At 43.8% G+C, this 72,089-nt stretch overlaps 1 protein-coding gene across 1 annotated transcript; it reads right to left on the reverse strand.

Moving 5' to 3' along the window:
* Window positions 1-1,366: 1,366 nt before the first annotated feature.
* On the reverse strand, window positions 1,367-30,323 carry LOC120022003 (transmembrane protein 170B-like). Its single transcript, XM_038965805.1, has 3 exons — window positions 30,263-30,323; window positions 9,635-9,805; window positions 1,367-1,497 (listed from the first exon to the last, which is right to left on the reverse strand). The coding sequence occupies exons 1-3, from the start codon at window positions 30,321-30,323 to the stop codon at window positions 1,367-1,369; spliced, it is 363 nt and encodes a 120-aa protein (XP_038821733.1).
* Window positions 30,324-72,089: the final 41,766 nt, after the last annotated feature.

Here is a 72,089-nt window from a genome sequence, read left to right on the forward strand (position 1 = left end):
CTGCACTGTGCCTTTAAAAGTACATCTGCACCACAACACAGAGACAGAAACCTTTCCAAGAGATTCTCTATCTTAACTATTCTCAAGCAGCCAGCTACTACCAGGACATTGCATCCCTTAACTTCAGTTAAGACATTAGTTTACCTCCATAAAACTCTGTAAGAACCAGGTAGTGAAAGATTCCTCAACTCTGACCCTCTCCAGCCTAGCTTCATAGCCAGAGTTGCTATTGCCTCAGAGTATGTTGGACAACCTGGACGGGTCGAGACATGAATTGGCAAAGGTCAAACAGAGATAGTGGTTCTATCTCCATAGTAACCTTGAACTACGGGCACCTGAACAATACTCCCTATTCAGACACCTTTTAGGTAAACAAGGGGGATCGTCAACATTTAGAAAGTGTAAAGGCTTAAGCCATTTTGTCATTTTCTTTCTTTCCCCTAAAAGAGGAAACATGCAGGAGTATGTTGCCAACAGAAACACTGCTGCGGTAGTCGACTTCACAAGAAGGAGGAGTCATAAAGATGTCCACAGGCAGAAGAACCAGTTGTTTCGTGGTTGTTGTTTTTTTAACACTGAAAGGTGGTTCGGTTGACATCCTCTCTGGCATGTCAGAATGACGATCGGTCTTCAAAAGGTCCATCTCTGTTCTGGACATGGCCCTCATCAGCATACCCTGGCACTTCAAGGACCAATTAAATACAGGTTGTCGTCGTGTTTTTCTTTACTGTAAAAAATGTGGGTGGTTTTCCCACCACAAGTGCATCAGAAAACCTTCAAGGAGAGTCTGTGGAGATGGCCATGAAAGCATCTCTCTTGACAACACTGGAGCTAAGTCCCAGAGGCCATTGGCACATAGAACGGACAATTCTGAAAACACCCAAGACATTGCCTTCAGTCCAGGATGTGGTTTCACTGACTTGACACTTGACGGAGGCTGCGGACATCGCCACCTGGTGGGGAGCCGTATGAAGTGCTTCTTTGACACAGAGAACTGAGACCTGCATTGACGTCCCATGTCGTACTGCAGCAGAGGGGGAACTAGTGAGGGCAGCAGTGGCAGAACACAGCCACTGGGGAGGGGTACTATCTCTTCGGCATCCCTCCCTCAATGTCTGGAACTGCTGGGAGACCACTGTCTTCAGCTCATTTACTGTGTTTGTTTTCCTCCAAATACAACATGAAGTTAACTGTCACCACAGTTCACCCATTGGCTGTGTTGTTATCTGTCGCTGGCGAGTGTAACTGGTAGGATGTGAACCATGGTCTCCAACACGTGCCCAGTCTCTCCCTCCTCTCCTGTGTGTGTGTCTATCTATCCATCCGTCAGTGAGTCTCTGTCCATCTGTGTGGAAGGGTCGTCTCTTCAGAGAGTGGCCAGTATGCGTGAGAAGGAGATGAGGACAGAGAGGGTGGTCTGGCCCACTCCAAACACCAGGGCCTGGAGGGGGGCCATGTCCTTCCCTGCCACCCTGTACACCCCCGCCACCGCCGCACCTGGGAAAGAGACACACCCACATACAGATTGTCATTAATAAGACTATTAACACACATATCCTAACATACACCAGCCTGCCAAGCCTTGTCGACTGCACCCCAGATTGTTCAATAGCATTCCAGCATTCCATTCCAAGCACAAAGAAAAATGAATGACAGAAAGAGAAAAATGACTCCTTATTCTCAGCCTGTCCTCGTATCCTTGCAGCTCCCTACTGGAATCTAATGTTGTGTCTTTACACTCTCCCACATGGACAGTTTTAGTAGAAGCATTAAAAGAAGGCCCTTTGTAAGCTGACCGTATCACTTTTTAAATGTATCCTTTATTTAACTAGGCAAGTCTGTTAAGAACAAATTCGTATTTACAATGACGGCCTAGGAACAGCGGGTTAACTGCCTTGTTCAGGGGCAGAACGACAGAACTTTACCTTGTCAGCTCGGGGTTTCGATCTAGCAACCTTTCGGTTACTGGCCCAACACTCTAGCCACTAGGCTACCTGCTGTAATAATACGTGGCTACACGCAGTCAGTGGGGGCATGAGTGAGCGTCTGCACACATACTGTGTTTACTCACCTCTGGATGTGGCACCCTACTTCCTACATAATGTAGAGCCCTACTTCCTACATAATGTAGAGCCCTACTTCCTACATACTGTAGAGCCCTACTTCCTACATACTGTAGAGCCCTACTTCCTACATACTGTAGAGCCCTACTTCCTACATACTGTAGAGCCCTACTTCCTACATAAGCCCTACTTCCTACATACTGTAGAGCCCTACTTCCTACATACTGTAGAGCCCTACTTCCTACATAATGTAGAGCCCTACTTCCTACATACTGTAGAGCCCTACCTCCTACATACTGTAGAGCCCTACTTCCTAATACTGTAGAGCCCTACCTACATACTGTAGAGCCCTACTACCTACATACTGTAGAGCCCTACTTCCTACATACTGTAGAGCCCTACTTCCTACATACTGTAGAGCCCTACTTCCTACATAATGTATAGCCCTACTACCTACATACTGTAGAGCCCTACTTTCCTACATACTGTAGAGCCCTACTTCCTACATATGTAGAGCCCTACTTCCTACATACTTGTAGAGCCCCTACCTCCTACATACCTGTAGAGGCCCTACTTCCTACATACTGTAGAGCCCCTACCCTCCTATCGCTACTGTAGAGCCCTACTTCCTACATACTGTAGAGCCCTACCTCCTACATACTGTAGAGCCCTACCACCTACATACTGTAGAGCCCTACTTCCTACATACTGTAGAGCCCTACCTCCTACATACTGTAGAGCCCTACTTCCTACATACTGTAGAGCCCTACCTCCTACATACTGTAGAGCCCTACTTCCTACATACTGTAGAGACCTACTTCCTACATACTGTAGAGCCCTACTACCTACATACTGTAGAGCCCTACTACCTACATACTGTAGAGCCCTACTTCCTACATAATGTAGAGCCCTACTTCCTACATACTGTAGAGCCCTACTACCTACATACTGTAGAGCCCTACTTCCTACATACTGTAGAGCCCTACTTCCTACATACTGTAGAGCCCTACTTCCTACATACTGTAGAGCCCTACTACCTACATACTGTAGAGCCCTACTTCCTACATACTGTAGAGCCCTACTTCCTACATACTGTAGACCCTTACTTCCTACATACTGTAGAGCCCTACCTCCTACATACTGTAGAGCCCTACTTCCTACATACTGTAGAGCCCTACTACCTACATACTGTAGAGCCCTACTTCCTACATACTGTAGAGCCCTACTTCCTACATACTGTAGAGCCCTACTTCCTACATACTGTAGAGCCCTACCTCCTACATACTGTAGAGCCCTACTTCCTACATACTGTAGAGCCCTACCTCCTACATAATGTAGAGCCCTACTTCCTACATACTGTAGAGCCCTACTTCCTACATACTGTAGAGCCCTACCTCCTACATAATGTAGAGCCCTACTTCCTACATACTGTAGAGCCCTACTTCCTACATACTGTAGAGCCCTACTTCCTACATACTGTAGAGCCCTACTTCCTACATACTGTAGAGCCCTACTACCTACATAATGTAGAGCCCTACTTCCTACATACTGTAGAGCCCTACTTCCTACATAATGTAGAGCCCTACTTCCTACATAATGTAGAGCCCTACTACCTACATAATGTAGAGTCTTACTTCCTACATAATGTAGAGCCCTACTTCCTACATAATGTAGAGCCCTACTTCCTACATAATGTAGAGCCCTACTACCTACATAATGTAGAGCCCTACTTCCTACATAATGTAGAGCCCTACTTCCTACATAATGTAGAGCCCTACTTCCTACATAATGTAGAGCCCTACTTCCTACATAATGTAGAGCCCTACTTCCTACATACTGTAGAGCCCTACTTCCTACATACTGTAGAGCTCTACTTCCTACATAATGTAGAGCCCTACTTCCTACATAATGTAGAGCCCTACTACCTACATAATGTAGAGCCCTACTTCCTACATACTGTAGAGCTCTACTTCCTACATACTGTAGAGCTCTACTTCCTACATACTGTAGAGCCCTACTTCCTACATAATGTAGAGCCCTACTTCCTACATAATGTAGAGCCCTACTTCCTACATACTGTAGAGCCCTACTTCCTACATACTGTAGAGCTCTACTTCCTACATACTGTAGAGCCCTACTTCCTACATACTGTAGAGCCCTACTTCCTACATACTGTAGAGCCCTACTTCCTACATACTGTAGAGCCCTACTTCCTACATAATGTAGAACCCTACTTCCTACATAATGTAGAGCCCTACTACCTACATAATGTAGAGCCCTACTTCCTACATACTGTAGAGCCCTACTTCCTACATACTGTAGAGCCCTACTTCCTACATACTGTAGAGCCCTACTTCCTACATACTGTAGAGCCCTACTTCCTACATAATGTAGAGCCCTACTTCCTACATACTGTAGAGCCCTACCTCCTACATACTGTAGAGCCCTACTTCCTACATACTGTAGAGCCCTACCTCCTACATAATGTAGAGCCCTACTTCCTACATACTGTAGAGCCCTACTTCCTACATACTGTAGAGCCCTACTTCCTACATACTGTAGAGCCCTACTACCTACATAATGTAGAGCCCTACTTCCTACATACTGTAGAGCCCTACTTCCTACATACTGTAGAGCCCTACTTCCTACATAATGTAGAGCCCTACTTCCTACATACTGTAGAGCCCTACCTCCTACATACTGTAGAGCCCTACTTCCTACATACTGTAGAGCCCTACCTCCTACATAATGTAGAGCCCTACTTCCTACATACTGTAGAGCCCTACTTCCTACATACTGTAGAGCCCTACTTCCTACATACTGTAGAGCCCTACTACCTACATAATGTAGAGCCCTACTTCCTACATACTGTAGAGCCCTACTTCCTACATAATGTAGAGCCCTACTTCCTACATAATGTAGAGCCCTACTACCTACATAATGTAGAGTCTTACTTCCTACATAATGTAGAGCCCTACTTCCTACATAATGTAGAGCCCTACTTCCTACATAATGTAGAGCCCTACTACCTACATAATGTAGAGCCCTACTTCCTACATACTGTAGAGCCCTACTACCTACATACTGTAGAGCCCTACTTCCTACATACTGTAGAGCCCTACTTCCTACATACTGTAGACCCCTACTTCCTACATACTGTAGAGCCCTACCTCCTACATACTGTAGAGCCCTACTTCCTACATACTGTAGAGCCCTACTACCTACATACTGTAGAGCCCTACTTCCTACATACTGTAGAGCCCTACTTCCTACATACTGTAGAGCCCTACTTCCTACATACTGTAGAGCCCTACCTCCTACATACTGTAGAGCCCTACTTCCTACATACTGTAGAGCCCTACCTCCTACATAATGTAGAGCCCTACTTCCTACATACTGTAGAGCCCTACTTCCTACATACTGTAGAGCCCTACCTCCTACATAATGTAGAGCCCTACTTCCTACATACTGTAGAGCCCTACTTCCTACATACTGTAGAGCCCTACTTCCTACATACTGTAGAGCCCTACTTCCTACATACTGTAGAGCCCTACTACCTACATAATGTAGAGCCCTACTTCCTACATACTGTAGAGCCCTACTTCCTACATAATGTAGAGCCCTACTTCCTACATAATGTAGAGCCCTACTACCTACATAATGTAGAGTCTTACTTCCTACATAATGTAGAGCCCTACTTCCTACATAATGTAGAGCCCTACTTCCTACATAATGTAGAGCCCTACTACCTACATAATGTAGAGCCCTACTTCCTACATAATGTAGAGCCCTACTTCCTACATAATGTAGAGCCCTACTTCCTACATAATGTAGAGCCCTACTTCCTACATAATGTAGAGCCCTACTTCCTACATACTGTAGAGCCCTACTTCCTACATACTGTAGAGCTCTACTTCCTACATAATGTAGAGCCCTACTTCCTACATAATGTAGAGCCCTACTACCTACATAATGTAGAGCCCTACTTCCTACATACTGTAGAGCTCTACTTCCTACATACTGTAGAGCTCTACTTCCTACATACTGTAGAGCCCTACTTCCTACATAATGTAGAGCCCTACTTCCTACATAATGTAGAGCCCTACTTCCTACATACTGTAGAGCCCTACTTCCTACATACTGTAGAGCTCTACTTCCTACATACTGTAGAGCCCTACTTCCTACATACTGTAGAGCCCTACTTCCTACATACTGTAGAGCCCTACTTCCTACATACTGTAGAGCCCTACTTCCTACATAATGTAGAACCCTACTTCCTACATAATGTAGAGCCCTACTACCTACATAATGTAGAGCCCTACTTCCTACATACTGTAGAGCCCTACTTCCTACATACTGTAGAGCCCTACTTCCTACATACTGTAGAGCCCTACTTCCTACATACTGTAGAGCCCTACTTCCTACATAATGTAGAGCCCTACTTCCTACATACTGTAGAGCCCTACCTCCTACATACTGTAGAGCCCTACTTCCTACATACTGTAGAGCCCTACCTCCTACATAATGTAGAGCCCTACTTCCTACATACTGTAGAGCCCTACTTCCTACATACTGTAGAGCCCTACTTCCTACATACTGTAGAGCCCTACTACCTACATAATGTAGAGCCCTACTTCCTACATACTGTAGAGCCCTACTTCCTACATACTGTAGAGCCCTACTTCCTACATAATGTAGAGCCCTACTTCCTACATACTGTAGAGCCCTACCTCCTACATACTGTAGAGCCCTACTTCCTACATACTGTAGAGCCCTACCTCCTACATAATGTAGAGCCCTACTTCCTACATACTGTAGAGCCCTACTTCCTACATACTGTAGAGCCCTACTTCCTACATACTGTAGAGCCCTACTACCTACATAATGTAGAGCCCTACTTCCTACATACTGTAGAGCCCTACTTCCTACATAATGTAGAGCCCTACTTCCTACATAATGTAGAGCCCTACTACCTACATAATGTAGAGTCTTACTTCCTACATAATGTAGAGCCCTACTTCCTACATAATGTAGAGCCCTACTTCCTACATAATGTAGAGCCCTACTACCTACATAATGTAGAGCCCTACTTCCTACATAATGTAGAGCCCTACTTCCTACATAATGTAGAGCCCTACTTCCTACATAATGTAGAGCCCTACTTCCTACATAATGTAGAGCCCTACTTCCTACATACTGTAGAGCCCTACTTCCTACATACTGTAGAGCTCTACTTCCTACATAATGTAGAGCCCTACTTCCTACATAATGTAGAGCCCTACTACCTACATAATGTAGAGCCCTACTTCCTACATACTGTAGAGCTCTACTTCCTACATACTGTAGAGCTCTACTTCCTACATACTGTAGAGCCCTACTTCCTACATACTGTAGAGCCCTACTTCCTACATAATGTAGAGCCCTACTTCCTACATACTGTAGAGCCCTACTTCCTACATACTGTAGAGCTCTACTTCCTACATACTGTAGAGCCCTACTTCCTACATACTGTAGAGCCCTACTTCCTACATACTGTAGAGCCCTACTACCTACATACTGTAGAGCCCTACTTCCTACATAATGTAGAGCCCTACTTCCTACATAATGTAGAGCCCTACTACCTACATAATGTAGAGCCCTACTTCCTACATACTGTAGAGCCCTACTTCCTACATACTGTAGAGCCCTACTTCCTACATACTGTAGAGCCCTACTTCCTACATACTGTAGAGCCCTACTTCCTACATAATGTAGAGCCCTACTTCCTACATACTGTAGAGCCCTACCTCCTACATACTGTAGAGCCCTACTTCCTACATACTGTAGAGCCCTACCTCCTACATAATATAGAGCCCTACTTCCTACATACTGTAGAGCCCTACTTCCTACATACTGTAGAACCCTACTTCCTACATACTGTATAGCCCTACTTCCTACATAATGTAGAGCCCTACTTCCTACATAATGTAGAGCCCTACTTCCTACATACTGTAGAGCCCTACCTCCTACATACTGTAGAGCCCTACTTCCTACATACTGTAGAGCCCTACCTCCTACATACTGTAGACCCCTACTTCCTACATACTGTAGAGCCCTACTTCCTACATACTGTAGAGCCCTACTACCTACATACTATAGAGCCCTACTTCCTACATACTGTAGAGCCCTACTTCCTACATACTGTAGAGCCCTACCTCCTACATACTGTAGAGCCCTACTTCCTATGTGGCCTGGTCAAGAAGTAGTGTACTATGTAGGGAATAGGGTACCATTTAGGACGCAGTTCTCTCTCTCTCTCTCTCTCTCTCTCTCTCTCTCTCACTATACGTCATTAGGACCATCGCCATGGAAACGGTCAGAACTGAAGAGGGTCTCAAAAGTCCAACTGTCTTGAGTTCAATAAAAATATACATATGTTTTAGCTCAAGACCTTTAGATACAAATCTTATTTTGAGTCAACAACAAACAACGATGTCAAGACAAGGGACACTGGGAGAGATTAGCCTATAAAATGGCTCAAAGTTGTTGATGTCTGACTGTTGCCGGTCGACCACTAAATAACCTCACCTTCTATCACTCTTGGCACGGGGTTGCTGCAACACGGGGCTTGCTTTCGAGCTGTTTAAAGCGTACACACAATGCACAGTCAATAGTTTGCTCTCTCCGCGAGCTTCCATATTAATAATAAAGTGGTCTGTTCTATTTTTGGCTTAGCTTGCCTCTGTGATTGAGTGTTTCATCCTGGCCTGTCATCAGTAGCTCCGGTCCTAGTCCACGTAGCTCACAAACAGCGCCCCAAATGACACCCTATTCCCTACAGATGGAGGATCTAATTATAATCCACATAATCATTTCCTGTTGCTGCAGGATTATTTTCCTGCTGTAGCAAACTGGGTCAAAATAAGATCTAACATCTGTATTAGGCGCACTGCTTTGACCAGAGCCCTACGGCCCCAGTCAAATGTAGTGCACTAGGTAGGGAATAGGGTGCCATTTAGGACACATGCATAGACTAAGGTCTATTTACACATACAGACGCAGTACTATGTACCACTCTTCAGACAGAAAGATGATATTTGAGCTAAAGATGTTGGGCATGTGTAGAGAGGACAAGTAGATAGAAAGCCAGACAGACGGAGAGATATGCAGATCGATAGACAGGAAGAGGGCAGACAGACAGACAGACAGACAGACAGACAGACAGACAGACAGACAGACAGACAGACAGACAGACAGACAGACAGACAGACAGACAGACAGACAGACAGACAGACAGACAGATATGCAGATATGCAGATATGCAGATCGATAGACAGAGAGGGCAGCAGACAGACGACAGCAGACAGACAGACAGACAGACAGACAGACAGACAGACAGACAGACAGACAGACAGACAGACAGACAGACAGACAGACAGACAGACAGACAGACAGACAGACAGACAGACAGACAGACAGACAGACAGACAGACAGACAGACAGAGGGCAGCAGATCGACAGAGGAGGGTGGCATACATAAGCTGGGACAGACAGACACACACACACACACTCAACATCTTCCCATGACTCACTGGTGATGACCCCTCCAGCCAGGGAGGCCAGGCAACCCAGACTGACCAGGACCAAGGTGATGAGGCGACCCCTCTTGTGGCGCTGCAACATGACCAACATGAGCAGGCCCATCGCCCCGTGGACCAACAGAGAGGAGAACAGACACCACAGGAACACCCAGTACCACATCTCTGAGAGAGAGGGGGAGGAAAGACAGACATTAGTGGTTAGACACAGCTCTGTACATGGGCGGCAGGTAGCCTAGTGGTTAGAGCGTTGGACTGGTAACCGAAAGGTTGCAAGATTGAATCCCCGAGCTGACAAGGCAAAAATCTGCGGTTCTGCCCCTGAACAAGGCAGTTAACCCACTGTTCTTAGGCCGTCATTGAAAATAAGAATTTGTTCTTAACTGACTTGCCTAGTTAAATAAAAAATACCAACATGGAAACAACACAGACCAGTGTTAGTTAGACAGCTCTGTAGGTCTACCATAACATAGTCTCTGATTGGATAAAAGGGCAGAGTAGTTAGTTAGACAGCTCTGTAGGCATACCATAACATAGTCTCTGATTGGATAAAAGGGCAGAGTGGTTAGTTAGACAGCTCTGTAGGTCTACCATAACATAGTCTCTGATTGGATAAAAGGGCAGAGTGGTTAGTTAGACAGCTCTGTAGGTCTACCATAACATAGTCTCTGATTGGATAAAAGGGCAGAGTGGTTAGTTAGACAGCTCTGTAGACATACCATAACATAGTCTCTGATTGGATAAAAGGGCAGAGTGGTTAGTTAGACAGCTCTGTAGGTCTACCATAACATAGTCTCTGATTGGATAAAAGGGCAGAGTGGTTAGTTAGACAGCTCTGTAGGTCTACCATAACATAGTCTCTGATTGGATAAAAGGGCAGAGTGGTTAGTTAGACAGCTCTGTAGGCATACCATAACATAGTCTCTGATTGGATAAAAGGGCAGAGTGGTTAGTTAGACAGCTCTGTAGGTCTACCATAACATAGTCTCTGATTGGATAAAAGGGCAGAGTGGTTAGTTAGACAGCTCTGTAGGTCTACCATAACATAGTCTCTGATTGGATAAAAGGGCAGAGTGGTTAGTTAGACAGCTCTGTAGGTCTACCATAACATAGTCTCTGATTGGATAAAAGGGCAGAGTGGTTAGTTAGACAGCTCTGTAGGTCTACCATAACATAGTCTCTGATTGGATAAAAGGGCAGAGTGGTTAGTTAGACAGCTCTGTAGGTCTACCATAACATAGTCTCTGATTGGATAAAAGGGCAGAGTGGTTAGTTAGACAGCTCTGTAGGTCTACCATAACATAGTCTCTGATTGGATATAAGGGCAGAGTAGTTAGTTAGACAGCTCTGTAGGCATACCATAACATAGTCTCTGATTGGATAAAAGGGCAGAGTGGTTAGAAAAGATGAGCTTGCATAATTGAACTATTAACCCCTTTAAAGCGTTAGAGTACATGGCCTTCATGTACTCTAAATATAAAACAGAGGATGTGGTTTAACCTGTTTGGGCTGCAGGGGCAGTATTGAGTAGCCTGGATAAAAGGTGCCCATTTCAAACGGCCTCGTACTCAATTCTTGCTCGTACAATATGCATATTATTATTACTATTGGATAGAAAACACTCTCTAGTTTCTAAAACCGTTTGAATTATATCTGTGAGTAAAACAGAACTCATTTTGCAGAAAACTTCCTGACAGGAAGTGGAAAATCTGAAATTGATGCTCTGTTCTAGGGCCTGCCTATAAATGTCCTTGATATATATCAGTATACATGCACTTCATACGTCTTCCACTAGATGTCGACAGGCAGTGAGAGAAGAAATGGAGTGTATAACTTGATCTGGGGTCAAATAAAAGCTCTTTGTATGACCTGTCACCAGTTTCCTGTTTTCTGGAGCGCGCGAGAAGGGACCTGGTATTGCCTTCTGTAAAGCTGTCGTTATAGAAGACTAATATCTCCGGCTTTGATTTTATTTGATACATGTGACAATATCATCGTAAAGTATGTTTTTTCAATATAGTTTTAGGCGTGTTTAGGCGTGTTGCTTTGTCTGCGTATGTTCAGGAAGGAGAGCTTCGCGCCACTTTGCTAGCTTTCCGTGCTAATTGACTGGAGAAGAGGACATTCTAAATCCAAACAACGATTGTTCTGGACAAAGGACCCCTTGTACAACATTCTGATGGAAGATCATCAAAAGTAGGACCCATTTTATGATGTTATTTCATATATCTGTCGTACATGTGTACTAGTAGTTTGCGGCCAGGTTTTGGGCACGCTCTCGCCATAACGTAAACTGCATATCGTAATGAAGTTATTTTTAGAATTCTAACACGGCGATTGCATTAACTTCTTGAGCCTATGGGGGCGCCATTTCGACTTTGTAAAAATGAGTTCCCAAATTAAACTGCCTCGTACTCAATTCTTGCTCGTACAATATGCATATTATTATTACTATTGGATAGAAAACACTCTCTAGTTTCTAAAACCGTTTGAATTATTTCTCTGAGTGAAACAGAACTCATTCTGCAGCACATTTCCTGTCAGGGAGTGAGATTTCAGAAATCGAGGTCCCTGTTCTGAGGTCAGTTTATAAGTCCCCATGTAAGCCATCGGGCTACATGCACTGCATACGTCTTCCTCTAGATGTCAGTAAGCGGGGAGAATTTGAATGGAGTGGATTGCGCAATCTGGGACCCTATATAAGACCGTGGAATGGAAGTACCGTCCTTTTCAACGGTGCGCCTGGCGCAAGAAGACATCACAATGGCGTCCTGCAAACGCTTTCGTTTTAGTAGTTCTATATCTCCGGTCATGTTTTTATTCGTTATAGGTGTTAAAGACATCATAAGGTAGTTAATTTAAACCGACTTATAGCAGTTTATAGCAGTTTATTGCGATTTTCTGGGATTTCTTTGTCATGCGCTTTCACGAGTTGGACACGTCTCCAGTGGGTGGCTATCGTTAGCTGCTATTTCGACAGGAGAAGAGGACATCTTTCAACCCAAAGACCATTGTTCTGGAGAAAGGACACCTTGCCCAAGATTCTGATGGAAGCTCAGCTAATAGTAAGCAGTCTTTATGCTGTTAATTCGTACTTATGTTGACAAATGTCAAATAATAATTCCGCCATGAATTATGGTGCGGTCTCGCTTTGGCGCACGCTGTATTGCGCAGTAACATTAATTTTAAAAATCTAACACAGCGATTGCATTAAGAACTAATTTATCTTTCATTTGCTGTCCAACTTGTATTTTTTAGTCAAGTTTATGAATAGTTTTCGATTAGAATAGGTGCCTCTCCAAGATGGCGCCGGACAGATTGCTTGAGGTTTTGGACACTATTCTCATTGTATAAGCACGATTTGTGCCGCTAAATATGCACATTTTCGAACAAACTCTATATGCATTGTGTAATATGATGTTATAGGACTGTCATCTGAAGAATTCTGAGAAGGTTAGTGAAAAAATTAATATATTTTGGTGGTTTATACGTTATCGCTATTTTTGCCTTGAATCAATGCTGTTGTGATGTTTGCTATTGTGGTAAGCTAATATAACGCTATATTGTGTTTTCGCTGTAAAACACTTAGAAAATCTGAAATATTGGCTGGATTCACAAGATCTGTGTCTTTCATTTGCTGTACGCTGTGTATTTTTAAGAAATGTTTTATGATGAGTAATTAGCTAATACACGATGGTCTCTGTAGTTATTCTAGTCGCTTTGGTGAGAGTTGTGATGGTGGCTGCAATGGTAAACTATGATTTATACCTGAAATATGCACATTTTTCTAACAAAACATATGCTATACAATAAATATGTTATCAGACTGTCATCTGATGAAGTTGTTTCTTGGTTAGTGGCTATTTATATCTTTATTTGGTCGAATTTGTGATAGCTACTGATGGAGTAAAAAAATGGTGGAGTAAAAAAGTGGTGTCTTTTGCTAACGTGGTTAGCTAATAGATTTACATATTGTGTCTTCCCTGTAAAACATTTTAAAAATCAGAAATGATGGCTGGATTCACAAGATGTGTATCTTTCATTTGGTGTCTTGGACTTGTGATTTCATGAACATTTTATTATATGATATCCCTGTGGCTTTAGGCTAGGCTATGCTAGTCAGCTTTTTTGATGGGGGGGATCCCGGATCCGGGTTTGGGAGGTGTTAGAGGTTAAGAACTAGTGTATCTATCATTTCCTATACAACATGTATTTTTTAGTTATGTTTATGAATAGTTATTTGGTCAGAATATGTGAGTGTCAGGAAAATATCCGGACGTTGTGGGAAAAAGATGCTACGTTAGCACAATGTATAACCACTGATTTCAGCTCTAAATATGCACATTTTCGAACAAAACATAAGTGTATGTATAACCTGATGTTATAGGACTGTCATCTGATGAAGCTTATCAAGGTTAGTCAAAAATTATATATCTTTTGCTGGTTTGTTACGATCGCTAACTTTTGCTGCTGGGGAATGGCTTGTGTTTCTGGCTATTGTGGTAAGCTAATATAATGCTATATTGTGTTTTCGCTGTAAAACACTTAAGAAATCGGAAATATTGGCTAGAATCACAAGATGCCTGTCTTTCATTTCCTGTACACCATGTATTTTTCAGAAATGTTTTATGATGAGTATTTAGGTATTTGACGTTGGTGTCTGTAATTACTCTGGCTGCTTCGGTGCTATTTCTGACGGTAGCTGTGATGGTAGCTGCAATGTAAAACTGATTTATAGCTCAAATATGCACATTTTTCAAACAAAACATAGATTTATTGAATAACATGTTATAAGACTGTCATCTGATGAAGTTGTTTCTTGGTTAGTTTGGTTGGTTCTTGGTTAGTTAGGTTGGTTTTGTGCATGCTACCTGTGCTGTGAAAAATGTCTGTCCTTTTTTGTATTTGGTGGTGAGCTAACATAAATATACGTGGTGTTTTCGCTGTAAAACATTTAAAAAATCGGACATGTTGGCTGGATTCACAAGATGTTTATCTTGCAAATGCTGTATTGGACTTGTTAATGTGTGAAAGTTAAATATTTCTAAAATATATATTTTGAATTTCGCGCCCTGCACTTGAGCTGGCTGTTGTCATAAGTGTACCGACCTCGGGCTTGCAGCCAGAAGAAGTTTTTAAGACACATCTCTGAACAAACAACCACAGGAAGCAGTTCTGGGCCAAACCTCAGGAGGTGTATTATTCTATCTGAGAGAGACAGAGAACAGCAGCTGCACACACCTTGTGCCTGGGCTCATGAGAAGGCAGCCAAGCATGCTAATACAATGTAAAAATACAACCATTTTTTTAAATGTTAAATGTATTCAATGTACGGCAACAAGTTGCAATAGGATTGTGAGTTTGTTTGCTCAACAAAAATGTGTGTGTGTAAGTGTTGTTGAGCAAACTCACAACAAAATGTTTGTGTGTGAAAATGTTGTTGAGCAAACTCACAATCGTACTGTAGCAGGTTGTTTTATAATTGTACGTTGAATCAATATCTTACATTTTTTTGTGTGTGTGTAGACACCATGCAATAAAACAGGCTGCATTTCAAAACACTTCTACCATTTCATATCCAGTAGCCATTCTGAAGGTTTACGAAGGGTATTAAAGCCATTCTGAAGGTTTACGAAGGGTATTAAATCCATTCTGAAGGTTTACGAAGGGTATTAAATCCATTCTGAAGGTTTACGAAGGGTATTAAATCCATTCTGAAGGTTTACGAAGGGTATTAAATCCATTCTGAAGGTTTACGAAGGGTATTAAATCCATTCTGAAGGTTTACGAAGGGTATTAAATACATTCTGAAGGTTTACGAAGGGTATTAAATACATTCAGTGAAGGATTTAAAACCACTTAAATAAGCATTTAAATTCACTGTTCTATCAAATTACTACAAAAACATTACAAAAATGTCTGCACTCACTACTGTAAGTCGCTCTGGATAAATCACAAAAATTGTAAATACCAAACATTCTCCTGCTGTGTCCCACCTCTAGAACTAGTGGACTGTGTTCTACGTTACCCCAACGGAAACACCAACCTGGAGCACATACATGGAACATACTGGACAAGTATCCCTTTCCACAAAGAGCTCCTCCAAAAGTATTGGACATTCCAACACTATGATGAATTGATTTCTCTCTATGTTCTAACATAGGAATTCCAACACATATCTGTCATTCCTAGTACATGACCAAGGCAGCACCTGCCAGAGTAATCGCTGGGGAAGAAAACATGGATACTCTATGGAGAAACAGGGAAGCACACCCAATCTTATGATGTCCCAGAGAGAAACAGGGAAGCACACCCAAACTTATGATGTCCCAGAGAGAAACAGGGAAGCACACCCAATCTTATGATGTCCCAGAGAGAAACAGGGAAGCACACCCAATCTTATGATGTCCCAGAGAGAAACAGGGAAACACACTCAATCTTATGATGTCCCAGAGAGAAACAGGGAAACACACTCAATCTTATGATGTCCCAGAGAGAAACAGGGAAACACACTCAATCTTATGATGTCCCAGAGAGAAACAGGGAAGCACACCCAATCTTATGATGTCCCAGAGAGAAACAGGGAAGCACACCCAATCTTATGATGTCCCAGAGAGAAACAGGGAAGCACACCCAATCTTATGATGTCCCAGAGAGAAACAGGGAAACACACTCAATCTTATGATGTTCCAGAGAGAAACAGGGAAACACACTCAATCTCATGATGTCCCAGAGAGAAACAGGGAAGCACACCCAATCTTATGATGTCCCAGAGAGAAACAGGGAAGCACACCCAATCTTATGATGTCCCAGAGAGAAACAGGGAAGCACACCCAATCTTATGATGTCCCAGAGAGAAACAGGGAAACACACCCAATCTTATGATGTCCCAGAGAGAAACAGGGAAACACACCCAATCTTATGATGTCCCAGAGAGAAACAGGGAAGCACACCCAATCTTATGATGTCCCAGAGAGAAACAGGGAAGCACACCCAATCTTATGATGTCCCAGAGAGAAACAGGGAAGCACACTCAATCTTATGATGTCCCAGAGAGAAACAGGGAAGCACACCCAATCTTATGATGTCCCAGAGAGAGGCTTGAGAGCCCAGCAGAGAGTCTGATTCACATTCTCTCCCTCCCCTCCTCCCTTGTTGTATTCCTTTTTTTCTGGCTCCTGGAGACAAGCTTTGCATAAAGAGCTGTGGCCTTCTGGACACATCACATTCACTCAGCCATCAAGTGGCCAGCTTGGCTCCGCTGACACAAAGTGGATTGGACATAAGATTGGACAGGATGTTTGAGATAGGGGGGAGTTTTACCCCAAGTTACCCTACAATTGACCCGTGTTACATTTAGCCCTACTCTCCCCTATGCACTCAGAGCAGTAACCATGCCGATGCTCAACACCCTGGGTTTAAAATGGGGCCGTTCGCACATATTTAGGAGTTGAGGAACGTAAAAACTGGGCTCTCCCGCTTTTTTAACAACAGCCATTAAAACAGCTGTTTTCCCTGTGACTGCTTGTCAGAATGCATGCTTCACACATATTTTACTTAACTAGGCAAGTCAGTTAAGAACCAACTATTTACAATGACGGCCTACACCAGCCAAACCCGAACAACTCTGGGCCAATTGTGCGCCGCCCTATTGGACGCGCAATCAATGCCGGATGTGATACAGACTTGATTCGAACCAGGGACTGCAGTGACGCATCTTGCACTGAGATGCAGTGCTTTAGACCGCTGCGCCAGTCGGGATCTAGGTAAATAGAGCAACTTTTAGACTATGGGGTTGTCAGACTATTCATTACTCACTTTGTTTGCAGAGGAAAAGTAAACGTGGACTGTTCTAGCATCTTCAAAGAGCACCTCTGCAAAAATATTACTGATATCCCTGTGGCGCTAGGCTAGGCTATGCTAGTCAGCGTTTCTGATGAGAATGATCCCGGATCCGGGATGGGTAGTCCAGACGGGGAGCGTTGCGCCAGTAATTGAAAGGTCGCTGGCGATGTTCCCTCGAGTAAGGCACTTAACCCTAATTGCTCCTGTAAGTCGCTTGTCTGCCAAATGTCTAAAGTGTAAATTGCAATACATGTGCCAATGACCTGAATGTGCGATCAACATTATTAACCATGTTATCTTTAGCATATCCATTTAACCTTGTTCCACAACCTTCTACGTCTGATATCGATCCAGCTGCCAGCTGTCATGCTGGGCAGAGAGAGAGACGTGACTGGCTGCCTGGCTTCTATGGTCTCAACAGAACACAGAGCCAGCTTAGTCAGCTCATACTGTTGAGACGAGACACAATACAGCCCCTATCTATGACAGGACGGGAAACTATAGGGTGAGGGAGACTGATGTAGAGAGAGAGAGAGAGAGAGAGAGAGAGAGAGAGAGAGAGAGAGAGAGAGAGAGAGAGAGAGAGAGAGAGAGAGAGAGAGAGAGAGAGAGAGAGAGAGAGAGAGAGAGAGAGAGAGAGAGAGAGAGAGAGAGAGAGAGAGAGAGAGAGAGAGAGAGAGAGAGAGAGAGAGAGAGAGAGAGAGAGAGAGAGAGAGAGAGAGAGAGAGAGAGAGATGTAGAGAGAGAGAGAGAGAGATGTAGAGAAAGAGAGATGTAGAGAGAGAGAGAGAGTGAGCGAGAGAGAGATGTAGAGAGAGAGAGATGTAGAGAGAGAGAGATGTAGAGAGAGAGAGAAACACAGAGAACCAGAAAACCTGAGCTTACGCCTCACTATGGTGAATCACTAAAATAATACAGAAATACACTAAGAATAAGAAGGAACAGTATGACAGAAAACAGATCAATGTGATTGAAGAATCCATAGAATCAAATTACTTCTGGGAAAATTGGAACGCACTGAACAAACAACAACCTGAAGAGCTATTTATCCAAAATGGAGATGTATGGAAAAACCACTTCTCTAACCTTTTTGCCATATAACAAAGAACCAAGTGCTAAAACATATACATTATAATTGACTAAACTTAGAATCAGCTATTAAAGACTACCAGAACCCACTGGATTCTCCAATTACTTTGAATGAACTACAGGACCAAATACAAACCCTCCAACCCAAAAAGGCATGTGGTGTTGATGGTATACTAAATGAAATGATCAAATATACAGACCACAAATTCAAATGGGCTATTCTTAAACTCTTTAACATTATCCTCAGCTCTGGCATCTTCCCTAATATGTTGAACCAAGGTCTGATCACCCCAATCCACAAAAGTGGAGACAAATTTGATTACTGTGGAATATGCGTGAGCAGCAATCCGCTATAGTATCATCAACAGCAGACTCCAACATTTCCTCAGAGAAAACAGTTTCCTGAGCAAATGTCAAATTGGTTTCTTACCAAAATACCGTACGACACACCGTGTACACACCCTGCACACCCTTACTGAAAAACAAACAAAACAAAAGCAAAGTCCTCTCATGCTTTGTTGATTTCAATAAAGCTTTTGACTCAATTTGGCATGAGGGTCTGCTATACAAATTGATGGAAAGTGGTGTTGGGGGGAAAACACATGACATTATAAAATCAATGTACAAAAACAACACGTGTGCAGTTAAAATTGGCTAAAAACACATTTCTTTCCACAGGGCCATGGGGTGAGACAGGGATGCAGCTTGAGCCCCACCCTCTTCAACATACATATCAATGAATTGGCGAGGGCACTAGAACAGTCTGCAGCACCCGGCCTCACCCTACTAGAATCTGAAGTCAACTGTGTGCTGTTTGCTAATGATCTGGTGCTTCTGTCCCCAACCAATGAGGGTCTACAGCAGCCCCTAGATCTTCTGCACAGATTCTATCAGACATGGGCCCTGACAGTAAATCTCAGTAAGACCAAAATAATGAGGTTCCAAAAATGGTCCAGTAGCCAAGACAAATAATACAAATTATATATAGATGCTGTTGCCCTAGAGAACACAACAATTTATAACTAACTTAGCCTAAACCTTAACACCACAGGTAACTTCCACAAGGCTGTGAACGATATGAGAGACGGGTCTTCTACGCCACCAAAAGGAACATAACACTCAACATCCCCATAAGGATCTGTTATCGAACCCATTGCTCTCTATGGTTGTGAAGGATGAACCTAGAGAACAGTCCCCTCAGCCAGCTGGTTCTGGGGCTCTGCTCTGAAACACAAACAGACCCCACAGAGCCCCAGGACAAAAAACACATTTAGCTTCAGCCAAATTATGAGAAAACAAAAAGATAACTATTTGAAACACAGGAAAGAATCAACAAAAAAACAGAGCAAACTAGAATGCTTTTTTGGCCCTAAACAGAGAGTACACAGTGGCAGGAATACCTGACCACTGTGACTGACCCAAACTTAAGGAAAGCTTTAACTATGTACAGACTCAGTGAGCACAGCCTTGCTATTGAGAGAGGCCCCCGTAGGCAGACCTGGCTCTCATGAGAAGACAGGCTATGTGCACACTGGCCACAAAGTTAGGTGGAAACTGAGCTGCACTTCCTAACCTCCTGCCAAATTTATGACCACATTTGAGATACATATTTCCCACAGATTACACAGACCCACAAATCAAACATTGATAATCTCCCTTATCTGGTAGGCAAAATACAGCAGTGTGCAATCACAGCAACAATATTTGTGTCCCGTTGCCATAAGAAAAGGGAAACCAGTGGAGCACAAATAACATTGTAAATACAACGTATATTTATCTGTTTAAACTTTTGTGAGTGTAATGTTTAATGAGAACGGTAGAGAGATGTAGATAGAGGTAGAGAGAGAGAGAGAAATAGAGAGGTAGAGAGAGAGAGAGAGATGGATTGAGAGGAGTGGGGCCAGACTGCATAGGCAGGCCAGCATAGGAAGACAGGGACAGGATACTGTAAAGAGAGGGAGTGATGTAGAGAGAGAGACAGAGAGAGACAAAGAGAGGCAGAGAGAGAGAGAGGCAGAAGCAGAGAGGCAGAGAGTCAGAGAGAAAGAGAGAGAAAGAAAGAGACGGGAGAGGCAGAGAGAGAGAGAGAGAGAGAGAGAGAGAGAGAGAGAGAGGCAGAAGCAGAGAGGCAGAGAGTCAGAGAGAAAGAAAGAGAGAGAAAGAAAGAGACGGGAGAGGCAGAGAGAGAGAGAGAGTCAGAGGCAGAGAGAGAGAGGCAGAGAGAGAGTAAGAGGCAGAGAGAGAGAGGCAGAGAGAGACAGAGAGTCAGAGCCAGAGAGAGAGACAGAGAGACAGAGAGAGGCAGAGAGAGAGAGAGTCAGAGCCAGAGAGAGAGAGGCAGAGAGAGAGTCAGAGCCAGAGAGAGAGAGAGACAGAGAGAGAGAGACAGAGCGGTAGAGAGAGGAGCAGAGAGAGAGAGAGGTAGGTAGAAAGATAGAGAGACGCAGAAAGAGAGAGATGCAGAAAGAGAGAGAGATGGAAGGATAGAGAGGAGAGAGAAGGGCCATACCGGACCCAGAGAGCCACGCCACCGCCAGCCACCTCCGTTAGGATTCCACACAGTCCACAGGATGGCGCTAGCTGAGCCTCTGCTGGCCAACCACACACCACTGCTCTGTCACGCCACTGGGACACAGAACCTTAGCAGCACCACTCTCTGCATGGGAATGTGTGTGTGTGTGTGTGTGTGTGTGTGTGTGTGTGTGTGTGTGTGTGTGTGTGTGTGTGTGTGTGTGTGTGTGTGTGTGTGTGTGTGTGTGTGTGTGTGTGTGTGTGTGTGTGTGTGCACGTGTGTGTGTGTGTGTGTGTGTGTGTGTGTGTGTGTGTGTGTGTGTGTGTGTGTGTGTGTGTGTGTGTGTATGGCTATGAGGGGTTGTCGAGGAGTCAAGGTTGTCTGTAGTAGTACAAGTGCTGTGTCATCTTCAGGCATGCAACCCCCCCATGTCAGCAGAATGTAGGATTATTAATGTGTGTTACACCACTAATCCCCTACCAGGGACGTGTGGGCCGCTGTCAGCAGCTTTTACAACATACGGTGGGTCCCGGCTGGCCTGGCATGCCAACACAAGCATTAAACAGAAAAGGGGAACACTTTATTAATAATAAACCGTTTATAAGGCATTTATAAAACCGTTTATAAGGCATTTATAAACGGTTTGCTCACCATGTATTAAACATGACTCCCACATGTGTAATGTTAGTAAGCTAGTTATTCAGACATGTATATTTAGTTCCTTAAACAACCTGTGTTGTGTGTTGGTTCTATCACCAGGTACTGCTGGAATGTCTACCAACGGCATACCCATCTTGTTGTGACAAATTACACCGGTCACTCAAGACACTTAGAAAGTATAAATAGCACTCACTTTTGATTAGAGACCACAAAAATACTTTACTAATGATTAGTAAATGGTTTATTAATGTGGAAGTAATTATTAATTCATAAATGGTAAACACACACTTTATAAAATGCTTAATAAATGGTTAATTATGGATCCGTGTTACCGGGAAAGGCATTATGTTCCCATTCCACTGATAAGCGGTGAAAATGTTTGGCCCATGGAGCTTTGATTACAAAAGGCACAGAGAGCCAGGCAGCTGTAGCTGTATGGGGGCCCCGAGGGACCGATGGGACAGAGCTAAACGGGATAGAGGAGAACAGAGGGAGAGGGCCACAAGGGAGCTGGGAGCTGGGTTCACCCACTGCTATAGTCCTATCTCCTGCTGTGTGGGGAGAGAGGAGGAGAGAGATGAATCCCGGAGTAATACCACCACTGCTACAGGCTAGTCAGATATGAAAGACTGTGCTGTATGAGAGTATAGTAGAGATTGTTATGACTGCCCGGGGGGGGTCATAGGCCCCTTTACCCTCCACAGCTTTATGGCGGTCATAAAATACTCTGCTTCTGGGCTCTGTAGTATTCAGATTGGAATGTGACTGTGGAACACAGAGAGACACTTGGCCAAACTCTGACATCAAAAGGTTGAATAATTGAACAGTATTTCTGTATTCCAAACACTTGGAGTGATCCGTGGATGTAACGGGTGTCTAGTTCTTCCTCCTCCTCGGACGAGGAGAGGAGAGAAGGATCGGAGGACCAAAATGCAGCGGGTTGTGAATACATAATGATTTAATTACAGACGAAGACGAAACACGAAGAACACTTGAAATGATTACAAAATAACAAAACGAAAACGTAGACAGACCTGAACTATGAGAACTTACATGTAACACGAAGAACGCACGAACAGGTACAGACTACAACAAAACGAACGAACGAACAAACAAACCGAAACAGTCCCGTGTGGTGCATAGACACAGACACGGAAGACAATCACCCACAAACAAACAGTGTGAACAGCCAACCTATATATGATTCTCAATCAGAGGAAAAGTCAAACACCTGTCTCTGATTGAGAACCATATAAGGCTAATTACCAACCACCTAAACATAGAAAAACAAAACATAGAATGCCCACCCCAACTCACGCCCTGACCAACTAAACACATACAAAAATAACATAAAACAGGTCAGGAACGTGACAGTGGACACTTAAGGGAACAGTCATGTCGAGTTTGTTTCATTTGGTGACCCCATGAAGGACACGAGACAACACATTACTGTTTCTGTATTTGTATACACTTCTCAATGATGGGGTTTGCATCGAAATGTTGTATAAAATAAATGATTAAGTATAAGAATACTTTTGGAAAGATAATGTGATGTTAGTCTTCTAAATTAGAATCGTTTTTTATAGTAATTTATGCTCAGTCAGTGGCCAGACATTATACCCAAACGTCATGGAACGCCCCCTTTCCACAGAGTTAATAAAAGGACTCATGACAAAATGTACATTTAGTCAAGAGAACGCAGGGATGGCTACCACTCTATAGACCAAGAAGACTAAGGTGTGAGCTGGATGTTGCAAAATGGTTTAAACTACAACTCTCCCGAAGGACAAGACCAGAGAACGTGGGGCTCATCCCCACGCTGAAATGGTTGTGAAATCTACAAACTAAAGACCGATTATTCAGTCTGCAGCTGTTTAAGTACTTTAGTCTGGTAAACGCATCCATTCAAACGACCGAATGGTACTATGACTTATCCATTATAACAAGCTACAACTACGAAAGACTTCGATCTCTGGTGGACAAACCAGAGACTTTCTGTAGACTAACTATCCAGCAGATGGATTGGCGACCACAGCGAGAAACAACAAAGGCATACACTCGTAAATATGTAAATTGCAATGTATTTTCGAATTAGCGACTGTGCATGTTCAAAGAATTAACATTTCCATGAGTGTAGTCAACTGTATGTACATGGGTCCACTCTGAGTTTCCCGCTCTTGAACTGTCCCCACCCCTTTCCTTTGTCTACCTAGCTGTCATATCAGTTTCGTCCACTAGGGACTTTTCTTTGTGTCATGTTAGTAACCAATGTATGACCTACTGTGTGTGTGTGTGTGTGTGTTTATGTAATTCTGTAATTGATTATTTAGTTAGTAAATAAATAATTAAGCCAATTTGTATATCGCTGAATCATGATTTATGATGCTTTGGTTCGTACAGATATCCAAGGGTTTGCGACATTCAGGAATGAGACTGATGAGGTAATAATACATTAATAGAGGACACTGATGAGGTAACAATACATTAATAGAAGACTGTAAGATATGAAAATATCTGAAGAGTTAATTCAGGAAATAGAGACTCTTTAAACATTGTCCTGTGGTTCCCCGACTTCCTAGTTCATTAAAGTTTACATGATTAGTTTAATCACGTATGAATAATTACACATAAAGAATTGATTTGATAATATAACAGTCTTCACATTTAATGATAGTCACATTACGACAAGATGCAGTACTGTCAGACGCATCAAAGTTGTCAGCACTGTAATAGCATGTAATAACATGTGAACAAGGGAGCGAGCATGATAAAATGAGAACACAAAGGATAACTGAGAATTGACAAACATTCAATGTGCTTTAACGGTGTCATCAATAACCTTGTCAATCAGAGCATATCAATTTGCTGGACGCAGTCTTTTCAACATTTTAAAATGGAAAAAATAGAAGAATGCATGTTTTTGTGCTTTGTTGAGAATAGAGAAGAAAATGGGAAGTGAAATTGCTGGTAGGACGCAGAAGAACACGTCCACAGGAAATCTCATTTGTTAAAGTACTAGAGTCTGTCTGTGGGCGACACTACTAGTATAAGGGCGATGTCTATCATAACACGAGGAGTCTACATTCAGAACTCCTCTAAGCTTCACCATCTTGTTTCTCATCTGACCAGGGATGTGATACTGGGTGTCACTCCTCGGTTCCCTCACTACATCAACTTTACTTCTGCAATACTTGTGCATGCGAGTCACTTCCCTGCCGAGTCAGCGTGATTAACCATAGATGTGTGCACGCGAGTCACTTCCCTGCCGAGTCAGCGTGATTAACCATAGATGTGTGCACGCGAGTCACTTCCCTGCCGAGTCAGCGTGATTAACCATAGATGTGTGCACGCGAGTCACTTCCCTGCCGAGTCAGCGTGATTAACCATAGATGTGTGCATGCGAGTCACTTCCCTGCCGAGTCAGCGTGATTAACCATAGATGTGTGCACGCGAGTCACTTCCCTGCCGAGTCAGCGTGATTAACCATAGATGTGTGCATGCGAGTCACTTCCCTGCCGAGTCAGCGTGATTAACCATAGATGTGTGCATGCGAGTCACTTCCCTGCCGAGTCAGCGTGATTAACCATAGATGTGTGCATGCGAGTCACTTCCCTGCCGAGTCAGCGTGATTAACCATAGATGTGTGCATGCGAGTCACTTCCCTGCCGAGTCAGCGTGATCAACCATAGATGTGTGCATGCGAGTCACTTCCCTGCCGAGTCAGCGTGATTAACCATAGATGTGTGCATGCGAGTCACTTCCCTGACGAGTCAGCGTGATTAACCATAGATGTGTGCATGCGAGTCACTTCCCTGCCGAGTCAGCGTGATTAACCATAGATGTGTGCATGCGAGTCACTTCCCTGCCGAGTTAGCGTGATTAACCATAGATGTGTGCATGCAAGTCACTTCCCTGCCGAGTCAGCGTGATTAACCATAGATGTGTGCAAGCGAGTCACTTCCCTGCCGAGTCAGCGTGATTAACCATAGATGTGTGCATGCGAGTCACTTCCCTGCCGAGTCAGCGTGATTAACCATAGATGTGTGCATGCGAGTCACTTCCCTGCCGAGTCAGCGTGATTAACCATAGATGTGTGCAGGCGAGTCACTTCCCTGCCGAGTCAGCGTGATTAACCATAGATGTGTGCATGCGAGTCACTTCCCTGCCGAGTCAGCGTGATTAACCATAGATGTGTGCATGCGAGTCACTTCCCTGCCGAGTCAGCGTGATTAACCATAGATATGTGCCTGCGAGTCACTTCCCTGCCGAGTCAGCGTGATTAACCATAGATGTGTGCATGCGAGTCACTTCCCTGCCGAGTCAGCGTGATTAACCATAGATGTGTGCATGCGAGTCACTTCCCTGCCGAGTCAGCGTGATTAACCATAGATGTGTGCATGCGAGTCACTTCCCTGCCGAGTCAGCGTGATTAACCATAGATGTGTGCATGCGAGTCACTTCCCTGCCGAGTCAGCGTGATTAACCATAGATGTGTGCATGCGAGTCACTTCCCTGCCGAGTTAGCGTGATTAACCATAGATGTGTGCATGCGAGTCACTTCCCTGCCGAGTCAGCGTGATTAATCATAGATGTGTGCAAGCGAGTCACTTCCCTGCCGAGTCAGCGTGATTAACCATAGATGTGTGCATGCAAGTCACTTCCCTGCCGAGTCAGCGTGATTAACCATAGATGTGTGCATGCGAGTCACTTCCCTGCCGAGTCAGCGTGATTAACCATAGATGTGTGCATGCGAGTCACTTCCCTGCCGAGTCAGCGTGATTAACCATAGATGTGTGCACGCGAGTCACTTCCCTGCCGAGTCAGCGTGATTAACCATAGATGTGTGCACGCGAGTCACTTCCCTGCCGAGTCAGCGTGATTAACCATAGATGTGTGCACGCGAGTCACTTCCCTGCCGAGTCAGCGTGATTAACCATAGATGTGTGCTTGCGAGTCACTTCCCTGCCGAGTCAGCGTGATTAACCATAGATGTGTGCATGCGAGTCACTTCCCTGCCGAGTCAGCGTGATTAACCATAGATGTGTGCATGCGAGTCACTTCCCTGCCGAGTCAGCGTGATTAACCATAGATGTGTGCATGCGAGTCACTTCCCTGCCGAGTCAGCGTGATTAACCATAGATGTGTGCATGCGAGTCACTTCCCTGCCGAGTCAGCGTGATTAACCATAGATGTGTGCATGCGAGTCACTTCCCTGCCGAGTCAGCGTGATTAACCATAGATGTGTGCATGCGAGTCACTTCCCTGCCGAGTCAGCGTGATTAACCATAGATGTGTGCATGCGAGTCACTTCCCTGCCGAGTCAGCGTGATTAACCATAGATGTGTGCATGCGAGTCACTTCCCTGCCGAGTCAGCGTGATTAACCATAGATGTGTGCATGCGAGTCACTTCCCTGCCGAGTCAGCGTGATTAACCATAGATGTGTGCATGCGAGTCACTTTCCTGCCGAGTCAGCGTGATTAACCATAGATGTGTGCATGCGAGTCACTTCCCTGCCGAGTCAGCGTGATTAACCATAGATGTGTGCATGCGAGTCACTTCCCTGCCGAGTCAGCGTGATTAACCATAGATGTGTCCATGCGAGTCACTTCCCTGCCGAGTCAGCGTGATTAACCATAGATGTGTGCATGCGAGTCACTTCCCTGCCGAGTCAGCGTGATTAACCATAGATGTGTCCATGCGAGTCACTTTCCTGCCGAGTCAGCGTGATTAACCATAGATGTGTCCATGCGAGTCACTTTCCTGCCGAGTCAGCGTGATTAACCATAGATGTGTGCATGCGAGTCACTTCCCTGCCGAGTCAGCGTGATTAACCATAGATGTGTCCAAGCGAGTCACTTCCCTGCCGAGTCAGCGTGATTAACCATAGATGTGTGCATGCGAGTCACTTCCCTGCCGAGTCAGCGTGATTAACCATAGATGTGTGCACGCGAGTCACTTCCCTGCCGAGTCAGCGTGATTAACCATAGATGTGTGCACGCGAGTCACTTCCCTGCCGAGTCAGCGTGATTAACCATAGATGTGTGCATGCGAGTCACTTCCCTGCCGAGTCAGCGTGATTAACCATAGATGTGTCCATGCGAGTCACTTCCCTGCCGAGTCAGCGTTATTAACCATAGATGTGTGCACGCGAGTCACTTCCCTGCCGAGTCAGCGTGATTAACCATAGATGTGTGCACGCGAGTCACTTCCCTGCCGAGTCAGCGTGATTAACCATAGATGTGTGCTTGCGAGTCACTTCCCTGCCGAGTCAGCGTGATTAACCATAGATGTGTGCATGCGAGTCACTTCCCTGCCGAGTCAGCGTGATTAACCATAGATGTGTGCATGCGAGTCACTTCCCTGCCGAGTCAGCGTGATTAACCATAGATGTGTGCATGCGAGTCACTTCCCTGCCGAGTCAGCGTGATTAACCATAGATGTGTGCATGCGAGTCACTTCCCTGCCGAGTCAGCGTGATTAACCATAGATGTGTGCATGCGAGTCACTTCCCTGCCGAGTCAGCGTGATTAACCATAGATGTGTGCATGCGAGTCACTTCCCTGCCGAGTCAGCGTGATTAACCATAGATGTGTGCATGCGAGTCACTTCCCTGCCGAGTCAGCGTGATTAACCATAGATGTGTGCATGCGAGTCACTTCCCTGCCGAGTCAGCGTGATTAACCATAGATGTGTGCATGCGAGTCACTTCCCTGCCGAGTCAGCGTGATTAACCATAGATGTGTGCATGCGAGTCACTTTCCTGCCGAGTCAGCGTGATTAACCATAGATGTGTGCATGCGAGTCACTTCCCTGCCGAGTCAGCGTGATTAACCATAGATGTGTGCATGCGAGTCACTTCCCTGCCGAGTCAGCGTGATTAACCATAGATGTGTCCATGCGAGTCACTTCCCTGCCGAGTCAGCGTGATTAACCATAGATGTGTGCATGCGAGTCACTTCCCTGCCGAGTCAGCGTGATTAACCATAGATGTGTCCATGCGAGTCACTTTCCTGCCGAGTCAGCGTGATTAACCATAGATGTGTCCATGCGAGTCACTTTCCTGCCGAGTCAGCGTGATTAACCATAGATGTGTGCATGCGAGTCACTTCCCTGCCGAGTCAGCGTGATTAACCATAGATGTGTCCAAGCGAGTCACTTCCCTGCCGAGTCAGCGTGATTAACCATAGATGTGTGCATGCGAGTCACTTCCCTGCCGAGTCAGCGTGATTAACCATAGATGTGTGCACGCGAGTCACTTCCCTGCCGAGTCAGCGTGATTAACCATAGATGTGTGCACGCGAGTCACTTCCCTGCCGAGTCAGCGTGATTAACCATAGATGTGTGCATGCGAGTCACTTCCCTGCCGAGTCAGCGTGATTAACCATAGATGTGTCCATGCGAGTCACTTCCCTGCCGAGTCAGCGTTATTAACCATAGATGTGTGCACGCGAGTCACTTCCCTGCCGAGTCAGCGTGATTAACCATAGATGTGTGCACGCGAGTCACTTCCCTGCCGAGTCAGCGTGATTAACCATAGATGTGTGCACGCGAGTCACTTCCCTGCCGAGTCAGCGTGATTAACCATAGATGTGTGCATGCGAGTCACTTCCCTGCCGAGTCAGCGTGATTAACCATAGATGTGTCCATGCGAGTCACTTCCCTGCCGAGTCAGCGTGATTAATCATAGATGTGTCCATGCGAGTCACTTCCCTGCCGAGTCAGCGTGATTAACCATAGATGTGTGCATGCGAGTCACTTCCCTGCCGAGTCAGCGTGATTAACGATAGATGTGTCCATGCGAGTCACTTCCCTGCCGAGTCAGCGTGATTAACCATAGATATGTCCATGCAAGTCACTTCCCTGCCGAGTCAGCGTGATTAACCATAGATGTGTCCATGCGAGTCACTTCCCTGCCGAGTCAGCGTGATTAACCATAGATGTGTCCATGCGAGTCACTTCCCTGCCGAGTCAGCGTGATTAACCATAGATGTGTGCATGCGAGTCACTTCCCTGCCGAGTCAGCGTGATTAACCATAGATGTGTGCATGCGAGTCACTTTCCTGCCGAGTCAGCGTGATTAACCATAGATGTGTGCATGCGAGTCACTTCCCTGCCGAGTCAGCGTGATTAACCATAGATGTGTGCATGCGAGTCACTTCCCTGCCGAGTCAGCGTGATTAACCATAGATGTGTGCACGCGAGTCACTTCCCTGCCGAGTCAGCGTGATTAACCATAGATGTGTGCATGCGAGTCACTTCCCTGCCGAGTCAGCGTGATTAACCATAGATGTGTCCATGCTAGTCACTTCCCTGCCGAGTCAGCGTGATTAACCATAGATGTGTCCATGCGAGTCACTTCCCTGCCGAGTCAGCGTGATTAACCATAGATGTGTGCACGCGAGTCACTTCCCTGCCGAGTCAGCGTGATTATGGCCACCTGTGGCATCCTTTCAAAAGCAGTACTATATGAAGGTAACAGAGAGCCATGAGATGCAGGCCAGGTCTTGTTTTTACTTCCTGTTCCTCGGCAGGAAGTCTGCTTGGGCTTGCTCTCATAAATCTCCATGGCAGCCATGATACCTATCTATCCATCATCCTCTTTGCACGGCAAAAAAAATGAATTTCAGTCACGAGAGATCTTGAGAGATCTTGTTTTGACGTTGTACTGCGTGTTGTTCCACTGCCCCGTTCATTCTTAGTTTAGGCCTATTGTAATCTCTCAACATTTAGGCATTTCAAATCAAATCAAATTTTATTAGTCACTTGCGCCGAATACAACAGGCATGCAACAGACCTTATAGTGAAATGCTTACTTACGAGCCCCTAACCGACAGTGCAGTTTCAAAAAATATGGATAAGAATAAGAGATAAAAGTAACAAGTAATTAAAGAGGAGCAGTAAAAAATAACAATATATACAGGGGGGTGCCGGTACAGAGTTAATGTACGGGGGCACCGGTTAGTTGAGGTAGTATGAACATGTAGGTCGAGTTAATTAAAGTGACTATGCATAGATGACAACAGAGAGTGGCAGGGGTGTGGAGAGGGGATGGGGAGGCAATGTGAATAGTCTGGTTAGCCATTTGACTAGATGTTCAGGAGTCTTATGGCTTGGGGGTAGAAGCTGTTTAGAAGCCTCTTGTATCTAGACTTAGGTTCCGCTTGCCGTGTGGTAGCAGAGAGAACAGTCTATGACTAGGGTGGCTGGAGTCTTTGAAAATGTTCAGGGCCTTCCTCTGACACCGCCTGGTATAGAGGTCCTGGATGGCAGGAAGCTTGGCCCCAGTGATGTACTGGGCCGTTCGCACTACCCTCTGTAGTAGAGGTCGAGTTTTCATAACAATCGGTAATCGGCCTTTTTGAACGCCAATTATGGACGATTACATTGCAATCCACGAGGAAACTGCGCGGCAGGCTGACCACCTGTTACGTGGGTGCAGCGTCAAAAGGACCTTGCAAGGAGCCAAGGTAAATTGCTAGCTAGCATGAAACTGATCTTATAAAAAACAATCAATCTTCACATAATCACTAGTTAACTACACATGGTTGATGATATTACTAGGTTAAAACCTGTTCTGGACAGGGGGGCAGCATTTCCACTTTGAAAGAATTGCGTGCCCAAACGGAATTTACTCCTACTCTGTCCCAGAAGGTAATACATGCATATTATTATTACTATTGTATAGAAAATACTCTGCAGTTTCTAAAACTGTTTGAATTATGTCTGTAAGTAGAACAGAACTCATATGGCAGACAAAAACCTGAGAAGACATCCAAACAGGAAGTGAGAACTCGATTTTCAAAACAGTGCCAAATGATACCCATTTTAGTTATGGATGAGCAAACACTTCCTAGGGCTTCCACTAGATGTCACCGTCTTTAGATTTTGGTTATATGATTCTACTATAAAGGAGGGGCTCATAGGAGCTATTTTACTGAGTGGTCTTCAGAAATTCTCAGTCACATTTTGCGCGCTCACGAGAGAGAGTGCTCTCGTTCCAATGCTCTTTCTTCAGACAATGAAATTCTCCGGTTGGATCCTTATTGATGATTAATGTAAAACACATCCTAAATATGGATTGCATACATCATTTGACTTGTTTCTACGACCTGTAACGGACCTTTTTGAGTTTTTGTCTGGAGGGATTGCTCGTGCGTCATGAAAATGGATTACTGGGCTGAACATGCTAACAACAAGTGGCTAAATGATGGACTTTATGGAACAAATCAGTCATTTATTGTCGAACTGGGAATCCTGGGAGTGCCTTCTGATTAAGTTATTCGAAGGTAAGTGCATATTTATAGTGTTTTTGTAGCTTCTGTTGACGCCAAAATGGCGACTATTTCTTTGGCTGGATTGTGCTCTGAGCGCCGTTCTCAGATTATTCTTTTTCCGTAAAGTTTTTTTGGAAATCTGACACAGCGGTTGCATAGAGGATAAGTTTATCTGTTACGGCTGATTTCCTCCTCTTCGTCTGAAGAGGAGGTGTAGGGATCGGACCAAGACGCAGAGTGGAAAGTGTCCATGATTTATTAACAATAAACTGAACACTACACGAAACAAAATAACAAAAGCGAATCAAACCGAAAGACAGTCCCGTGTGGCACGAACACTGACACGAAATACAAACACCCACAAACACACACGTGAACCCCGGCTGCCTAAGTATGATTCTCAATCAGGGACAACGATTGACAGCTGCCTCTGATTGAGAATCATACCAGGCCAAATGCACAAAACCCCAACATAGAAAACAACACATAGACAACCCACCCAACTCACGCCCTGACCATACTAAATAAATACAAAACAAGAGAAAACAGGTCAGGAACGTGACATTATCTTTAATTATGTGAATAACACTTGCATCTTTTATCAATGTTTATTATGATTATTTCTGCAAAATAAACGGATGTTTTGGAATCAAAACATTACTGCACGTAACGCGCCAATGTAAACTGAGATTTTTTTTATATATATATATGCACATTATCGAACAAAACATAAATGTATTGTGTAACATGATGTTATATGACTCATCTGATGAAGATGTTCAAAGGTTAGTGATTAATTTTATCTCTATTTGTGGGTTTTGTGAAAGCTACCTTTGCTGTGAAAAAATGTCTGTGCTTTTTTGGATTTGGTGGTGAGCTAACATAAATATATGTTGTGTTTTCGCTGTAAAACATTAAAAAAATCGGACACGTTGGCTGGATTCACAAGATGTTTATCTTTCATTTGCTGTATTGGACTTGTTAATGTGTGAAAGTTAACTATTCCTAAAAAATATTTTTGAATTTCGTGCGCTGCCTTTTCAGCGGAATGTTGTGGGTGTTCCGCTAGCGGAACTCCTGGGCGAGAAAGGTTAACTAGCTTGTCCTGCGTTGCATATAGTCAATGCCTGTTAATGTATCATCGAATCACAGCCTACTTCAACTTCGCCAAACGGGTGATGATTTAACAAAAGCGTATTGCTTTTCTTAAAATCAATAGACAGAAGTACATTTTTTTAACCTGCATATTTAGTTAAAATAAATTCATGTTAGCAGGCAATATTAACTAGGGAAATTGTGTCACTTCTCTTGCGTTCAGTGCAAGCAGAGTCAGGGTATATGCAGCAGTTTGGGCCGCCTGACTCGTTACGAACTGTGAACATATTTGCCAGAATTTTACATAATTATGACATAACATTGAAGGTTGTGCAATGTAACAGCAATATTTAGGTTGCCACCCATTCGATAAAATACGGAACGGTTCTGTATTTCAATGAAAGAATAAACATTTTGTTTTCGAAATACTAGTTTCTGGATTTGACCTTATTAAAGACCAAAGGCTCGTATTTCTGTGTTTATTATGTTATAATTAAGTCTATGATTTGATATTTGATAGAGCAGTCTGACTGAGCTGTGGTAGGAGGCAGCAGGCTCGTAAACATTCATTCAAACTTTACTGCGTTTGCCAGCAGCTCTTAGCAATGATTGAATCACAGCGCTGTTTATGACTTCAAGCCTGTCAACTCCTGAGATTAGGCCGGCAGTATTAAAGTGCCTATAAGAACATCCAATAGTCAAAGGTATATGAAATACAAATGGTATAGAGAAAAATAGTCGACGCGTCATAATTCCTATAATAACTACAACCTAAAACTTCTTAACTGGGAATATTGAAGAACTGGGAATATTGAACCACCAGCTTTCATATGTTCACATGTTCTGAGCAAGGAACTTAAACGTTAGCTTTTTTTACATGGCACGTATTGCACTTTTACTTTCTTCTCCAACACTGTGTTTTTGCATTATTTAAACCAAATTGAACATGTTTCATTATTTATTTGAGACTAAATAGATTTTATTTATGTATTATATTAAGTTAAAATAAAAGTGTTCATTGTTCATTCACTATTGTTGTAATTGTCATTATTACAAATATATATTTAAAAATCGTCCGATTAATCGGTATAGGCTTTTTTTGGTCCTCCAATAATCAGTATCGGTATCGGCTTTTTTTGGTCCTCCAATAATCAGTATCGGTATCGGCGTTGAAAAATCATAAATCGTTCAACCTCTACACTGTAGTGCCTTGCGGTCGGAGGCCGAGCAGTTGCCATACCAGGCAGTGATGCAACCAGTCAGGATGCTCTCGATAGTGCAGCTGTAGAACCTTTTGAGTATCTGAGGACCCATGACAAATCTTTTCAGTGTGCTGAGGGGGAATAGGTTTGTCGTGCCGCTTCACGACTGTCATGGTGTGCTTGGACCATGTTAGTTTGTTGGTGATGTGGACGCCAAGGAACTTGAAGCTCTCAACCTGCTCCACTGCAGCCCCATCGATGAGAATGGGGGCGTGCTCTGTCCTCCTTTTCCTGTAGTCCACAATCATCTCCTTTGTCTTGATCACGTTGAGGGAGAGGTTGTCCGTCCCCATTCCCCCCCCCATTCAAAATAAATACCCTGAATAGAATGACCAAAGCACTAACAAAATTATATCATATTTCATTATGTACAAGCCTCATTTGAGAGAGAGGTAGCGAGGGAGAGGCAGAAAGAGAGTAAGGGGAGGCAGAGAGAGATGAGAGAGAGAAAGAGGAGAGGAGAGAGCGACAGCGAGAGAGACAGACAGGCAGAAAGGCAGGCAGAAAAGCAGGCAGAAAGGCAGGCAGGCAGAGAGAGAGAGAAGTAGGCCTAATTGTAATGACTACTTATAGCCCGCTGTTTAATCATAATCTGTGACACTGTCACTCAAGTTGTCTCTTCTAGACTGTGTTGCTTCTCAATATCATGACTGTTTTCCGTTCAAGAAAAACTCACAGTAATTTAGAAGTTAACACTGCTGTGCACTGTGCAGAATAGAGAGGATACAACATCTAGGTCTTCATTACCCACATATGGATGAACCATATCTCTCTAGAACATCCCAGACAGCTACCTAAGAATAGTAAAGCCCCCTTTACTGGCTCAAATAGCCGAACAATCAGCCTGTTACCAGCCATTTGTAAACTTTGGGGAAAAATGGTCCTTGGCCAGAAACAATACTAATAGTAAACAAATTGACAACAGATTTTCAGCACGCTTATAGGGAAGGACATTCAACAAGCACAGCACTTACACAAATGACTGAAGATAATTGATTGATAATAAAAAGATTGTGAGGGCTGTTTGGTAGACTTCAGTGCAGCTTTTGAAATAATCAATGTTTTTTATTTATTTTAACTTTATTTAACTAGGCAAGTCAGCCAAGAACAAATTCTTATTTTCAATGACAGCCTAGGAACAGTGGGTTAGCTGCCTTGCTCAGGGGCAGAACAACAGATGTTTACCTTGTCAGCTCGGGGATTCGATCTTGCAACCTTTCAGTTACTAGTCCAACACTCTAACCACTAGGCTACCTGTCATAGTCTGCTGCTGGAAAAACGTATGTGTTATGGCTTTACATCCCCTGCTATGTCGTGGATAAAGAGTTACCTGTCTAACAGAACACAGAGGGTGTTCTTTAATGGAAGTCTCTCCAACATAATCAAGTTAGAAGCAGGAATTCCCCAGGGCAGCTGTCTAGGCCCCTTACTTTTTCAATCTTTGCTAACGACATGCCTATGTCTATGTATGCGGATGACTCAACACTATACACGTCAGCTACTACAGCAACCGAAATGACTGCAACACTTAACAAAGAGCTGCAGTTAGTTTCAGAATGGGTGGCAAGGAATAAGTTAGTCCTAAATATTTCTAAACTAAAAGCATTGTATTTGGAACAAATCATTCACTAAAGCCTAAATCTTGTAATGAATAATGTGAGAATTTAGCAAGTTGAGGTGACTAAACTGCTTGGAGTAACCATGGATTGTAAACTGTCATGGTCAAAACATATTGATACAACAGTAGCTAAGATGGGGAGAAGTCTGTCCATAATAAAGCGCTGCTCTGCCTTCTTAACAGCACTATCAACAAGGCAGATCCTACAGGCGCTAGTTTTGTCGCCCCTAGACTACTGTTCAGTCGTGTGGTCAGGTGCCACAAAGAGGGACTTAGGAAAATTGCAAATGGCTCAGAACAGGGCAGCACGGCTGGCCCTTGGATGTACACAGAGAGCCAATATTAATAATATGCATGTCAATCTCTCATGGCTCAGTAGAGGAGAGAGTGACTTAATCCCTACTTGTTTTTGTAAGAAGTGTTGACAACCTGAATGCACCGAACTGTCTGTCTAAACTACTAGCACACAGCTCGGACACCCATACATACCCCACAAGACAGACCACCAGAGGTCTCTTCACAGTCCCCAAGTACAGAAAATACTATGGGAGGCACACAGTCTACATAGAGCCTTGACTACATGGAACTCTACTCCACATCAAGTAACTCATACAAGCAGTAAAATCAAATCAAATCAAATATAAATATACACCTTATGGAACAGCGGGGACTGTGAAGCAACACAAACACAAGCACAGACACATACACACACGATAACATACGCACTATACACACACACACAATAACATACGCACTATACACACACACAATAACATACGCACTATACACACGTACACATGGATTTTGTGTTGTAGACATGTGGTAGTAGAGTAGGGGCCTGAGGGCAAATACTTAATGTATTGTGAAATCTGTTGTAAATGTATTGTAATGTTTTTAAAATTGTATAACTGCCTTCATTTTGCTGGACCCCAGGAAGAGTAATGGGGATCCATAATAAATGTAAATACAAATACAGCCTATTCAAGAGTTGGAGAGGATGTCACAAATTGCAGATCATAACTCGACTGAACACGTCACAGTGCCAAGTGCATTCACGCACCATAGAGATTAAATAACCGCTATAACAGATTGTTATTCATTTGATGATTCCAAGCATGGCATCATTTATATGGGAGTGAAATTACATTTATCACACAATTTCTGTTACACATTGCCAGATGTTATTCTGGTGATAGGTCTACCATTGACAGGCGGATGCGTCCTGCAAACCAAGGCAGGCTACTGGTAGGCTATAAAGTATGGAGACCGACAGACGAAACACCTCTGGTCAGTTACCAGTTCCCGGTAGATATTTCGTGCTGTGGATGCTCTCCCTTTACAAATGGACGCGCACAGCTGTCCATGTCGCCCTGATGTCCGTAGCCTACAGTAGGTTAGTAGATATGTGCCAGCACTACATGTGTGTAGCCTACAACACTGGCAATTGGGTGAAGCGAGCCAGACCCTACACACAACGGTTGAAACGATGCCAAATGCACAACATGGCTGTACACTGTACAGTAATAATGTGACATAGCCTACCTGTGAAATGTTGCAGCGTCGTGCCTTGCACCCAGAGGCTCAGCACTTGTTGCACTGATAGGTTGACAGAAAAATCCCTGTTCATGCTTCTGTCGCCGCCGCGGCCGGGGTTCGCACCCCTCTTTGTCAAATGGCTGTACGTGGCTTTTGACGAAGACATCGAGGAGACCGGGGTGGCATGAGCTCGGAGGCTTTATCCCCCGGCGCGCACCCCTCTACCGGTGCCTCTGTTTCGGCTTGACGCTGTTCATTTCCGCGCGGGGAAGGAAAGGGCCAACGGCTAGTCTACTCGTGCTCGTTCTCGGACGCAGCGGCGGATTTTTGGAGGCCATGATGAGGATGGGATGGCAGCGCGAGAGAGCATAGCGCACACGGAGGTGTGGTCCTACATCAGCCCGTCTCTCTACATAACCCTTAAAGGGCCCGTCACCGGTTAAAGTGGAGTGTACGCTAAACCTACGAGTTACCGTTATGATATTGTAGCCCTTTATGAATGGTAAACAAAAGATGAGTAATCAGTACAGTAGTGTTTACGCTGAAAACGTGCGTAATCATGTGGCACATGTGGGCGTAATTGAGCGGTAAAATTGTGAAAATCATTGAGGGGACTATTGGCTGTAGTATGCTGCATATATTTACTATGAAAAGAATGATGCGTTTTTGTATTGCAGGGCGTTGTCTGTGACGTCTCATCGTTGCCGGTACTGTCCATGGTGCTGATTTGCTCCCAGTTGAGTCAATCCTAAAACGCCTGATAAAAGTGTAGGTGCGTAATATCAATAAGAGATATCATATTCAGCAGATCATATTCTCTATTACCACCATCTGAGTCAATATTAAGATCATCGTTCGGGAAATTATCAGAGAGAGATGTATAAACTAACATTTCAGAAACAATGATTTCTGCTTTCAAGGCAGATGAGAAGTCTGAAAGCTTCAACCCTACTTTGTATTTGTTTATTCATCAGGTACCCGGACAGCTCAACGAGGAACCAGAGCGAGCCATAGAGCTGTTCCCCCTATGTGGTCCTTTCAACAAATACATTTTAGGAATTAGATCCATGCGTAGCATGTTTTGTATTTCACATCAGGTTGGTGGTGAGACTTTTCACAGTATCATTAATAAACATGAAATAACTTAGAATTTGTCATGTGAATTCCAGCATTTATATATATATATATATATATATATATATATATATATATATAGTTTTCCACACCTACTCATCCAAGGGTTTTTCTTTATTTGTACTATTTTCTACATTTTAGAATAATAGTGAAGACATCAAAACTATGACACATATGGAAAATATATTTTAGATTTTAGATTCTTCAAAGTAGCCATCCTTTGCCTTGATGACGGCAGGTAGCCTAGTGGTTAGAGCGTTGGGCCAGTAGCTGAAAAGTTGCTAGATCGAATCACTGAGCTGACAAGGTAAAAATCTGTCGTTCTGCCCCTGAACAAGGCAGTTAACCCACTGTTCCTAGGCAGTCATTGTAATTAAGAATTTGTTCTTAACTGACTTGCCTAGTTAAATAAAACAAATTACAGTTTTGCACACTCTTGGCATTCTCTCAACCAGCTTCATGAGGTAGTCACCTGGAATGCATTTCAATTAACAGCTGTGCCTTGTTAAAAGTTAATTTGTGGAATTTCTTTCCTTCTTAATGCATTTGAGCCAATCAGTTGTGTTGTGACAAGGTATGGGTGGTATACAGAAGATAGCCATATTTGGTAAAAGACCAAGTCCATATTATGGCAAAAACAGCTCAAATAAGCAAAGAGAAACGAATAAATGCTTCACAGAGTTCAAGTAACAGACACATCACAACATCAACTGTTCAGAGAAGATTGCTTGAATCAGGCCTTCATGGTTGAATTGATGCAAAGAAACCACTATTAAAGGACACCAATAAGAAGAAGAGACTTGCTTTTGCCAAAAAACACAAGCAATGGACATTAGACTGGTGGAAATCTGTCCTTTGGTCTGATTAGTCCAAATATGCGATTTTTTTCCCCCAACCTCCGTATCTTTGTGAGACACAGAGTAGGTGAACGGATGATCTCCGCATGTGTAGTTACCACTGTGAAGCATGAAGGAGGAGGTGTGATGGTGCTTTGCTGGTGCCACTGTCAGTGATCTATTTAGAATTCAAGGCACACTTAACCAGCATGGCTACCACCGCATTCTGCCACGATACGCCATCCCATCTGGTTTGCGCTTAGTGGGACTATCATTTGTTTTTCAACAGGACAATGGCCCAACACACCTCCAGGCTGTGTAAGGGCTATTTGACCAAGAAGGAGAATGATGGAGTGCTGCCTCAGATGACCTGGCCTCCACAATCACCTGACCTCAACCCAACTGAGATGGTTTGGGATGAGTTGGAGTGAAGCAGAGTGAAGGAAAAGCAGCCAACAAGGCCTGATTCACGATCTCCTCTGAACAGTTGATGTTGAGATGTGTCTGTTACTTGAACTCTGTGAAGCATTTATTCGTTTCTCTTTGCTTATTTGAGCTGTTTTTGCCATAATATGGACTTGGTCTTTTACCAAATATGGCTATCTTCTGTATACCACCCATACCTTGTCACAACACAACTGATTGGCTCAAATGCATTAAGAAGGAAAGAAATTCCACAAATTAACTTTTAACAAGGCACACCTGTTCATTGAAATGCATTCCAGGTGATTACCTCATGAAGTTGGTTGAGAGATTGCCAAGAGTGTGCAAAGCTGTCATCAAAGCAAAGGGTGGCTACTTTGAAGAATGTAAAATCTAAAATGTATTTATATAACACTTTTTTGGTTACTTCTTGATTGTGCTATTTTATAGTTTTGATGTCTTCACTATTATTCTACAATGTAGAAAATAGTCAAAATAAAGAAAAACCCTTGAATGAGTAGGTGTGTCCAAACTTTTCACTGGTTCTGTATATATATATTTATATATATTTAATCTATAAGCATTATTGGATTTTTAATGGCTTATTTAACATATATTGAATGCATAATGCAGCAATGTAAAATTTCTTTGCTTTCTTTCTATGTTATCTTAGATAACTAGGTCTACAGTCATTACCAGAGGAAATGGTTACATTTCTGTCGGGGTTTGTTTGTAAGAACAAACTTCTATAGAACTAGGCCAATGACACAGTATAACTTTAATTTGCATGATTCAGCATCAACACATTAAACACTGCAAAGAAATGCTAATTTTAGGACGGCGTCATTTACACTGTATTTCAATTTCATAGTCTGGTGGTTGTGAAAGAGAGAGAGACAAAGACAGAAAGAGACAGAGATGAAGAGACAAACAGAGATAGAGAAAGAGAGAAGAGAAACTGAGACAGAGAGAAGGTAAGAGAGAGAGAGAGAGAGAGAGGGGTAGAGAGAGGTAGAGAGAGAGAGAGAAAGAGAGAGGTAGAGAGAGAGCGGTAGAGAGAGAGAGGTAGAGAGAGAGGTAGAGAGAGAGAGGTAGAGAGAGAGAGGTAGAGAGAGAGAGAGAGAGAGAGAGAGAGGTGTAGAGAGGTGTAGAGAGGTGTAGGTAGAGGTAGAGCGAGAGAGAGAGGTGTTAGGATCTCTGAATGATCTGGAACAAATTTCTAAGTAAGCAGTATTTTCAGATACTGTACCAGTTCAAAAGGTATCAAAATGAAGAAGCAGCATCTGACATCTGAGGAGTAAATCTTCAACATTATGTCAGGAGTATATCTTCAACTTTATGTCAGGAGGATACCTTCAACACTATGTCAGGAGGATACCTTCAACATTATGTCAGGAGGATACCTTCAACATTATGTCAGGAGGATACCTTCAACATTATGTCAGGAGTATATTTTCAACATTATGTCAGGAGGATACCTTCAACATTATGTCAGGAGTATACCTTCAACATTATGTCAGGAGTATATCTTCAACATTATGTCAGGAGTATACCTTTAACATTATGTCAGGAGTATATCTTCAACATTATGTCAGGAGTATACCTTCAACTCTATGTCAGGAGTATATCTTCAACATCATGTCAGAAGGATACCTTCAACATTATGTCAGGAGGATACCTTCAACATTATGTCAGGAGTATACCTTCAACATTATGTCAGGAGGATACCTTCAACATTATGTCAGGAGTATATCTTCAACATTATGTCAGGAGGATACCTTCAACACTATGTCAGGAGGATACCTTCAACATTATGTCAGGAGTATACCTTCAACATTATGTCAGGAGGATACCTTCAACATTATGTCAGGAGTATATCTTCAACATTATGTCAGGAGGATACCTTCAACATTATGTCAGGAGTATATACCTTCAACATTATGTCAGGAGTATACCTTCAACATTATGTCAGGAGGATACCTTCAACATTATGTCAGGAGGATACCTTCAACATTATGTCAGGAGTATACCTTCAACATTATGTCAGGAGTATATCTTCAACATTATGTCAGGAGTATACCTTTAACATTATGTCAGGAGGATACCTTCAACATTATGTCAGGAGGATACCTTCAACATTATGTCAGGAGGATACCTTCAACATTATGTCAGGAGTATATCTTCAACATTATGTCAGGAGGATACCTTCAACATCATGTCAGGAATGCGCAGGGAGGTGAACGACCTGAATATGATTTGGGAGATGGAATGCTGTGTCAATCAAAAGAGGATCACTTAGGGCTATATTTACTAAGCCTTTGCACCTGTTATTTTCAGAATACAATAAAGATGAAAACATACATCTTTACTTTTTACACTTGATCTGATTCTCAAGATGTGATTCCTTATCTTGTTTCTTGTGCTCTGCCTTTTAATAAGTTAGATTTCTTTTAGAAACGAACAGGTGCAAACTTTGATATACTAACACTTGACCTGGTCTACAGTCTAAATTCCAAACAGCCTTGGCATCATAGCAAAATATATAGTTTTTACAATAAAGAGACGTTTACCTTCTAGGTTTGATCGTTTCACTCTTTGAAGCTCTACTCTGACCACATACAGATCCATAAAGCTGTGAAAGTAGCAGGAAGTTGTAGTGTGACTGTGTTAAAGCTCTTCTATGGACACATTTTGGCTTCTTGAACCCTAAGTTTCTTTGTTGCGGTTGGGTGGTTTTGCTTTGAAGCTGCGTTGTCTTTCATCCCGCACTGTAAACCAATCATCTGCCCCCAACAGTTATCCTTTGTGAACTTGGCTCATTACGAGACAAATCATACCAGACTACTCTCACGCAGTGGAGGCTCCTCAGAGGAGGAAGGGGAGGACCATCCTCCTCAGTGAATTTCAGAAAAATAAAATGTTGTAACATTAAAAGGTTATCCTTTTTAAACTATAGTAAATATAATCACGTCGCCAAATAATTGATTAAAACACACTATTTTGCAATGACGGTCTACAGTAGCCTCAACAGCACTCTGTAGGGTAGCGCCATGGTGTAGCTGGAGGACAGCTAGTTTCCATCCTCCTCTGAGTACATTGACTTCAATACAAAACCTAGGAGGCTCATTGTTCTCACCCCCTTCCATAGACTTACACATTAATTATGACAACTTCCGGAGGACCTCCTCTAACCTATCAGAGCTCTTGCAGCATGAACTGACATGTTGTCCACCCAATCAAAGGTTCAGAGAATAAATCTAGTACTGAAAGCATAAGCTACAGAAATCTAGCACTGCAGAACATAAAATTTGTAGTTGAACAGTTTTGAACAAATTAATTTCTTCCAAATAGAGAGAGAGAGAGAGAGGGAAATAGAGAGAGAGAGAGAGAAATGTTGTCATTTTCTTCACATTCAGTTTCACTTACTTAGCTAGCAAATGCAGCTAGCTTGTTTAGCCTACTGAAACACCCTGCTCAAACAGAGGGATGCTATGTTAGCTAGCTGGGTATGACTTTCCAACAGAACACTGGAACTCTTCCAAGTCAAGGTAAGCTTTTGGTTTTACTAATGTATTGCCACTGGGGCCCCCCGGTGTAACTGCTTACTAACTATACACTGTAATGTTACTGCATGATTGTAGCGGGTTTACTAGCGCGATAGTTCTATTAGCTATGCTGACTATGATGTTACTTTAGCTAATGAGGTGACAACGATGTAGGTGGTGTGTAGAAATTTGGCTTGGAAAGTTTTTTTCCGCCTGGTCACATACAGCTGATGTGTTGTTCATTTAAGTCCACAAGCGAAGGGAAAAGGTGAGAGGAGGAGAGCGCATAGATGCGAGAAGGAATACAACGTGTCTGCTATGAAAGTTAACTGTGTTTATGCGTGATCAGGGGTGTATTCATTTCGACGATTCTGTTGAAAAAAAAATCTTAAACGGAAGCAAACGGAACAAAACGGGGATACACATTTCTGAATTTGTTCAATAGAAACTCTCGTATGCAGATGTTGGACAAACGACAGGGAAAAGTTGTAGTAGCCTAAACCTATCGATGTTACATTGAACTGGGTGAATGGAATATGAATGAGAGTCATCCAACATGCTGTAATAGAAATAAGGACATTGTCACGTTCTGACCTTAGTTCCTTGTTTATGTCTTTATTTTAGTTTGGTCAGGGTGTGAGTTGGGGTGGGCATTCTATGTTGTTTTTCTATGTTTTGTTCTGTATGTCATATTTCTATGCGTTTGGCCTAGTATGGTTCTCAATCAGAGGCAGGTGTCGATCGTTGTCTCTGATTGAGAATCATACTTAGGTAGCCTGTTTTCCCACTATGGGTTGTGGGTAGTTGTTTTCCGTTTCAGTGTTTGCACCATTCGGGACTGTTTCGGTTTTCATTTGGATTCTCTTGTTCTTTTTGTATTTTGTATTCATTCTCATTAAAAGATATTATGGATACTAGCTAACATGAGGCCACCCCTCATAGCCTGGTTCCTCTCTAGGTTTCTTCCTAGGTTTTGGCCTTTCTAGGGAGTTTTTCCTAGCCGCCGTGCTTCTACACCTGCATTGCTTGCTGTTTGGGGTTTTAGGCTGGGTTTCTGTACAGCACTTCGAGATATTAGCTGATGTACGAAGGGCTATATAAAATAAACTTGATTTGATTTGATTTGGATACGTACCACACTGCATTTTGGTCCTCCTCTCCTTCCACCAACGAAACCCGTTACAGACATGCTCATGAGAAAAAAAATGGTCCTCCCTCATCTTAAACGGCACCGACAGCCACTGCCTCACAGACAATGGAGGATGGTATAAAGAATCACAGGTTTCCCTGTTGTTCTGGTCTGTGATATCAGGTATTGAAATAGATAAGCATTGGATTGCAGTGTGTATCTGACTTCCATAACAATTTGTGAGGAATTCAACTGTGGTATATGACTGGGAGTGAAGGGAAGTCTTTACTCCATCCCACCGGTCAACTGAAATGGAGTGTCCTGTGTTTAGGTCAACTGAAATGGAGTGTCCTGTGTTTAGGTCAACTGAAATGGAGTGTCCTGTGTTTAGGTCAACTGAAATGGAGGGTCCTGTGTTTAGGTCAACTGAAATGGAGGATCCCGTGTAAGGTAAATTGAAGTGGGGTGTAGACTAGATAGTGTAATGCGGGGGTGTGATAGTCTGTAGATGAAGAGATGGCCATTCAGAGGGGTTAAGCCACACCCACCCTCTGGGCAGTTTAGGTCACGTTAGTGGGATGAAAGAGCTCTTTGACTCGTTCCCACTGGTCTGCCTGCATACATATGATACCCAACTATCTCTGTACGGTGTGAAAACTTCAATGGACATGAGTCATATGATCTAATATGATCTATTTGAATCCCCCCCCCAAAAGTATTTGGTCTGTGATTTGTCCAGATCAAATGCACTGGTACTTTGTTGTGCTTGCCTGGTTGGACAGGGTTGATCATAAAATTGCATATTCATCATCTTCATTATTATAATGTTTTGATGTTTATTTTTTAAGGTCAGAAGAATTCATCTGATCTGTAGGATAATTTGCATATCAAATACGACCAGCCCGTGTTCTTGTTCATAAAATGGGATTTAATGAAGCTGTGGCTGAATACAAAACAAAGGTCACATAGAAATATGTCAGGGCGATATTTAATGAGTCCCGACCTGAAAGGCCAACTGCCAGATGAAAATGTAAAATGTTCCTTTGGAAAAAGAGCCCTTCCCTTGTAGCTGAACTGCAAGCTCCTGTTGTTGACATATTTAGCCACCAGGTGGACTCCTACTCCAGTGTTCCTGTATTTCCTACAGTCTTTCAATTCAATCCCATTCTTGCTTTTATGCTTTTTGTGTGACTCCACCAAGAGGTCAGAAGAAACATTTAGACACTTTATTTTGCTTTTCTTTATTTGTTTGTGCACATTGCAGCACATCAATAACAAGTACTGTAGGCTTATACAACAATGCAACATTCTCAAAACTAGGAACACTGAACAATTTGAGTTCACATTGAGTAAAAGCCTTATAGATGTATAGTACACCATTAAAGGACTTATCTTGTTGAATAAATCTATCCACTGTAAAGGATTGAGAGGGGGCTTTCCCATTTAAAAACACTCCGGTGTGATTTGTTCTGAAACAGGGGGATTGTGGTCCAACCTGAAAAGTCACAGCCTCGGGTGCTGTACAGACCTGCATTCTGGACACTTTTATATGATGTCCCTTTGATCTCTTCCATTGTGAATCCCTTTGTTTTTCCTGTGTAATTGAATCTGCAAGGTGAGACATCGCCCCAAAACACTTTCACTCACACTCACCTATTCATATATGGTGCATCTCTCTCTCTCTCTCTCTCTCTCTCTCTCTCTCTCTCTCTCTCTCTCTCTCTCTCTCTCTCTCTCTCTCTCTCTCTCTCTTCCCTGTTTCGACTCACCTATTCATATATTGATGCTTCTCTCTTTCTTTCTCTCTCGTGCTCTCTGTCTCTTTTTCCCCTCTTCTTTCACTCCAGGCAGACGGCCTTTGTACAGGTGAGTCATCGGCAGAGGCTTCATCTGGTTAGGATCCCTGTCACAGGACGTTACCTTAACTGGAACCAACCTTCTGAAGAGGATGAGTCAACATCTGTGTCCCAAATCCCTATGTAGTGCCCTACTTTTGACCAGGTCCCACAGGACTCTGGTCAAAAGTAGTGCACTATGTAGAAGTAGGATGTAATTTTGGACTCAGAGACAAGATGTTTTTTTTCGTCTATCAACGCAAGACGTACTGTACTGTACACTCATTTTAATTTGTTTTCCTGATCAATCGAATGAAAGGTAAAACAAGCAACACATTGAACTGGTTGATTGTTTTATGTGACTGGGGGAAGGAGGACATTATGCCATTAGCCTGGTCCTAGATCTGTTTGTTGTGTCTTGCCAACTGCTGTGGTGATTGTTAAAAAGGAAATCGCTAGACAGAACAAAAAGACCTGAGACTAGACTAAGAGAACACAAAGAAAAGGAGTTCTTTCAGTCAGGAGTTTCTTTGTGTGGAGAACGGCCAGCTAGCCATCTACAGCAGGCTCCCTAACAATGTGACTCTGCTGCTCACCTTTGATGATTTCCAAAGGCAGCTGTCCATGAGCGGTAAATCCCAGGTCGAGGTTGAACAGTGTTTGATGTGGTGATCTACTTTATGTCTTACTGAGGGAGCAAATCAGATCTGTACCACCTGAACTCTCTTTGGCTCCTGTATGAAAACCTGCTCCAGAGAAGCCAGCGCTTGGCTTGAATCTGTACCCACACCTGCCACTGACCAAAGACTCTAGGCCCCAGGATGACCCAGGATGCATGGGAAAATCACATGACCTGCCCTTTATTTGTCCCCCACTCTATCAAAACCCTTCATCTAATATACATCTATGGCTCTGTTTCAGACAGGTACAGTACATGTTTCTTCATTACAGACGTGTATTCCCTGTTGGTTACAATGTGATTACGAATGGTTCATCCTTGCAATCCACTGGAAAAAAATCCCGTGGGAAGACCACCTATGATGTTCTGTCCTATATGTAATGATAAGGCAGATCAACTCCAGTAAAATGGATGAGTTGATCAGCTCAGTGACAATGGCTGGTAGAATACTGGGTGTGTGTATGATTAGCGGGATTCAGTTCCTGTGAGGGCTCACATCAAAAAAGAGTCCCCCACCGCTGACACCATCCGCCCACTGTGTGGAACCTTAATTCCATTCCCAGGTCCAGCTTCAGGCATTCTGATGTCCCCAATGAAAGGAAACAAATCCCTAGGTACTATGCTTGTTGTGCTAGGACCTGAGACTATGGCATGCATCGGATAGAATTAATTATCTGAGTACAGAGAGGCTTTTCATGTCCCAACGTGTGTCAATCTGTCATTGGGGGAATTGTTCACGTGAGATTTTTACAGGAGGCGTTACCTTGACAAGTCAATCACAATCAGTGTCAAAGGAATAAAGGTCATTGCATTCTTTGTGCCTCTGCCATTTAAGATTGAAATTGAATTACTTTACTACCGAAATTGTTTTATGATTATGGACTGATTTGGCACACATCTTAAATGGAATGTTTGAGAATTCATTTTTACAGCTCAGGTTTGATTTAATCTGATATAATCTAATTTAATGGTTCACTTGGTAAACCCAAAACAGAGGCAGGAACTCAGTTTAATTTAGACTAGCTAGACCTACAAAAAAGGGGATTGGTGGTAGGAGGAAGGAGTGGGGCCCCAGGCTAAAGGTATGTGGGGATTGTAATCCAGCTAGAGGCAGGACTTCCCAGAAACATGAAAGTTTCCACCTTTTGACTCAATCCTCCCGAAATAAGCCTGGCTAGCCCAAGGCAAAGTCATCCAGTCGTAACTCGTATCCGGCCTATCAGCGTCTAGGATCTGGGGAAAGGCAGATTCAGGAGGAGGACACAGTGTCTCACATGAGTTGCAGTGTATACAGACACTAGCAGCATCTCAAATGGCACCCTATTCCCGATATAGTGCACTACTTTTGACCAGAGTATACATAGGGATTAGGGTGCAATTTGGGACGAAGCCACTATCATGTCAGTAAAGTTCACGTAGAAAATAAAAGATTTGTATGTGAGTTAGTGGACTGTATCATTTTAACGCAGGTGGTGCTTAGAGAAAATGAGACCGAACCATTGAATACCCTTAGATGTAATATTCTGTTTCTCTCAATTGCCAACAGATAACATCTAAATTACAGGACAAGCCCAGTCACGAGCCTCACAGCCTCTATGTTAGCTACCATCAACGATACAGATCAATGATGCATAGATGCCAAAACATCAAAGCAGAACTGAGACAGTCGGTCAGTGCATCAAAGCAGAACTGAGACAGTCGGTCAGTGCATCAAAGCAGAACTGAGACAGTCGGTCAGTGCATCAAAGCAGAACTGAGACAGTCGGTCAGTGCATCAAAGCAGAACTGAGACAGTCGGTCAGTGCATCAAAGCAGAACTGAGACAGTCGGTCAGTGCATCAAAGCAGAACTGAGACAGTCGGTCAGTGCATCAAAGCAGAACTGAGACAGTCGGTCAGTGCGTCAAAGCAGAACTGAGACAGTCGGTCAGTGCATCAAAGCAGAACTGAGACAGTCGGTCAGTGCATCAAAGCAGAACTGAGACAGTCGGTCAGTGCATCAAAGCAGAACTGAGACAGTCGGTCAGTGCATCAAAGCAGAACTGAGACAGTCGGTCAGTGCATCAAAGCAGAACTGAGACAGTCGGTCAGTGCGTCAAAGCAGAACTGAGACAGTCGGTCAGTGAACAGTGCATCAAAGCAGAACTGAGACAGTCGGTCAGTGCATCAAAGCAGAACTGAGACAGTCGGTCAGTGCGTCAAAGCAGAACTGAGACAGTCGGTCAGTGCATCAAAGCAGAACTGAGACAGTCGGTCAGTGCATCAAAGCAGAACTGAGACAGTCGGTCAGTGCATCAAAGCAGAACTGAGACAGTCGGTCAGTGCATCAAAGCAGAACTGAGACAGTCGGTCAGTGCATCAAAGCAGAACTGAGACAGTCGGTCAGTGCGTCAAAGCAGAACTGAGACAGTCGGTCAGTGAACAATGCATCAAAGCAGAACTGAGACAGTCGGTCAGTGCATCAAAGCAGAACTGAGACAGTCGGTCAGTGCATCAAAGCAGAACTGAGACAGTCGGTCAGTGCGTCAAAGCAGAACTGAGACAGTCGGTCAGTGAACGATGTGTCATTAGTCTTATCAGGTCTACCGTGAGCTAGAAGGATGTGCTGCAGATTCCGCCAGATGCCACATAGACATATACCCATTGATCAAAAGTAGTGCATGAAATAGTCAAGTATGTGTGACCACGTTTAACTTCTTAATCTCACAGTATTTAGGATGCAGGAACAGAGTCACTTTACTGTCTGTCTGGACACAATCAGCTCATTGGTCTCTATGGCTATTCTAGTAGATGATGCCTCTTCACTGATAAGATCAGAGTGATTCTCTAGATTCTTGTCAGAGATCACTTCCTGTCTTTGACAAAATCCCCCACAAAGTGGAGTTTCCTGTATCTGTAGATGAGTAAATTTCCTAGTACACACTGTCATTGCACAAACTTTTTATGAAAGTGTGTACTTTGTAGTACACAGACATTTCATAGTACACCTCTACTCTTTATGTGAATGTGTAGGTCTGCTATGACCGCATAGGCTCTGTTCGTACAGTAAAATATGTGGGTGTATACATACTGTACGTATGAAATAATGTCTGTGAGACATCCTAATATTTAGACTCAGTAGGCTCTTACAGTGTATGTCTGAATGCACGAAAACATTAAGGCTGAGTGAATCACTCTATAAGTTGGCACCAGTTGGACCGTCAGACTAAACAAAGGCTCTGCGGGTTGGGACTCTGTTGTCATTCTATGAAGCCATAGTAATTTCAGGCAGGTTGGGACTCTGATGTTATTCTATGAAGCCATAGTAATTTCAAGCCGGTTGGGACTCGGATGTCATTCTATAGAGCCGTAGTATTTTCCATGCCCTTTCTCTATTCATGTGCACTCTCCTATTCATTTTCCAAAACAGGCCACCTATAGCGCCAACATACAGTACGGGACTACGAAACTATACAGGACAGTGCCGTAGCACAACAGGCCACATGATGTAGAGTAGAACAGCCCTTGTCCCTCCCACCTTTGTGAACGTATTGACCCAGTTCAAATGGGACTCAGTCACACAATAACTACCTGTACCCCCTCCTCATGGAGAATAGTAACATAGTGAATAGTAACATAGTGAATCGTAACATAGTGAATAGTAACATAGAGAATAGTAACGTGAATAGTAACATAGTGAATAGTAACATAGAGAATAGTAACGTGAATAGTAACATAGTGAATAGTAACATAGTGAATAGTAACATAGTGAATCGTAAAGTGAATAGTAACATGAATAGTAACATAGTGAATAGTAACAGAGTGAATAGTAGCATAGTGAATAGTAGCATAGTAAATAGTAACATAGTGAATAGTAACATAGTGAATAGTAACATAGTGAATAGTAACATAGTGAATAGTAACATAGTGAATAGTAACATAGTGAATAGTAACATAGTAAATAGTAACATAGAGAAGAGTAACATAGTGAATAGTAACATAGTAAATCGTAACTTGAATAGTAACATAGAGAAGAGTAACATAGTGAATAGTAACATAGTAAATAGTAACATAGTAAATAGTAACATAGAGAAGAGTAACATAGTGAATAGTAACATAGTAAATCGTAACTTGAATAGTAACATAGAGAAGAGTAACATAGTGAATAGTAACATAGTGAATAGTAACATAGTAAATCGTAACTTGAATAGTAACATAGAGAAGAGTAACATAGTGAATAGTAACATAGTGAATAGTAACATAGTAAATAGTAACATAGAGAAGAGTAACATAGTGAATAGTAACATAGTAAATCGTAACTTGAATAGTAACATAGTGAATAGTAACATGAATAGTAACATAGTGAATAGTAACATAGCGAAGCGTAACATAGTGAATAGTAACATAGTAAATCGTAACATAGAGAAGAGTAACATAGTGAATAGTAACATAGTAAATCGTAACTTGAATAGTAACATAGTGAATAGTAACATGAATAGTAACATAGTAAATAGTAACATAGAGAAGAGTAACATAGTGAATAGTAACATGAATAGTAACATAGTAAATAGTAACATAGAGAAGAGTAACATAGTGAATAGTAACATAGTAAATCGTAACTTGAATAGTAACATAGTAAATCGTAACTTGAATAGTAACATAGTGAATAGTAACATGAATAGTAACATAGTAAATAGTAACATAGAGAAGAGTAACATAGTGAATAGTAACATAGTAAATCGTAACTTGAATAGTAACATAGTGAATAGTAACATGAATAGTAACATGAACAGTAACATTGTGAATAGTAACATGAATAGTAGCATAGTGAATAGTAACATGAATAGTAACATAGTGAATAGTAACATAGTGAATAGTAACATGAATAGTAACCTTGTGAATAGTAACATGAATAGTAACATAGTGAATAGTAACATGAATAGTAACATAGTGAATAGTAACATGAATAGTAACATTGTGAATAGTAACATGAATAGTAACATAGTGAATAGTAACATGAATAGTAACATAGTGAAAAGTAACATGAATAGTAACATAGTGGATAGTAACATAGTGAATAGTAACATGAATAGTAACATTGTGAATAGTAACATAGTGAATAGTAACATAGTGAATAGTAACATGAATAGTAACATGAATAGTAACATGAATAGTAACATTGTGAATAGTAACATGAATAGTAGCATAGTGAATAGTAACATGAATAGTAACATTGTGAATAGTAACATGAATAGTAACATTGTGAATAGTAACATAGTGAATAGTAACATGAATAGTAACATAGTGAATAGTAACATGAATAGTAACATAGTGAATAGTAACATGAATAGTAACATAGTGAATAGTAACATAGTGAATAGTAACATGAATAGTAACATAGTGAAAAGTAACATGAATAGTAACATAGTGAATAGTAACATAGTGAATAGTAACATGAATAGTAACATAGTGAGTAGTAACATAGTGAATAGTAACATAGTATATAGTAACATAGTGAATAGTAACATAGTGAATAGTAACATGAATAGTAACATAGTGAATAGTAACATAGTGAATAGTAACATAGTATATAGTAACATAGTATATAGTAACATAGTGAATAGTAACATAGTGAATAGTAACATGAATAGTAACATGAATAGTAACATGAATAGTAACATAGTGAATAGTAACATAGTGAATAGTAACATAGTAAATAGTAACATAGAGAATAGTAACATAGTGAATAGTAGCATAGTGAATAGTAACATAGTGAATAGTAACATAGTGAATAGTAACATGAATAGTAACATAGTGAATAGTAACATAGTGAATAGTAACATGAATAGTAACATGAATAGTAACATAGTGAATAGTAACATGAAAAGTAACATAGTGAATTGTAACATGAATAGTAACATAGTGAATAGTAACATAGTGAATAGTAACATAGTAAATAGTAACATAGTGAATAGTAACATAGCGAATAGTAACATAGTGAACAGTAACATGAATAGTAACATGAATAGTAACATAGTGAATAGTAACATAGTGAATAGTAACATGAATAGTAACATAGTGAATAGTAACATAGTGAACAGTAACATGAATAGTAACATAGTGAATAGTAACATAATGAATAGTAACACGAATAGTAACATGAATAGTAACATAGTGAATAGTAACATAGTGAATAGTAACGTGAATCGTAACATTGTGAATAGTAACATAGTGAATAGTACCATGAATAGTAACATGAATAGTAACATAGTGAATAGTAACGTGAATCGTAACATAGTGAATAGTAACATAGTGAATAGTAACATATATATATTGGCTACCACAGCATTCTCTATTTGCGGGCAGCGATTGAAAAGCATGCATTTGGTTTTACTAGCGTTTAAGAGCAGTTGGATGCCACGGAAGGAGTGTTGTATGACATTGAAGCTCGTTTGGAGATTAGTTAACACAGTGTCCAAAGAAGAGCCAGATGTATACAGAATGGTGTCGTCTGCGTAGAGGTGGATCGGGGAATCACCCGCAGCAAGAGCGACATCATTGATATATACAGAGAAAAGAGTCGGCCCGAGAATTGAACCCTGTGGTACCCCCATAGAGACTGCCAGAGGTTCCGGACAATAGGCCCTCCGATTTGACACACTGAACTCTGTCTGAGAAGTAGTTGGTGAGCCAGGCGAGGCAGTCATTAGAGAAACCAAGGCTGTTGAGTCTGCCGATAAGAATGCGATGATTGACAGAGTCGAAAGCCTTGGCCAGGTCGATGAAGACGGCTGCACAGTACTGTCTTTTATCGATGGCGATTATGATATCGTTTAGTACCTTGAGCGTGGCTGAGGTGCACCCGTGACCAGCTCGGAAACCGGATTGCACAGCGGAGAAGGTACGGTGGAATTCAAAATGGTCAGTGATCTGTTTATTAACTTGGCTTTCGAAGACTTTAGAAAGGCAGGGCAGGATGGATATAGGTCTATAACAGTTTGGGTCTAGAGTGTCCCCCCCCCCTTTTGAAGAGGGGGATGACCTCGGCAGCTTTCCAATCTTTAGGGATCTCAGACGATACGAAAGAGAGATTGAACAGACTGGTAATAGGGGTTGCAACAATGTCAGCGGATCATTTTAGAAAGAGACGGTCCAGATTGTCTAGCCCAGCTGATTTGTACAGGTCCAGGTTTTGCAGCTCTTTCAGAACATCTGCTGTCTGGATTTGAGTGAAGGAGAAGCTGGGGAGGCTGGGGGAGTAGCTGCGGGGGGTGCGGAGCTGTTGGCCGGGGTTGGAGTAGCCAGGAGGAAAGCATGGCCAGCCCGTAGAGAAATGCTTTTTGAAATGTTATATTATTACTTGTTTTTATTTCACTCAATGGTTGTGCTGCTGTTCCCCCTATGGTCATTCCACCCCATCTCCTCAACAGCCTTTACTCTGCCTCCGCCCCAATAGACGTATTTATTCATCACTGCCACAGTTGTTAGGATGTATATAGGGGTATATCTATTCATCACTGCCATAGTTGTTAGGATGTATATAGGGGTATATCTATTCATCACTGCCATAGTTGTTAGGATGTATATAGGGGTATATCTATTCATCACTGCCATAGTTGTTAGGATGTATATAGGGGTATATCTATTCATCACTGCCACAGTTGTTAGGATGTATATAGAGGTATATCTATTCATTACTGCCACAGTTGTTAGGATGTATATAGGGGTATATCTATTCATCACTGCCACAGTTGTTGGGATGTATATAGGGGTATATCTATTCATCACTGCCATAGTTGTTAGGATGTATATAGGGGTATATCTATTCATCACTGCCACGGTTGTTAGGATGTATATAGTGGTATATCTATTCATCACTGCCATAGTTGGTATGATGTATATAGGGGTATATCTATTCATCACTGCCATAGTTGTTAGGATGTATATAGGGGTATATCTATTCATCACTGCCACGGTTGTTAGGATGTATATAGTGGTATATCTATTCATCACTGCCATAGTTGTTAGGATGTATATAGGGGTATATCTATTCATCACTGCCATAGTTGTTAGGATGTATATAGGGGTATATCTATTCATCACTGCCACGGTTGTTAGGATGTATATAGTGGTATATCTATTCATCACTGCCATAGTTGTTATGATGTATATAGTGGTATATCTATTCATCACTGCCACAGTTGTTAGGATGTATATAGTGGTATATCTATTCATCACTGCCATAGTTGTTAGGATGTATATAGTGGTATATCTATTCATCACTGCCACAGTTGTTAGGATGTATATAGGGGTATATCTATTCATCACTGCCATAGTTGTTAGGATGTGTATATAGGGGTATATCTATTCATCACTTCCATAGTTGTTAGGATGTATATAGGGGTATATCTATTCATCACTGCCACAGTTGTTAGGATGTATATAGTGGTATATCTATTCATCACTGCCATAGTTGGTATGATGTATATAGGAGTATATCTATTCATCACTGCCATAGTTCTGCATGTTGGAGCTCGAAGCCTAAGATTTTCACTGTACCCTGCAATTACACCTGCAACCCTGTACATGTGATTATTAAAACCCTCTGAATCGGAACAATAATGAGTATAGAGTATTTGCAACCATCACAAGGTTTCCTCTCTGGCACGTGGTTTTGTGTACAGTAACCACATCTTTGTCCACAGTGCGACTGATGCGAGGATCCATAGCCTGATAATGACAATGAGTTTTCAAAACACCACAAATAGATTACATCATTTCCAAGGTCAAACAGCCTGACTACCTGGACCCATGTGACTAAAAAGTACCTAATGACATGTGCCGCGTTCACGTGCTAGTTCGGAAACTTGCAAATTTCCAACTTGCTAACTGGTTAAAAAGTGGCACGTGTATAACTACAACCAGTTAGCAAGTCGTACATTTCAGAGTTTTCTAGTTCCGAGTAGCATGTGAACGCGGCAATAGTGACCCCCACAGGGTCTTAATCTTCGACATCAAAAAAAAAAATCTAAATCAAATGTATTCATAAAGCCCTTCTTACATCAGCTGATATCTCAAAGTGCTGTACAGAAACCCAGCCTAAAACCCCAAACAGCAAGCAATGCAGGTGTAGAAGCACGGTGGCTAGGAAAAACTCCCTAGAAAGGCCAAAACCTAGGAAGAAACCCAGAGAGGAACCAGGCTATGAGGGGTGCCCAGTCCTCTTCTGGCTGTGCCAGGTGGAGATTATAACAGAACATGGCCAAGATGTTCAAATGTTCATAGATGACCAGCAGGGTCAAATAATAATAATCACAGTAGTTGTGACATCACCTGTTGGATCTGGTTTCCAGTACAAAACAGCTATGTCTCTTTGAAAATCCTGGACTAGACACCTTGTCAGTCCAGTTACCATATAAGGCTGAACTGTACTATATTCACACTCAGAGCAAAACATACTTACTTGTATGAACTTTACTACACAAAATGGGCTTCCAGTCGGCAAAAACATTAAGAGGAGAAAACGAAAAAGGAAAAAAAATATTCCTTTATACATTTTTTTCTAATAGATTTTTCAATGTATCTTTAGAACATAACGTGTTAATCCATCTGTTTCTGTGTGTGTCCAATGCTAACAGGTTAAACCACAACTGTTCCATGGGTTACAGAAGCCAGGACTGCGTCCCAAATGGAACCCTTTAAAGTGCACTTTAGGAAACAGGGTGCCATTAGGGATGCGTGTCCAGAGCACTAGCTGTGCCCAGAGCACTAGCTGTGCCCAGAGCACTAGCTGTGCCCAGAGCACTAGCTGTGTCCAGAGCACTAGCTGTGCCCAGAGCACTAGCTGTGCCCAGAGCACTAGCTGTGTCCAGAGCACTAGCTGTGCCCAGAGCACTAGCTGTGTCCAGAGCACTAGCTGTGCCCAGGGCACTAGCTGTGCCCAGAGCACTAGCTGTGCCCAGAGCACTAGCTGTGTCCAGAGCACTAGCTGTGTCCAGAGCACTAGCTGTGCCCAGAGCACTAGCTGTGCCCAGAGCACTAGCTGTGCCCAGAGCACTAGCTGTGCCCAGAGCACTAGCTGTGTCCAGAGCAGCACTAGCTGTGCCCAGAGCACTAGCTGTGCCCAGAGCACTAGCTGTGTCCAGAGCACTAGCTGTGCCCAGAGCACTAGCTGTGCCCAGAGCACTAGCTGTGCCCAGAGCACTAGCTGTGTCCAGAGCACTAGCTGTGTCCAGGGAAAGAGATTACGTCATGGGTACTGGACGATGCCAGCCAGCCAACCACTGACTGACTGCATGGTTGAAAATTACAGGGCATCTCCAAAGCAAAGCATGGCGTGGGTACACTCTGTGCATGAACAAACAAAGAACATTTGACTAGCTAGACCTAGCATGGCGTGGGTACACTCTGTGCATGAACAAACAGGAAACATTTGACTAGCTAGACCTAGCATGGCGTGGGTACACTCTGTGCATGAACAAACAAAGAACATTTGACTAGCTAGACCTAGCATGGCGTGGGTACACTCTGTGCATGAACAAACAGGAAACATTTGACTAGCTAGACCTAGCATGGCGTGGGTACACTCTGTGCATGAACAAACAGGAAACATTTGACTAGCTAGACCTAGCATGGCGTGGGTACACTCTGTGCATGAACAAACAGGAAACATTTGACTAGCTAGACCTAGCATGGCGTGGGTACACTCTGTGCATGAACAAACAGGAAACATTTGACTAGCTAGACCTAGCATGGCGTGGGTACACTCTGTGCATGAACAAACAGGAAACATTTGACTAGCTAGACCTAGCATGGCGTGGGTACACTCTGTGCATGAACAAACAAAGAACATTTGTGGCTGATGAGATCTGTCACTAAAGAATGGCAATTTTGTTTCTTTCCGTGATCCCCTCTCTCCGTTTCTATGTTGAGTTTGATTGCAATGGCATTCGACCATGCTGTTTATAATCATAATGCATACATTAGAGTATATTTGGTCCTGAGCTAAAAGGAAGTCAATTATTTGGTCATTTTGGGTTCCAGTGTTATACTGTAGTAATGTAACGTAATGTCATTTGTATGAAATGTTATTCATTCGTTTATATTTAGGAAAGTTTCATTTATTTCTACTCATATCATCTTTGTGGAAATCATTCTGTCTCACCAGGTCAATCACTAATCGGACCTTAATCCACGGAGACATAATATTATGGTATTAACAGATGTTATAGAATATTATGGTATTAACAGATGTTATAGAATATTATGGTATTAACAGATGTTATAGAATATTATGGTATTAACAGATGCTATAGAATATTATGGTATAAGCCTTGTATAAACCTTGTTATCTTACAGTAGTTCAGGTATACTTATAGTCTCTCTCTCTCTCTCTCTCTGTCTCTCTCTCTCTCTCTCTCTCTCTCTCTCTCTCTCTCTCTCTCTCTCTCTCTCTCTCTCTCTCTCTCTCTCTCTCTCTCTCTCACTCTCTCTCTCTCTCTCTCTCTTCCCTGTTACTCTCTACCCACCAAGTGTGTTGAGGCCGGGGATCGGGTAGCAACAACGGATCCCCCACTTTCCCTTGCCTATAGTTTCAGTGCCGAGCTGAACTGCTCTTGGGGGTCCTCTTATTTATTTGGCTTGGATGGGTTAGTTGACGAGTCTCAGATGAATGATACTGTTTAAGATTCCGGGAAAAGGGTTGCCTCCCAAATGGCACCCTATTTCCTACGTAGTGCACTACTTTTGACCAGAGCCCTATGGGGTCAGATCAAAAGGAGTGCGCTATAAAGGGAATAGGGTGCCATGTGGGATGCAGACAGGAGTCCAAACAGCAAAACAGCTCGTTCCATCTGTCCTTACCTGTACCTCTGGAACCTGGACAGAATGGCTACTTCACCAAGCACTGTACTTTACTGTTTTTCACCAAGCACATTTCAAAGACCTTTAAGTATCCTGGGATTCGCTGACCAGTATAACACGATAGGATGAAACACTGAGGTGTAGACCAACACATTTACAACCTGACTGCTGTTCCTCCTCTCTCCCTCAGAGAGTTCTAGAATGAGAAGAAACCTGTCGCACTGGGACAGTTGAATCTGTCTTGGAATTCAGCAGGTTCTAGCTAAGCTAGCTAACAGTATTGGAAAGTAGTTTGTGTGTTTCAAGTTTCAAGTGTTATTAGTTGTATGTACGGGATACACATGGTATACATCATCCAACCAAATGCTTACGCACAGGTTCCTTCTTGACAATGCAAAAACAATAAGAAATAAGAAAAAGGAATATAAAGGAAGAAATATAAAGTAAATGGCTCAGTAGAATAGAATAGACATTTTATCATACGTATAATACAGGAAGGCACAATTTATAGTCCAATATTTACACATGTATTGGGGAAGGGGGGGGGGGGGGGGGGCAGGTGTAAATTGATAATAAGTATAATAAGTATTATACTATATATACTATTATAGTATTATATAGTATAATTGTAACGACTGTCTTGTTCCTCCTCCTCCTCGGACGAGGAGAGGAGAGAAGGATCGGAAGACCAAAATGCAGCAAGTTGTGAATACATAATGAATTTATTTAAAGACGAAGACGAACACGAAAAACACTTGGAAAATTACAAAACAACAAAACGACGTAGACTGACCTAAAACATGAGAACTTACATATAACATGAAGAACGCACGAACAGGTACAGACTACAACTAACGAACGAACAAACGAAACAGTCCCGTGTGGTGCACAGACACAGACACGGAAGACAATCACCCACAAACAAACAGTGTGAACAGCCAACCTTTATATGGTTCTCAATCAGAGGAAACGTCAAACACCTGTCCCTGATTGAGAACCATATAAGGCTAATTACAAGTGACCTAAACATAGAAACACAAAACATAGAATGCCCACCCCAACTCACGCCCTGACCAACTAAACACATACAAAAATAACAGAAAACAGGTCAGGAACGTGACAATAATAAGAGTCTTGCAGCAGCAGTTGTGATGTGTGTGTGTGTGTGTGTGTGTGTGTGTGTGTGTGTGTGTGTGTGTGTGTGTGTGTGTGTGTGTGTGTGTGTGTGTGTGTGTGTGTGTGTGTGTGTGAGTGTGTGTGTGAGTGAGTGAATGTGTGCTAAGGTGCAGAGAATCAGTGCAGGTGGTCAGTCCAGTTCATGTGTTCAGCAGTCTGATGGCTTGTAGATAGAAACTGTCTCTGAGCCTGTTGGTATCAGACATCATGCTCCGATACAGTCTGATGGCTTGTAGATAGAAACTGTCTCTGAGCCTGTTGGTATGAGACATCATGCTCCGATACAGTCTGATGGCTTGTAGATAGAAACTGTCTCTGAGCCTGTTGGTATCAGACATCTTGCTCCGATACTGTCTGTCCGACGGTAAGGCAGAGAACAAGCTCGTGGCTGGGATGTGTGGAGTAGGTTTCACGTGGATGTCCTGGGTGGATGGGAGCACGGTCCCAGTGATGTCATGGACGGGTGGGAGCACGGTCCCAGTGATGTACTGAGCGTTCTTCACCGCCCACTGGAGAGCCTTGAGGTCGTGGATGGAGCAATAGCCTTACCAGGCCACGATGCAACTGGTCAGAACGCTCTCGACGGTGCAGTGGTAGTATCTGCCGATGACTCGGGGTGGCACGACAGATTTCTTCAGCCACCTATGGAAGTAGAGACGCTGTTGCACCCTCTGGACAACAGTGGTGGTGTTGGTGGTCCATGTCAAGTCCTCAGTGATGTGGACCAGGAGGAACTTAAAGCACGTGTGGCTTGCATGTGTGGCTTGCATGTGTGGCTTGCATGTGTGGCTTGCATGTGTGGCTTGCACGTGTGGCTTGCACGTGTGGCTTGCATGTGTGGCTTGCACGTGTGGCTTGCACGTGTGGCTTGCATGTGTGGCTTGCACGTGTGGCTTGCATGTGTGGCTTGCATGTGTGCATGTTTGAACAGAAGCATTCCAAGGGGTGAGACCGAGACTACCTGACTTCCCCACCATGTTTAGCAGATCAGGTCACTGGGCTTAAACCATGCAGGACTTGATCCCTGGGTCACTGGGCTTAAACCATGCAGGACCTGATCCCTGGGTCACTGGGCTTAAACCATGCAGGACCTGATCCCTGATCCCTGATCCCTGGGTCACTGGGCTTAAACCATGCAGGACTTGATCCCTGGGTCACTGGGCTTGAACCATGCAGGACCTGATCCCTGATCCCTGGGTCACTGGGCTTAAACCTGCTGTGTAAACCAAGGTATGGACACCCAGGTAAAGGGGTGTGTGTCCTGTTATAAAGTGTGTAAGGGTGTGAGTAAGTGTGTGGGTACGTTTGTGTCTGTGTCTGTGTATCAGTGTGTTTTTGTGTGTGACTGTGTGTGTGTGTGTGTGTGTGTGTGTGTGTGTGTGTGTGTGTGTGTGTGTGTGTGTGTGTGTGTGTGTGTGTGTGTGTGTGTGTGTGTGTGTGTATGTGTCTGTGTCTGTGTCTGTGTCTGTGTGTGTGTGTGTGTGTGTGTGTGTGTGTGTGTGTGTGTGTGTGTGTGTGTGTGTGTGTGTGTGTGTGTGTGTGTGTCTGTGTCTGTGTATCTGTGTGTGTATCTGTGTATGTGTGTGTGTGTGTGTGTGTATGTGTATCTGTGCATCTGTGTGTGAGTCTGTGTGTGTGTGTGTGTGTGTGTGTGTGTGTGTGTGTGTGTGTGTGTGTGTGTGTGTGTGTGTGTGTGTGTGTGTGTGTATCTGTGTGTGTGTGTGTGTGTGTATGTGTATCCTGTGTGTGTCTGTGTGTCTGTGTAGCTGTGTGTTTGTATTTCTGTGTATCTGTGTGTCTGTGTGTTTGTGTGTCTGTGATTGTGTGGCTGGGTGTGTGTGTGTTTGTGTGTCTGTGATTGTGTGGCTGGGTGTGTGTGTGTTTGTGTGTCTGTGATTGTGTGGCTGGGTGTGTGTGTGTTTGTGTGTCTGTGATTGTGTGGCTGGGTGTGTGTGTGTGTGTGTCTGTGTGTGTGTGGCTGGGTGTGTGTGTGTGTGCATACGTGTGTGCCTGGCCTGAAGAGGCCAGTCCTCTCTCAGAACCCACTAGATCTCTAATGACAGCCTCTGAAGTACGGATCTGTTCTTCTCCTCTCATCAGATCCTCAGAGACCTCAGCAGGATGGGACGCTGTCCATAATCTATCCCCAAAGGCAACTCAGACACCCATCTCTTGCTGTTCGCGGTGAGCTGGCGAAAACCTTGCACCCAGTGAGCCTTGAAGAGACTCAAGAGAGGAAGGCCTAGGGCGCGTCCCAAACGTCACCTTATTTACTATACAGTATAGTGCGATACTAACGACCAGGGCCTATAGGACTCTGGTCAGAAGTAGTGCCCTATCTAGGGAATAGGGTGTGCACTCAGAGCAAGAACACTGACTTAGGATCTAGTGACATCAGATGAGCTGGATGAGGTACGACCGACCGACCGACCGACCGACCGACCGACCGACCGACCGACCGACCGACCGACCGACCGACCGACCGACCGACCGACCGACCGACCGACCGACCGACCGACCGACCGACCGACCGACCGACCGACCGACCGACCGACCGACCGACCGACCGACCGACCGACCGACCGACCGATCAACCACATTATATAGATGACATCTGTCTAATGCAACACCACCACCGCAGATCCAGATGCCCATCATAGCAGGGTTTCCATCTCAAATGTCCTACATGCAGCGAAGGATCCCACCTCTCTCCAAGTAGTGCACTATGGAGAGGATAAGGGTGCCATTTGGGACACAGCCCTTTTTACATCATGACACTCATGAACCCCAAACCGCAGAGCTTTCACCACGTCAACAAACCTCTCGGGGAAAAAAACCTTGCTGGTCATCCCGAGAAAGTACAGCTCTGTGGGTTAATGGAGGAATATGATTAGATAAACATATGACGAGGCTGCAGCTTGTTTAATCATGGAGGGAGGGAGGGAGGGAGGGAGGGAGGGAGGGAGGGAGGGAGGGAGGGAGGGACTGGGAGGCAGTCGGGGGGGGGGGGGGGGCACAGGAATCTCAAGGCACATTCTGTTCCTGTGAGGCTGGCTGGGCTGGCCAGGGCTCCTGCTCAGGGCTTAAAGAGGAAAAATGACATTAATCTGTGTGGAGCAGCAGCAGCATTAACGTCCACAGAGCTAGATAAAGCTGTTTATTAAACACAGGCTGGCTGATTACTGAGCTGAGGCCGCCTGCCTGCCCTGCCTGTCTGGAATCCTGTCTCCCTGCCTGCCCTCGCCTCAGCCTGTCATCCTGCCTGTCTGCCTCTCCCTGCCTGCCCTCGCCTTAGCCTGTCTTCCTGCCTGTCTGCCTCTCCCTGCCTGCCCTCGCCACAACCTGTCATCCTGCCTGTCTGCCTCTCCCTGCCTGCCCTCGCCTCAGCCTGTCTTCCTGCCTGTCTGCCTCTCCCTGCCTGCCCTCGCCTCAGCCTGTCTTCCTGCCTGTCTGCCTCTCCCTGCCTGCCCTCGCCTCAGCCTGTCTTCCTGCCTGTCTTCCTCTCCCTGCCTGCCCTCGCCTCAGCCTGTCTTCCTGCCTGTCTGCCTCTCCCTGCCTGCCCTCGCCACAGCCTGTCATCCTGCCTGTCTTCCTCTCCCTGCCTGCCCTCGCCTCAGCCTGTCTTCCTGCCTGTCTGCCTCTCCCTGCCTGCCCTCGCCTCAGCCTGTCTTCCTGCCTGTCTGCCTCTCCCTGCCTGCCCTCGCCTCAACCTTTCTGCGCTATTTTAGACCACAAGAGAGTCCTGTGTAAGAGGAGAGGAGACAGTGGCTGCAGTCCAAACACATTATTTTTACCCCCTCAGCCCTTGCGCAAGCCACTTCCCCTTGGGGGAATCCCCGACGAAACTGGATGCAGTTTGATTGCCATCTTAAATGGAGGTCCAATTCACTAACGTTGACCCCTCAGCCCTCGATTTAGCTCGAGGGAGCGGGTGAACAACTATGTACCTTGCTGGGTTGATATGACCCACAATTCAATGCAAACTGTAGTGACTGTAGTCATTTTATTAAAACACTCACTCCCTGAACTTGCTTCCCGACTCTCAATGCACATCGTTACAAAAACGTCATTCAAGGACTGAGGGTTTAGGGCCAAGGGCTGTCTACTTTGAGTTTTAAACACAGCCAGTTTATTGGGGACAAGTCACACCTGGCCGTGCTCTCAGTGATCACTGTTTCATTTGGCATCTCTTTTAAGTTTTTGATAATCCTAAGAAGTGAGAAATGGTAAATGTACCCCCATCTCATGCTGTGAAGATTGTGTGTGTGTTTGTGTTCGTGTTTGTGTGTGTGTGTGCATTATGTAACTTCTTGTAGTTGCCCTTATGAGCAGAACTTTCCCCCTCATTCCCCTAAAAGCCAACTCTTACATTCCCCAAAATGTCTTCCCTTTTTCTTCTTAATTTCTCGTTGTGTTTAACAGTTTGAATACGCAGACATTCATCCATTACATGATCGATGCAGGTTTTTCCCAGAAGCTTGAGTCTGATGTGGGCAATGAAAGGCGTCCTTCAACAAAAAATCCACTACATTGTCGTTAGCGTTAGCTAGCCATTCTGGTAGAGAAAACTGCACTCTGGTAGCTAGCTAATTACTTTCTACTAAAGTTAGCAAGGCAAATTGAAATAAATTGCACAAACTCAAGACAAGACGTTTTCTAAAATGGTCTAAAACCAAGAACCATATATAATCTACTTTGTCCATCTCCTGTAGTTTGAAGAAACTCATTTGAATTGAATAATATCTAACTGTCACTATTCACTATCTAAATCTCAATCTATCCAACAATGTCACCATCTCACCAAGCTTCTAAATCACACACTGCTGCAGACCTTCAATGTAAAACAGTGTGTTTTTGTCAGGTATTTGGTGACGTGAATGTATTTAGGGATGGATTAACCTTTTACTGCAGTGGGCTGAATCAGGGTCACACTGTCACGTTCCTGACCTGTTTTCTGTTAATTTTGTATGTGTTTAGTTGGTCAGGGCGTGAGTTGGGGTGGGCATTCTATGTTTTGTGTTTCTATGTTTAGGTCAGGTGTAATTAGCCTTATATGGTTCTCAATCAGGGACAGGTGTTTGACGTTTCCTCTGATTGAGAACCATATAAAGGTAGGCTGTTCACACTGTTTGTTTGTGGGTGATTGTCTTCCGTGTCTGTGTATGTTGCACCACACGGGACTGTTTCGGTTTGTTCGTTAGTTTGTCATAGTTCAGGTCTGTCTACGTTCATTTGTTATTTTGTAGTTTGTTGAAGTGTTTTCGGTTTTCGTATTTACTTTAATAAACTTAATTATGTCTACATTCCACGCTGCGCTTTGGTCCAATCCCTACTCCTCCTCTTCTTCCGAAGAGGAGGAGGACAGCCGTTACAGAATCACCCACCAACCATGGAGCAAGCAGCGTGAGAGGAACCAACAACAGCGGCCAAAGAACCAGGACTCGTGGACTTGGGAGGAAATATTGGACGGAAAGGGACCCTGGGCTCAACCAGGAGAATATCGCCGCCCCAAAGCTGAGCTGGAGGCAGCGAAAGCAGAGAGGCGGCGTTTCGAGGAGCTAGCTCGGAAGCAGGAGAAGGATCTGGGCTACACTACGTGGGAGGAGATCGACAGGTGGGCGATCAACCCAGGGCGAGTGCCGGAGCCCGCCTGGGATTCTCTGGCGCAGTGCGAGGAGGGATACCGGCGAATGGAGGCAGCACGACGACGCGGTAGGAAGCCTGTGAGTAAACCCCAAAAATTTCTTGGGGGGGGCTAAGAGGGAGAGTGGCGAAGTCAGGTAGGAGACCTGCGCCTACTCCCTGTACTTACCGTGGAGAGCGAGAGTACGGGCAGACACCGTGTTACGCAGTAGAGCGCATGGTGGCTCCTGTACGTGTGCATAGCCCGGTGCGGTACATACCAGCTCCTCGTATCGGCCGGGCCAGATTGAGCATTGAGCCAAGTGCCATGAAGCCGGCTCTACATATCTGGCCACCAGTGCGTCTCCTCGGGCCGGCTTACATGGCACCAGCCTTACGCATGGTGTCCCCGGTTCGCCTACATAGCCCGGTGCGGGTTATTCCACCTCCCCGCACTGGTCGGGCGACGGGGAGCATACAACCAGGTAAGGTTGGGCAGGCTCAGTGCTCAAGGGAGCCAGTACGCCTGCACGGTCCGGTATTTCCGGCGCCACCTCCCCGCTCCAGCCCAGTACCACCTGTGCCTACACCACGCACCAGGCTTCCAGTGCGTCTCCAGAGCCCTGTTCCTCCTCCACGCACTAGCCCTATGGTGCGTGTCTCCAGCCCAGTACCACCAGTGCCTACACCACGCACCAAGCCTCCTGTGCGTCTCCAGAGCCCTGTACGCACTGTTTCTTCTCCCCGTACTCGCCCTGATGTGCGTGCCCTCAGCCCGGTAACACCAGTGCCGGTACCACGCACCAGGCCTATGTACGCCTTGAGAATTCAGTGTGCCCTGTTGTTGTTCCCCGCACTAGCCTGAAGGTGCGTGTCTTTAGCCCGGTACCTCCAGTTCTGGCACCACGCACCAGGCCTACAGTGCGTCTCAGCCGGCCAGAGTCTGCCGTCTGCCCAGCGGTGCCTGAACTGCCCGTCTGCCCAGCGGTGCCTGAACTGCCCGTCTGCCCAACGGCGCCTGAACTGCCCGTCTGCCCAACGCCGTCTGAACTGTCCGTCTGCCAAGCGCCGCATGAACTGCCCGTCTGTATTGAGCCTTCAAAGCCGCCCGTCTGCCATGAGCCTGCAAAGCCGCCCGTCTGCCATGAGCCTACAGAGCCGTCCGCCAGACAGGAGCCGCTAGAGCCTTCCGCCAGACAGGAGCCGCTAGAGCCTTCCGCCAGACAGGAGCAGCCAAAGCCTTCCGCCAGACAGGATCAGCCAGAGCCTTCGCCAGACAGGATCAGCCAGAGCCTTCCGCCAGACAGGATCAGCCAGAGCCTTCCGTCAGACAGGATCAGCCAGAGCCTTCCGCCAGACATGACCAGCCAGAGCCGTCAGCGAGCCATGACCAGCCAGAGCCGTCAGCGAGCCATGACCAGCCAGAGCCGTCAGCGAGCCATGACCAGCCAGAGCCGTCAGCGAGCCATGACCAGCCAGAGCCGTCAGCGAGCCATGACCAGCCAGAGCCGTCAGCGAGCCATGACCAGCCAGAGCCGTCAGCGAGCCATGACCAGCCAGAGCCGTCATCCAGCCATGACCAGCCAGAGCCGTCATCCAGCCATGACCAGCCAGAGCCGTCATCCAGCCATGACCAGCCAGAGCCGCCAGCCAGCCAGGATCCGCCAGAGCCAGCCAGCCAGGATCCGCCAGAGCCAGCCAGCCAGGATCCGCCATCCAATCCGGTGTTGCCCCTCATTCCGGTGTTGCCCCTCATTCCGGTGTTGCCCCTCATTCCGGTGCTGCCCCTTAATCCGGTGGGTTTAATTTGGAGGGTGTTCATTGTGAGGGGGATAAAGAAGCGGGGATTTATTATGGTGGGATGGGGACCACGCCCAGAGCCTGAGCCGCCACCGTGGACAGATGCCCACCCAGACCCTCCCCTAGACTTTTGGTGGTGCGTCCGGAGTTCGCACCTTGAGGGGGGGGTTCTGTCACGTTCCTGACCTGTTTTCTGTTAATTTTGTATGTGTTTAGTTGGTCAGGGCGTGAGTTGGGGTGGGCATTCTATGTTTTGTGTTTCTATGTTTAGGTCAGGTGTAATTAGCCTTATATGGTTCTCAATCAGGGACAGGTGTTTGACGTTTCCTCTGAGAACCATATAAAGGTAGGCTGTTCACACTGTTTGTTTGTGGGTGATTGTCTTCCGTGTCTGTGTATGTTGCACCACACGGGACTGTTTCGGTTTGTTCGTTAGTTTGTCATAGTTCAGGTCTGTCTACGTTCATTTGTTATTTTGTAGTTTGTTGAAGTGTTTTCGGTTTTGGTATTTACTTTAATAAACTTAATTATGTCTACATTCCACGCTGCGCTTTGGTCCAATCCCTACTCCTCCTCTTCTTCCGAAGAGGAGGAGGACAGCCGTTACACACACACAGAGTGATTCTTGGTAGTTTTTAACAAATCTACTTTGAAACCAAAGTATACAGCCGTATACACACATGGTAACGGGCTTAAAACAAATAAGACACCTGTACCTTTTGAGTTTGCATCCCAATATTACACTTTTTATACAGTACGTCAGAGAAGACTGAAATATAACAAAACCGTTTGACGTAGAAACACAGGATTTTCATCTGGTTTTGTTGAAAGAACATTATTGAAATTATAGTTTTGGTCATTGACTGTAAGAAAGGGCAACATCCGTATCGCAGGAACATTGCCTTTAAATTTAAATTGAGCTATAACATGGGAAACATTGCCTTTAAATTTAAATTGAGCTATAACATGGAAACATTGCCTTTAAATTTAAATTGAGCTATAACACGGGAACATTGCCTTTAAATTTAAATTGAGCTATAACATGGGAAACATTGCCTTTAAATTTAAATTGAGCTATAACATGGGAAACATTGCCTTTAAATTTAAATTGAGCTATAACATGGAAACATTGCCTTTCAATTTAAATTGAGCTATAACACAGGAACATTGCCTTTAAATTTAAATTGAGCTATAACACAGGAACATTGCCTTTAAATTTAAATTGAGCTATAACATGGGAAACATTGCCTTTAAATTTAAATTGAGCTATAACATGGGAAACATTGCCTTTAAATTTAAATTGAGCTATAACATGGAAATATTGCCTTTAAACATTTCAATTGAGCTATAACATGGAAACATTGCCTTTAAATTTAAATTGAGCTATAACATGGAAACATTGCCTTTAAATTTAAATTGAGCTATAACATGGAAACATTGCCTTTAAATTTAAATTGAGCTATAACATGGAAACATTGCCTTTAAACATTTCAATTGAGCTATAACATGGGAAACATTGCCTTTAAACATTTCAATTGAGCTATAACATAGAAACATTGCCTTTAAATTTAAATTGAGCTATAACACAGGAACATTACCTTTAAATGTAAATCAAGCTATAACACAGGAACATTGCCTTTAAATTTAAATCAAGCTATAACGCGGGAACATTGCCTTTAAATTTAAATCAATCTACAGATTAAATCCAGCCCTAGTATAGTTTTATGTCTTAGATTTATCTAAAAAGTATAACTTTTGTCATGTAATTTTTTTGTATGTATATTTCAGAACTTCACTGAGTAGGATGGTCCTCCCCTTCCTCCTCTGAGGAGCCTCCACTGGTGTGTGTGTGTATGTGTGTGTGTGTGTGTGTGTGCTGTATGTGCTGTATGTGCTTGTGTGCATTCATGCGGCAGGTAGCCTGGCGGATAGGGGCGTTGGGCCAATAACTGAAAGGTTTCTGGATCGAATCCCCGAGCTGAACAAGGCAGTTAAGCCACTGTTCCTCGGGCGCCGAAGACGTGGATGTTAATTAAGGCAGCCCCCGCACCTCTCTGATTCAGAGGGGTTGGGTTAAATGCGGAAGACACATTTCAGTTGAAGGCATTCAGTTGTACAACTGACTAGGTATCCTTCTGTTCCTGTGTGCGTTGTGTATGCATGCATGTGTGTCTTACAAAAACATGAGAAAACTATCAAAAGAGTGAACCCCCAACCTTAAATGTTTGCTCCTCATACTCTTTCCTGAGTATTTTTACCTTTCATAGATTCTGTTCTTTGGCCACAGCCAGGCCTTGAGAGGACAGAACAGAACAATCGATCAATAAACCCCCTGAGAGACACATCCACCGGACCATGCCCATCTGGGCTGGAGGCTGGCGTTGCTGCCACTTTGAAGTGCATCCTGGGTAGTAGGAAGTTGTTATTTTAGGAGGGGACAGAAGCCCAGAAACTATATTTGTCCTCAGTTGGTGAAGCCAAATAAACAAATGAGTCAGGATGTGTTCCAAATGGCCCCCTAGTTACTAGATACTGCACCAGGGGGACAACTTTCACTGGGGACGCAAAAATACAATTCTGAAAATGCATTTTTGTCCCACCCAGTTTTATAATTAGAATGTGATACAAAATAGGGCAACGGTGTACTCTAGGACCATGCGGACGCCTCCGAGCGGTCGGATAGGCTGTTTAGAGTGTTTGACTGGATAAAACAAATATTTAAAAAAAATGAAAAATACGTCCCCCCCACTTCTAAAACCAAAGCTGCACACCTGTATTGAACTACCCAGGCTCTGGTTATACTATGGGCTCTGGTTATACTATGGGCTCTGGTCAAAAGTAGTGCACTATATAAGGAATAGGGCTCTGGTCAGTAGTGCACTATATAGGGAATAGTGCTCTGGTCAGTAGTGCACTATATAGGGAATAGGGCTCTGGTCAGCAGTGCACTATATAGGGAATAGTGCTCTGGTCAGTAGTGCACTATATAGGGAATAGGGTGCCATTTGAGACATTGACAAACTCATCAGTCGGTCTCTCAAATGAAACCCCAGCTGTAGCTGCCAGCCTGTCTCATCAGTCTTAGATGCCAGCCTGTCTCATCAGTCATAGATGCCATCCTGCCAGCCTGTCTCATCAGTCATAGCTGCCAGCCTGCCAGCCTGTCTCATCAGTCATAGATGCCAGCGTGCCAGCCTGTCTCATCGGTAATAGATGCCAGTCTGCCAGCCTGTCTCATCAGTCATAGATGCCAGCCTGTCTCATCAGTCATAGCTGCCAGCCTGTCTCATCAGTCATAGATGATAGCCTGCCAGCCTGTCTCATCAGTCATAGCTGCCAGCCTGCCAGCCTGTCTCATCAGTCATAGATGCGAGCCTGTCTCATCAGTCATAGATGCCAGCCTGCCAGCCTGTCTCATCAGTCATAGCTGCCAGCCTGCCAGCCTGTCTCATCAGTCATAGATGCCAGCCTGTCTCATCAGTCATAGATGCCAGCCTGTCTCATCAGTCATAGATGCCAGCCTGCCAGCCTGTCTCATCAGTCATAGATGCCAGCCTGCAAGCCTGTCTCAACAGTCATAGATGCCAGCCTGTCTCATCAGTCATAGATGCCAGCCTGCCAGCCTGTCTCATCTGTCATAGATGCCAGCCTGTCTCATCAGTCAAAGATGCCAGCCTGTCTCATCAGTCATAGATTCCAGCCAGTCTCATCAGTCATATATGCCAGCCTGTCTCATCAGTCATAGCTCTAGCGACCAGTGTTAACTTTCTCCTCTCTGTTTCTTCTTCTCTTTTTCTAAACATTCTAATCAGATGGAGTCATTAGCATGTGATTATGCAGCCGTCTGATGTGGAATCCTTTATGACAGGGACAAGAGATGTGAAAGTAATCTGCCTTTAGTTGAGAGCAAATCTAATTTAAAATGCAAATCAGTAGTGTAATTAAGCCGGCGATGCAGTAGTACTCACGGCCCAGCGGTGGAAGAGCCAATCAGCTGCCTCCCCATGCATTCCAATGGAGCCTCCCAGAACAAATAGGAATGGACTGTTTGCCACAAAATCTGAGATTGCACACACACGCACACACACGCACACACAGACTCACACACGGAATCATACACACACACACAAACACACACACCTGCGCACACACACACACACACACAAACGCTGCTGCTAAGCCAGATGAGTTGCTTGCACTAAGATGAGAGTTAATTTACTAATTAGCCTGGCTTAGGGAAAGTAAACTTTGTGAAATGTGGTTCAAAGCAGCAGGGTATTTGCCAGCGTGGTGTGAGAGTGTGTTCAAAGTAGCCACGTAAACCAGAGATACAGTGCCTTCGGAAAGTATTCAGACCCCTTGACTTTTTCCACATTTTGTTACGTTACAGCCTTATTCTAAAATGGGTCAAATAAATAAACATTCTCAGTAATCTACACACAATATCCAATAATGACAACGCGAAAACAGGTTTTATAATTTTTTTTATACATAAAAAACAGAAATACTTTATTTACATAAGTATTCTGACCCTTTG

This window comes from Salvelinus namaycush, chromosome 27 (assembly GCF_016432855.1).
Source record: "Salvelinus namaycush isolate Seneca chromosome 27, SaNama_1.0, whole genome shotgun sequence".
Lineage (NCBI taxonomy): Eukaryota > Metazoa > Chordata > Actinopteri > Salmoniformes > Salmonidae > Salvelinus > Salvelinus namaycush.

Coding starts and splice junctions, on each gene's coding strand:
- LOC120022003 (XM_038965805.1), bottom strand. CDS start 30,323: ATGGCTGCCATGGAGATTTATGAGAGCAAGCCCAAGCAGACTTCCTGC. Junction 9,806..30,262: donor TTCCTGCCGAGGAACAGGAA/GTAAAAACAAGA, acceptor CCTCTCTCTCAG/AGATGTGGTACTGGGTGTTC. Junction 1,498..9,634: donor GGCTGGAGGGGTCATCACCA/GTGAGTCATGGG, acceptor TCTCTTTCCCAG/GTGCGGCGGTGGCGGGGGTG.